The 72,089-nt window shown below is 37.9% G+C and overlaps 1 protein-coding gene and 2 non-coding genes across 5 annotated transcripts; all 3 read left to right on the forward strand.

Moving 5' to 3' along the window:
* The first annotated feature begins 18,083 nt into the window (after positions 1–18,083).
* Positions 18,084–38,011, forward strand: LOC127098300 (phospholipid-transporting ATPase 2). Of its 3 annotated transcripts, XM_051036855.1 has the most exons (25): positions 18,084–18,260; positions 20,663–20,890; positions 21,416–21,629; positions 22,060–22,176; positions 22,341–22,433; positions 22,568–22,742; positions 22,830–22,996; positions 23,429–23,533; positions 23,823–23,920; positions 24,012–24,154; positions 24,713–24,809; positions 24,950–25,059; positions 25,146–25,310; positions 27,332–27,486; positions 27,560–27,640; positions 27,851–27,971; positions 34,388–34,494; positions 34,835–34,966; positions 35,255–35,408; positions 35,540–35,657; positions 36,087–36,260; positions 36,480–36,531; positions 36,700–36,827; positions 37,021–37,171; positions 37,468–38,011. In XM_051036855.1, the coding sequence occupies exons 2-25, from the start codon at positions 20,766–20,768 to the stop codon at positions 37,804–37,806; spliced, it is 3,321 nt and encodes a 1,106-aa protein (XP_050892812.1). In that variant the 5' UTR covers positions 18,084–18,260; positions 20,663–20,765; the 3' UTR covers positions 37,807–38,011. The 3 variants fall into 3 exon arrangements, 2 of the variants coding, with proteins under 2 accessions (XP_050892812.1, XP_050892813.1); XM_051036856.1 differs by lacking the exon at positions 18,084–18,260 and having other exon boundaries at positions 20,662–20,890; positions 21,526–21,629; XR_007793330.1 differs by lacking the exons at positions 37,021–37,171; positions 37,468–38,011 and having other exon boundaries at positions 36,104–36,260.
* LOC127099508 (small nucleolar RNA snoR26) lies at positions 18,326–18,417 on the forward strand. The gene has a single exon (XR_007794003.1). It is a non-coding gene; the product is annotated as a small nucleolar RNA snoR26 (small nucleolar RNA).
* Positions 18,485–18,573, forward strand: LOC127099509 (small nucleolar RNA snoR27). The gene has a single exon (XR_007794004.1). It is a non-coding gene; the product is annotated as a small nucleolar RNA snoR27 (small nucleolar RNA).
* Positions 38,012–72,089: the final 34,078 nt, after the last annotated feature.

Consider the following 72,089-nt stretch of genomic DNA (forward strand, 5'->3'; position numbering starts at 1 on the left):
ATATTATCCATTTGCTTTTCTCTTTGCTCACTTGAGCACATGTTTATGTTAATGCCATTTGCCTTTTGCTTACTTGAGCACATAATTGTGTATATATTATTATGCATTGTGTTTTGTTTTGATTGTTGTGAACCAAATGCAAAGAAATGGACTTAGTTTCTAGGATTTTCCTATGCAAAGAATGGAGAATTGGACTTAGATTCTAGGACTTTCCTTATGCAAAATTGGAGTAAATGGACCTTAATGAAGAAGATGGATTAGAAGGACCAAATATCTAAACTCACTCTTGTCCATTCTTGGTTTACTTCATGAAACTTTTGATGTGTGTGCTTTTGTGCTAAGGAATTCTACTTGAGCTTAATTGAAGGAACCATTACCATGAGCTCCTAAGAGAGAAAGATCCAAGAGACCTTGAAGAGTCTTATCCAAGAATTGATTGATTGTGGATTGCTTGAGTTTTACTTGTGTTTGTTCATTCCAAAGGATGGGAGCTACTTGGATCATCCATATGATCTCAAGAGAGGGACTCCATTGTGGTTTTGATTCTTTTTCCCTCATCTTTTTGCTTTACTTAGGACTTAGCCCTTCTTCTTCTTCTCTCCACTCTAACCCAAGGCAAAACTTTTTTTGCAAACATTTAACTATGGTTTTCGAATATTAGAAACCTAAGCCTTAGGCTTTTGATTTTCAAACTTTCTTTTCATAACACTTATTTTGAATTAAACTTTTAAGTCAACTTTGACCATTTTTGTATATACTTCTAATTGGTAAATATAACCCATTCAAATGTATTTTGTGGTTCCAATGGCCACTTTCTTAATCAAAATCTTTCATAACCTTTAGCTATTAGGTTTGAGTTATCCTTGTGGTAGATGTAATACTCACATATATCCTTAGTGATGGACAATAAGTCTTCCATGCTTATTATAGGGTTAAGCCCTCACTAGCATGTTGAAGCTATCCTCACATGGTAGATTTGTGGTTTGGTTGAGTTTTCTCCTTTTTGATAACAAAAGACCTTAAGGCTTTTGGACCAATCAATTCACCAACTTGTTTTGAGATTTTTACCCCGAACTACGAGGTTTTAATCCTAATCTTTTTATAAGATGGTACGTAGGCAATGGGTTTATCCATCCAAACACAAAATGTAAATAATTTGTACATTCTCTTCTCATCTCTTCAATCATGTTTGCACAAACAAAATCTTTCACAAAACAACAACCTTTACAACAAGTATGAAAAGGGCTCCCTAGGAGTACCTAGGTTGTTTTGGGTGCCTAACACCTTCCCATTGCATAACCAACCCCCTTACCCAGATCTCTGTTTTCTTTTACTAGTTTTTGTTAAAAACTATTTGGTTTTTATTCGCTTTCTAATCATTCCCTTGGATAAATAGAAGTGCGGTGGCGACTCGACTTGTATGATTTACCTTGGATTTAGTCAATATCTCTAACGGTAACGAATACCCTGCTACAAGGTTTTGCTCGGGTTGCCCCAAAAATTCCTGGGAGGGACGAAAGAATCAACTTGTTAATGTGCTACTTGAGAGATTTAAGTCTCCAACATTTTGGTATGAGTGATAACATTGTCAACCTCAGTAGTCAAATGCCTAAGTGCCTCATTGGTGATGAGGTTTTGATTTCTAAACTCTTCATTCAGGAGAGTTTGTGTTGTCACAAAAATCTCCATCATAAATTCCAAGTTAGAGTGAGTTCGTGTCGTAATAAAATTCTCCATTAACATTTCAAGATGGGGTTGTTGGGAATTTGGTGGTTCCTCAAAATAATAGGAGTGGTTATTGTAGAAAAAATTTAGGTGATCAATCCACTTTGGATTATAGGCATTGGGATAAAAGTCTTCATGGTTATTGTTCACATAGTCAACCATATTTTGGATAGACCCCATGCATACCATAAAAGAAGCAATAAAAAATAAAAAGTTGCTTTAATCTCTACGATAATAAAATAGGATAAAAGCGAGTTTTTTCGCATGCAAGAGCAGCGAGAACCATAACAAATAAACACAATAAAATAAATAGAAAAGTAAGCTACAATCTATACGATGGTCAACCAGAAATTCAATATTAAACACAATTGATCCCTGACAACAATGCCAAAAACTTGATGCAACCGTAAGTGCACGCCTCTCGCGAAGTAATAAATTAGATATCTAACCACATAGACCAATGGTTTAAGTACCAAATTCTTATCCAATCGGTGTATATATAGAGAAATCAAAAGTAGGGAGTTTAGTAAATAGTTTAAAAGAAAAATAAATTAAGTAGAAATAACCGAAAAATCAATAAAATTTAAAATCGGGGCAAACGTGACCTGATGTTACAATTCATGTTTCTAACACAATCATACAATCCTTGTCACGTATATTGCGAGTATTTTGCATAAATTATAGAAAATAGATAAAATTAGGCACTACCTACCTTCGCAAGTGCATTATCCCTATCATCAACGAATAATCCGTCGACTTTCGCATTGTCCAGATTATTGTTCGATTAGTCATTACTTTTGCCTAGCTATATGTTTTCTCAAATTCGTTCATCGGCTTTCACATCATATGGATTAGGTTGTTTAAAAATTTGTGCTTCGGTATTGAAACATGTCCTTTCAGGCTACAGTTGATACTTGAGAATTATTTATTTTCATAACGAAGTTGAAATGCATGAACTCGGATTATAAAATAAGTTTAATTAAAATTCTCGCAATAGATAGCATTGAATCATACAATAAATCATGAAACAATCCCCATAACCCCTGGTCCCTAGGAAGCTACCCACTCATGGTGAGGGAAAACACAATCACATATGTATTCATCATTAAACTCATAAAAATCAAATACAAGACATGAATAATGTAAAGAGAATGAATTATAAAACCTGAAATATATATGAACTTGTTCCACAAATTACTCCTTTGGAGACCTGAGTTACAAAGAAAAATAGAAAAATAAAAAGTAGCAATGAAAAATACAAAAGTTGGGAACCCTAAACCCATAACAGACTATGAGTTTTATAAGGGAAAAATAAAAGTGCAAAATATCTTTGGCTCAATGGTCAGTTGTTGCGCGCGGATCAAAAACGAGTATTTTTGACAAAACGTAGTTAGCGACAAATTGACTCGGATTATCGTTCTCACAAGGAATCTTGAATGAATTAATCAATGATAGTAACGATTAATGGGGTTTTGGTTGGTTTAGGATTCAATTAAAAAAATAGATTAAAATAAGTGATTATTGAAATAAGCTGTAGCAATAATTTACTGATTCGGTCTTTGCCTATCATCGACTATCGTAATTCCAACCGCAGATTAACTATTCCTATTCGATTATAATATCAACTGACAAACGCAGTTGATAGTATATGTTGTATGTTCCTATTATCCGAATTAAGCAAACGGGATTAAGTTTCATGAATTAAGCAAACATGAATTAAACGGATTCGATAACGAATTAAGCAAACGAAATCGTGACTATAGTTATGATCACACAATCAATCGGATTAAATCAATATAGCATATGTAAATCGGATTAAGCAAACAAAATACATATATTAATATTGAAAGGAATAAAAAACCTGAATAAGAATTACTAAAATCTCAAGGTATCAGAACCCGAATACAGCAAATTGTTTGGATCGATTAGTTCTTCATGAATTTTTTTGCCAAAGCTTTCAAGTATTTCGTGAATAGTGATTATCCTAATGTTATGCGGCTGCTAGGTATATGGAAAACAAGGAATTTGGTTTACAACCCAACTGGATCGAAAACATAACCCAAACCCAAAACTAATGACCCAAAACTTAAATAAAACTAATGCTGCAACTTCAACGAATTTTCTGGCCCTGCTACACTCTGATTCAGCTCTCGACTTCTGAACAAAAGTTATAGATCTTTTTCTTAGCTTTCCATCGACTGGTAGCACGTCTCAATCCGATACTCCTAGCTCAAGATATGATTTTTCTCGCGAAAGCTGCTAATGCTGAAAATTAAATACGAAAATTAAATAAGTGAAAAAATAACATAAATTATGAAAACTCATTAAAACATAAAAATAATCAAAGCAAACCGAAGAAATGCTTAAGTACAAACATGGAAGAACGTGCATCAAAATGTGTAACACCCCGATAAAATATGATAATTATTTAATTTAAGTTAATAGTATATTTATTAATTTAATTAAATAATTGGAATATTATTTGGATTATTATTATTGGAATAATAAAGTTGGAATATATATATAAGGTCCTATTTGGTAAAAAAAAAAGGTTTTTTACGTGAAAACAGAGAACACGTAACATTGGGAGAAAAGAGAAGAAACTGAGAAAGGGAGAAGAAGAGGCTAGGGCTCAAGAGGAGAATTCACGATTGTTGAAGGTCAAGAAAGGATTTGCCGGATTAACTCAGGTAAGGGGGGTTTATCGTCGTTTAATGGGTATTATGGGTTAACATGTAATGGGTAGTAATAAGCCATTGATTTGACCCTCATTTGGATGATGAATGTTGCAAATTGTGATGACCAAATTACGTTAAAAACTGTGATTGAATCTATGTTTGGATGAGTTGTGATTTTCTGGACGTGTAGCTTTTTACGGAATTGAAATCGGAGGTCCGGAAGTCCTCCGACGGCGAAAAATGCGGGTAATTCTGCATTCTGTTCGTGTTAGCGCAGGAACAGCTTTCTGTCTTGCGTTAACCGGTTAACCCAGGGTGTTAACCGGTTAACACTGGTATGATAATTAAAAGAATTTATTTCTGTTCTGCGTTAACAGGTTAACCCAGGGTGTTAACCGGTTAACACTGTTATGAATTATGAGAATTGCTGTCTGTCTTGCGTTAACCGGTTAACCCAGGGCGTTAACCGGTTAACACTGTTAAAATTGCCAGAAAGCGTGTTCTGTGTTGCGTTAACCGGTTAACCCAGAGCGTTAACCGGTTAACACTGTTGGAAAAGGGAAAATTTGATATTTAAATATTGTGGACATATTGGATGATTGGCCTATATCGGTGGATGATATAGTAGGGATCAGTTCCCGTTGTTTTGAGCAGTATAGGTATTAGTAGAGTGTGCTAATACTGTGATTATTATTTGGCATGATATGAATATGATTCTGTGATACATATGCTGATGATCTGTGATGGTATGCATAATGTTGTGAATGTATCTGTTATGTATGCAATTGTGAATGGACTGTTTATGGCTTAGAGTGTGAGCATATGTCCATTGTGGATTGTTGTTGATGTTGCATGCTAGGTGATTTAGCGTGCATAGTATGGCCTTTATGGTGGTAGCTAATTCCCATGGTGAGGAATTAGTGAGTGAGTTATTGTGGATTGTTGTTGATGTTTGCATGCTAGGTGATTTAGCGTGCATAGCATAGCCCTTGGGGTGGTAGCTAATTCCCATGGTGAGGAATTAGTGAGTGAGTCACTAGGTCTCAAATGAGTGGGACTAGTGAGCTTGGTAGCCGTATCTGGGTTTGATCGGTGAGGTTGAACTATGTGTTCACGAATAGTCGGTAACGCATGCATGGAGTCTCATTGCATAATGTATGTATGGCGTATAATATGAATGGATGTATTCCAATATTATACGTGTGCTTTGTGTTGGGTTGAGTATGATTATGATTTTGAGTTGATGTTGCCGTTGCTGAATGTGTGATCTGATTTGGGTGATGAAATGTGTTAAATTACTTAGCATTACATGATATTTTATAATGCTTATTATATCGATTGAGGAACTCACCCTTACAACTATGTTTCAGGTAACGAGCAGTGATTGTGTAAGAAGATAGTGCTTGGAGTCTAGTGTAGTTCCTTAGTGGGTCATGCTCTGGTCTATGTAACATCGGGACGGGATGTTTTACTTTGTTTTCATTTTGGTTGTTGAACAGTTTTACATGTAATGTGATTACATGGTTTGCATGTTGTTAGATTTCTGTCCGCTGCGGATTGTGCAATGCCTTGTTTTGATGAATAAATGAGCATGATAAGTTATTATGGTGAATGGTGTGAAGTGTCAAGTGTGACACCCTTAAATTGCATATCTACTCTGATTTATATTTTGTTGAATTAATTAATTATTGGGGTATTTTAGAAGGGTGTTACATTAGTGGTATCAGAGCATAGTCGGTCGAGTCGAGTCGTAATTATTCTGTTTCCCTGTACGTGATAGGTGTTGTGTAACCCTATCAGTACTTATTGTTTTAGCTTGTTGGGTTTTCAGAATAGAGATGGCTGGAAGAGGTAGAGATGATGTTGCGATTGCTGAGGCTCTGGGTATGCTAGCTGGAGTACTTGGAGGGAATCCGAATGTTGTGGGACTGGGAGCTGCTCGTCAACTGAGTGAGTTCCAGAAGAACAATCCTCCAATGTTCAAGGGAGCATACGATCCAGATGGTGCTCAGAAGTGGTTGAAGGAGATCGAGAGGATCTTCCGAGTGACTGAGTGTGCCGATAACCAGAAGGTCAGGTTCGGTACGCATATGCTGTCAGAGGAAGCAGATGATTGGTGGGTTGCTGCCCGCACTGAGTTGGAAGCTGCTGGGAGTGCTGAGATCACTTGGGCGGTGTTCAGAGAGAGATTCCCGAGGAAGTACTTTCCAGAGGATGTCAGAGGAAAGAAAGAGATAAAGTTCTTAGAATTGAAGCAGGGCAACCGGTCTGTTACTGAGTATGCTGCTAAGTTCACAGAGCTGTCGAAGTATTACACTCCCTATGATGAGGCTACTGGGGAATTTTCAAAATGTGTGAAGTTTGAGAACGGGTTACGTCCCGAGATCAAGCAGGCTATTGGGTATCAGCGGATTAGAGTGTTTTCTGACTTGGTTGACTGCTGCAGGATTTTTGAACAGGATACCAAGGCCAGAACGGAGAGCTATCAGCAGAGGGTTGATAGGAAAGGCAAGAATCAGAATGATCGGGGGAAGCCGTATGCAGCTGGCAAAGGTTTCCAGAGACAGAGTGGGATGAGGAGACCTAGTGGGGGAGACTCCAGTGCCCCTGCTAAGTGTTATAGATGTGGTTAGGCTGGACATCGTATCCATGAGTGTACCAGTGCTGAGAAGAAGTGTTTCAAGTGTGGCAAAGGTGGTCACTTGGATGCAGAGTGCCGGTTGAAGACTATGACCTGTTTCAACTGTGGAGAGGTGGGTCATATCAGTCCACAGTGTCCTAAGCCGAAGAAAGAGAACCAGTCGGGAGGCAAGGTCTTTGCTTTATCGAGTTCTGAGACTTCTGCAGATGATCGTTTGATCCGAGGTACGTGTTATATTAATGGCTTTCCTCTTGTAGCTATTATTGACACGGGTGCGACTCATTCCTTTATATCGTTGGATTGTGTTGTGAAACTTAAATTAGAGATATCTGAGATGCATGGGGGTATGGTGATTGATACTCCTGCGAAGGGTTCAGTGACTACTACTTCAGTTTGTTTAAATTGCCCTTTGAGTATTTTTGGTAGAGACTTTGGGATGGACCTTGTGTGTCTTCCACTAGTGCAGATTGATATTATCCTGGGTATGAACTGGTTGGTGTTTAACCGAGTTTATATCAACTGTTTTGATAAGACTGTGATCTTTCCTGAGATTGAGGAAGGAAAGAGTTTGTTTCTATCAGCAAGGCAGGTGAATGAGGCCGTAGCAGATGGGGTAGAGTTGTTTATGCTGTTAGCGACTTTGGAGGCTAAAGATAAACTGGTGATTTGCGATCTAGCCGTGGTGTGTGATTTTCCTGATGTGTTTCCTGAAGAAGTGAATGAATTACCGCCAGAGCGTGAAGTTGAGTTCTCGATTGATTTAGTACCTGGTACTAGGCCGATGTCGATGGCTCCGTACCGTATGTCTGCTGTTGAGTTAGCTGAATTGAAGAGTCAGCTGGAAGATCTGTTGGATAAGAAATTTATTCGTCCGAGTGTGTCACCGTAGGGTGCACCAGTGTTATTGGTTAAGAAGAAAGAAGGTACTATGAGGTTGTGTGTGGACTACAGGCAACTGAATAAAGTGACGATCAAGAATCGGTATCCTTTGCCGAGGATTGATGATTTGATGGATCAGTTGGTTGGTGCGAGTGTGTTCAGCAAAATAGATTTGAGATCGGGGTATCATCAGATACATGTGAAAACTGAGGATATCCAGAAGACTGCTTTCAGAATAAGGTATGGACATTATGAGTATTCTGTAATGCCTTTTGGTGTGACTAATGCGCTTGGGGTATTTATGGAGTATATGAATAGGATTTTCCATCCGTACCTAGACAAGTTTGTTGTGGTGTTTATTGACGATATTTTGGTGTATTCGAAATCTGAAGAAGAGCATGCTGAACATTTGAGAGTGGTTTTAGGAGTTCTACGAGAAAAGAAGTTATTTGCTAAACTGTCCAAGTGTGAATTTTGGTTAGAAGAGGTTAGTTTTCTTGGTCATGTGGTTTCAAGAGGTGGTGTTGCTGTTGATCCTTCTAAGATAGAAGCGGTATCTAAGTGGGAAGCTCCGAAGTCAGTTTCTGAGATAAGGAGTTTTCTTGGACTTGCAGGTTATTATAGGAAATTCATTGAGGGATTTTCTAAGTTGGCGTTACCGTTGACGAGGTTGACTAGAAAGGGGCAAGCGTTTGTTTGGGACTCAAAATGTGAAGAAGGTTTCCAAGAGTTAAAGAGAAGGTTAACTACTGCTCCTATTCTGATATTACCGAGTTCATCGGAACCATTTGAGGTTTACTGTGATGCTTCATTGTTGGGTTTGGGTGGTGTTTTGATGCAGAATAAGCAGGTTGTAGCTTATGCTTCGAGACAACTGAAGGTTCATGAGAGGAACTATCCGACGCACGATTTAGAGTTGGCAGTTGTGGTATTTGTTCTGAAGTTATGGAGGCATTACTTGTACGGGTCAAGATTTGAGGTTTTCAGTGACCATAAAAGTTTAAAGTATTTGTTTGATCAGAAAGAGCTGAATATGAGACAGAGAAGATGGTTAGAGTTTCTGAAGGATTATGACTTTGGTTTGAATTACCATCCGGGTAAAGCAAACGTAGTGGCTGATGGATTGAGTCGGAAATCATTGCATATGTCTATGTTAATGGTTAAGGAATTGGATTTAATTGAGCAGTTTAGAGACTTGAGTTTGGTGTGTGAGAGTACTCACAATAGTGTTAAATTGGGAATGTTGAAGTTAACGAGTGGTATTCTGGATGAGATTAGAGAGGGTCAGAAATCCGATGTGCTTTTGGTTGATAAGTTGACTTTAGTGAATCAAGGTCAAGGTGGTGAATTCAGAGTTGATGAGAATGGTGTTTTGAAATTTGGTAATCGGGTGTGTATTCCGGATGTTACCGAACTTAAGAAGAGTATTCTTGAGGAAGGACATCGTAGTGGCCTGAGTATTCATCCTGGGGCTACGAAGAAGTATCATGATTTGAAAAAGTTATTTTGGTGGCCGGGAATGAAAAGAGAAATTGCGAGTTTTGTTTATTCCTGTTTGACTTGTCAGAAGTCAAAGATTGAGCATCAGAAGCCGTCTGGGCTAATGCAACCGTTGGCTATTCCAGAGTGGAAGTGGGATAGTATCAGTATGGATTTTGTTTCTGGTTTACCGAGGACAATTAAGAATTTTGAAGCTATTTGGGTGATTGTTGACAGATTGACAAAATCGGCTCATTTCATTCCGATCAGAATGGATTATCCGTTAGAGAGATTAGCTGAGTTGTATATTGAGAAAATTGTAAGTTTGCATGGTATTCCATCGAGTATTGTTTCGGACAGAGATCCTAGATTTACATCGAAGTTCTGGGAAGGTTTGCAGAGGGCTTTGGGAACTAAGCTGAGATTGAGTTCTGCATATCATCCGCAGACTGATGGTCAGACTGAGAGGACGATTCAGTCACTGGAGGATCTTTTGAGGGCTTGTGTTTTGGAGAAGGGAGGTGCTTGGGATTGTTATTTACCTTTGATTGAGTTTACCTACAACAATAGTTTTCATTCGAGCATCGGTATGGCACCGTTTGAAGCTTTGTATGGTAGGAGATGTCAGACACCTTTATGTTGGTATGAGTCCGGTGAGAGTGTTGTGGTTGGACCGGAGATTGTTCAACAAACTACAGAAAAGATTAAGATGATTCAGGAGAAGATGAGGATTGCTCAGAGTCGTCAGAAGAGTTATCACGACAAGAGGAGGAAGTCACTTGAGTTCCAAGAGGGAGATCATGTGTTTCTTCGTGTTACTCCGATAACTGGGGTTGGTCGAGCTTTGAAGTCGAAGAAGTTGACACCTCGATTTATTGGTCCTTATCAGATTTTGGAGAGGATAGGGGAGGTAGCCTATTGTATCGCTTTACCGCCGTCACTTGCGAATTTGCATGAGGTTTTTCATGTGTCTCAGTTGAGGAGGTACATTCCTGATCCGTCGCATGTGGTCAAAGTAGATGATGTACAGGTGAGAGATAACCTGACTGTTGAAACATCACCTATGAGGATCGAGGATCGAGAGTTGAAGCAGTTGCGGGGTAAAGAGATTGCTTTGGTAAAGGTAGCTTGGGGAGGACCAGCAGGTGGCAATGTGACTTGGGAACTTGAGAGTCAGATGAAGGAGTCTTATCCTGAGTTATTCGCTTGAGGTATGTTTTCGAGGACGAAAACTCTTTTAGTGGGGGAGAGTTGTAACACCCCGATAAAATATGATAATTATTTAATTTAAGTTAATAGTATATTTATTAATTTAATTAAATAATTGGAATATTATTTGGATTATTATTATTGGAATAATAAAGTTGGAATATATATAAGGTCCCATTTGGTAAAAAAAAAGGTTTTTTACGTGAAAACAGAGAACACGTAACATTGGGAGAAAAGAGAAGAAACTGAGAAAGGGAGAAGAAGAGGCTAGGGCTCAAGAGGAGAATTCACGATTGTTGAAGGTCAAGAAAGGATTTTCCGGATTAACTCAGGTAAGGGGGTTTATCGTCGTTTAATGGGTATTATGGGTTAACATGTAATGGGTAGTAATAAGCCATTGATTTGACCCTAATTTGGATGATGAATGTTGCAAATTGTGATGACCAAATTACGTTAAAAACTGTGATTGAAATCTATGTTTGGATGAGTTGTGATTTTCTGGACGTGTAGCTTTTTACGGAATTGAAATCGGAGGTCCGGAAGTCCTCCGACGGCGAAAAATGCGGGTAATTCTGCATTCTGTTCGTGTTAGCGCAGGAACAACTTTCTGTCTTGCGTTAACCGGTTAACCCAGGGTGTTAACCGGTTAACACTGTTATGATAATTAAAAGAATTTATTTATGTTCTGCGTTAACCGGTTAACCCAGGGTGTTAACCGGTTAACACTGTTATGAATTATGAGAAATTGTTGTCTGTCTTGCGTTAACCGGTTAACCCAGGGCGTTAACCGGTTAACACTGTTAAAATTGCCAGAAAGCGTGTTCTGTGTTGCGTTAACTGGTTAACCCAGAGCGTTAACCGGTTAACACTGTTGGAAAAGGGAAAAATTGATATTTAAATATTGTGGACATATTGGATGATTGGCCTATATCGGTGGATGATATAGTAGGGATCAGTTCCCGTTGTTTTGAGCAGTATAGGTATTAGTAGAGTGTGCTAATACTGTGATTTATTATTTGGCATGATATGAATATGATTCTGTGATACATATGCTGATGATGTGTGATGGTATGCATAATGCTGTGAATGTATCTGTTATGTATGCAATTGTGAATGGACTGTTTATGGCTTAGAGTGTGAGCATATGTCCATTGTGGATTGTTGTTGATGTTGCATGCTAGGTGATTTAGCGTGCATAGTATGGCCTTTATGGTGGTAGCTAATTCCCATGGTGAGGAATTAGTGAGTGAGTTATTGTGGATTGTTGTTGATGTTTGCATGCTAGGTGATTTAGCGTGCATAGCATAGCCCTTGGGGTGGTAGCTAATTCCCATGGTGAGGAATTAGTGAGTGAGTCACTAGGTCTCAAATGAGTGGGACTAGTGAGCTTGGTAGCCGTATCTGGGTTTGATCGGTGAGGTTGAACTATGTGTTCACGAATAGTCGGTACTGCATGCATGGAGTCTCATTGCATAATGTATGTATGTCGTATAATATGAATGGATGTATTCCAATATTATACGTGTGTTTTGTGTTGGGTTGAGTATGATTATGATTTTGAGTTGATGTTGCCGTTGCTGAATGTGTGATCTGATTTGGGTGATGAAATGTGTTAAATTACTTAGCATTACATGATATTTTATAATGCTTATTATATCGATTGAGGAACTCACCCTTACAACTATGTTTCAGGTAACGAGCAGTGATTGTGTAAGAAGATAGTGCTTGGAGTCTAGTGTAGTTCCTTAGTGGGTCATGCTCTGGTCTATGTAACATCGGGACGGGATGTTTTACTTTGTTTTCATTTTGGTTGTTGAACAGTTTTACATGTAATGTGATTACATGGTTTGCATGTTGTTAGATTTCTGTCCGCTGCGGATTGTGCAATGCCTTGTTTTGATGAATAAATGAGCATGACAAGTTATTATGGTGAATGGTGTGAAGTGTCAAGTGTGACACCCTTAAATTGCATATCTACTCTGATTTATATTTTGTTGAATTAATTAATTATTGGGGTATTTTAGAAGGGTGTTACAAAATGCACTGATCAAATTCCCCCACATTTGAACTTTTGCACTCCGAACAAAATGAAAAACAAAACAAAACACAGACACATCAACGGTTACTCATTCTAGGCTACAAGTCATCTTCGGTTAAGTTTGCTTCGATAGGTACTAATCTTGCACACTAAGGACATTGTAAGAACACTAATCCACAATTATGCAGACATAAACCTCCTGAATACACAAATCAACTCGAATCATGTTATTATATTAAAGCCTAACTTACTCATCCTTCTTTGGTTGTTTTTCATTCAGGCGCAATCACATTAAGCCTGTTATCTCCACACACTCATAGCAAGGCGACCGGTTAGTGACTCTGATCCTTTTCTGCACGGGGTTCTGGTACTTAAGTGGCATAACCCTTTGCTTACTCAATTGTAGTTGCGGGGGATCAGACCGTAATCCGCCCTACCAAGTTCAGTACCAGAAACCGCTGAACCAACTGACAACTAGTCTTATTTTCAATTTTTTTTGAAGGTTCTACATCCGTTGGGTTAAGTGACCGGGTGAGGGTCACCAAACTTAGAAGGTGCATTCCTTATTTTTTTTTTCTTTTTTCGGAGCACTCACTTATATTCATCGGCTTCCCTGCATAGAGTGCGTGTGAGATGGTGCTGACTGCTGAAATAAACTACTCAAGAGCTATAAGAAAAATGAGAACTCAAGGCTATGTCATAACAAGTATTCAAAATTATTTTCATATTCAGGAGATTTAAGGTGTTAAAACGATACCGATCTTGTGAACTTTTCCCAAGTCTCTACAAACCAACCTCAAATTATTCTATAGCCTACAACTTTCAACAAAAATGCAATTTTTTAAATTTTTTTTAGAAAGAAAACAAAAACAAAACAAAACAAAGAACAAAAACAAAGAAAATAAAGTATTCTCTCCCTCACACTTAAAATATGCATTGTCCTCAATGAAAGAAACAAACATAAAATAAGAGAGAGAAGAGAGAGGAAAGAACACACCCGAGTAGTCAAGGAGGATAGGTGATCACATAAGCAGCCTTTCCCAAAGAGATATATTCTACATTTTCTTCTTCCAAAGTGGGGCTGTCATGGAATAGCTTTGGGTAATGTCCATTTAACTTGAAATTTTTATTAGTATCTTCGCCTTTTATTCCAGGATCAAATAATCTTCTAAAAGTAAAAGTGTCAAATGGACACGTGAAGGTGATCTGATCTGGAATGTCAGCCAATGTCCAACCAAATGTCTTTTTATGCTTCCTTAAAACCTGCAAAAGCTTATTTTCTTGATCGAAATCAAGGTTAGAAGAAATTATAGCCGGTAGTTTTTCATTCATCCCTAAATAAGCATATTTCATATTTTCAGGAAGTTGCTTCAGCTCGAGGGAAGGTGGTTGCTCAATAGAAGGAGTGTTTGGGGCAGTCGGGATGTCAAGAGCTTTATCTACATGAATAACTTTATTTGCAACCTCATCTGCAGTAAGAACATCAACTTGTAAGGCAGCCTCAATTTCAGTACAAACAGAGCAAATTTTAGTTTTAGTACAAATATCACAAGAATAAACATCATCAAAACCAGACAATGATGGAAAATCAGATGCAAACAAATCACTACAAGTATCATCAACAATTTCAGAAATCAAATCTATTTGAAAAACAGAATGTTCTTCCAAGGGTTGTTGGTTTGATCCTTGAGCTTGTTGCATGGCATTCACCAAAGTGGCAAGCTGCCCAATCTGTGTTTGCAAAGTCTTTAAAGTAGAATCTACTTGTTGTTGAAACTGGAGATTATTTGCAGCCATTTGTTTGACAATATCTTCTAGTGAAAGTCCAGAAGGTGCAGAGCACACAACCTCAAATTCCTTCAGATGCTCATGCGGATCCTCACCTGCAAGACCACTAAACCTTGGAAGCAAGTGTATTAAACCAGATTTCAATTCAAAAGGGACCGAAACATCAGAATATTCAATACAAAAGTCATTATAATTAACATCAGGAGCAGCAAACTGCCTTAATGTTCTTTGATCATCCATGTAATAAAAAAACACACAGAAATACCAACTATGTCCGAAATAGACAAAAACAAATAGAAAGAAGAAAAACGATTAAAATAAATTCAGGAAAATACAAAAGAACCAAACTTACTCTAATGACATGAAATAAAAATTTTGAGATTTTTTTTGGATTTTTTCGACACTATGAAAACAGTAAAAAATTAATTAAAAATAGAAAAACAAGGAATTTGGCAAATTTGACGTCAGAGTCCCTTACTTTAAAAGTAAAGGAGTATTGACCGCACGATTTTTCTGCTTCCAGTAGGCAAAAAACTTATACAATCAAACACAAATTTTCCAAAAACCGGTTTTTTCTGACTCTAGACCCAACTCCGAACGCGAAACTGTAGAAAAATTCGGAAAAATAACAGGAAATTGCAGAACAACAAAACACACAATACTTAAAACTAAACTATTGGCTAATTCGACAAGAATCCCCGGCAACGACGCCAGTTTGATCCGCTGTCGCGCGCGGATCAAAAACGAGTATTTTTGACAAAACGTAGTTAGCGACAAATTGACTCGGATTATCATTCTCACAAGGATTCTTGAATGAATTAATCAATGATAGTAACGATTAATGGGATTTTGGTTGGTTTAGGATTCAATTAAAAAATAGATTAAAATAAGTGATTATTGAAATAAGCTGTAGCAACAATTTACTGATTCGGTCTTTGCCTATCATCGACTATCGTAATTCCAACCGCAGATTAACTATTCCTATTCGATTATAATATCAACTGACAAGCGCAATTGATAGTATAAGTTTTATGTTCCTATTATCCGAATTAAGCAAACGGGATTAAGTTTCATGAATTAAACAAACATGAATTAAACGGACTCGATAACGAATTAAGCAAACGAAATCGTGACTATAGTTAGGATCACACAATCAATCAGATTAAATTAATATAGCATATGTAAATCGGATTAAGCAAACAAAATACATATATTAATATTGAAAGGAATAAAAAACCTGAATAAGAATTACTAAAATCTCAAGGTATCAGAACCCGCATACAACAAATTATTTGGATCAATTAGTTCTTCATGAATTTTTTTGCCAAAGCTTTCAAGTATGTCGTGAATAGTGATTATCCTAATGTTGTGCGGCTGCTAGGTATATGGAAAACAAGGAATTTGGTTTACAACCCAACTGGATCGAAAACATAACCCAAGTCCAAAACTAATGACCCAAAACTTAAATAAAACTAATGCTGCAACTTCAATGAATTTTCTGGCCCTGCTACACTCTGATTCAGCTCTCGACTTCTGAACAAAAGTTGTAGATCTTTTTCTTAGCTTTCCATCGACTGGTAGCATGTCTCAATCCGATACTCTTAGCTCAAGATATAATTTTTCTCACGAAAGCGGCTAATGCTGAAAATTAAATACGAAAATTAAATAAGTGCAAAAATAACATAAATTATGAAAACACATTAAAATATAAAAATAATCAAAGCAAACCGAAGAAATGCTTAAGTATAAACATGGAAGAACGTGCATCAAAATGCACTGATCACTCAATGAAAAATATTCAGATTTATTATTATCCAATCATGCCTAAGAGCCACAGTCAATAGAAGATCTTATATTTATGGAAGCAAAACCAAAATTGGAGTTTTCTCTCACCTTTCTGCTACGACCCGTAGCAGGTCATTTCTTTATCTACTAAAAAACAATAACTGAAGGGGTTAATGGTCCATGCTGCTATGACCCGTAGTAGCCCTCTGACTTTGTATCGAAGAAATTGCCAAAAATGACGTTTTCTCCCCGTTTCGCTTGCCTTTGATCCCTATTTGCTTGGATGCTCATTACACCCTAGAATACACAATAAAACACAAACTAAAATATAAAACATTACTAAAGGAAAATTACTAGAAAGAACAATGCAAATACCACTTATCAACCCACCCAACCCACTGTTCACACAAAATAAATGTATTATACAATACAAAAATTAGAAGCACAACTATTATCCAAAAATCACCACCAAATTTTATAACATTTTGCGGTGTGTTACATACAAAAAACGAGTTACATTGTTAGATTAAACTAAACAGTATTAAAAGATAAGTCACCATCTAGATCTATTGGTGGTTCATTCTTTGACCTTTCCCTTTTTGTTTATCTTTCAATGTCGCTCAACTTGGTGAACTTTTTCATCCTTTTCAAAAAGTGTTTCGACCGAGTTTCAGCATCTTGTGTGAAATGTGTCCTCCACTATGGTGATATCTTTGGTAAATGACATCCCAATTTCAAATAAACCTTAACAAAATGTTTTTTTATAGCCAATCAATACACATGATGCATTAAAATGGATTTTGAGGTGACTTACTCCAAAGTGGAAAAATGTTTATGAGAAACCATATTGAGTTAAATCAATACACACTCTATCATAAGTACTTGATATAAGATGTCTCATTTCTGAGAAACACATTCATTTTTCAATCGGTGCCATACCACTTAGACAAAGAACACGAGCATTGAAAATTGCATCCTAATTTTCTTTGTTTCCTTATAACTTTGTGTATGGTTTACTATGTGTCGTCGTCTCTTGTATAAGATGACGATAAACAAATTTGTTGTTGTCCCCTCCTTTACCGAGCAAACTCGAAACAACTCGAAAATTATAATTATCGTCTCATTTAACATTTACAATCCGCTCAATGTATATGTATATAAAAAAACATATCTTTAATGTGTTTGATTTTTGATTAAGGCGGTGAAGGAGATTGTTTGCTGATTTGAGCACCCTTGAAATCACTTTTTTTTGACATTTTGAAGTGGAGAATCCAAAAAATGTGAGTCAACATGTTCATAGTATGAAGGAGACTGTCGTGTGGAGTTGTCTTTTTGTGTGAGTTTGACCTTTTTAAAGAACCCTTTGTTTTAACCAGTTCCGACCGTGGTTTCAAATTTGTTGTTTCTGGATAGACAATCTTCCTCAATTGCTCTTAGATGTGCAATTTTATGATGTCATACGCTTTCATGAATCTCTTTTGGATCACTTCCCACTCATTCATGATATATATTTGATTTATTACCCTTCGTCACACCATCATAATCAAAACTGAGCATTTTTCAATGAGTGCAAACTTTATTATACATTTCAGTTTTTCAAGTTTCATCTTCTTTGAACATCACATAATTGTTAAATCAAGTGAATAAAACCACTCAAATGAATACAAATAGTATTTTGGAAATTCATCTCTATATAGATCAAAATAATATACAAAAATACGTCTCAAAACCATATTTTATTCAAAATAAAGATGCATTTTCAAATACATGGAAAACATTATTGAATTTTCTAAAGTAAATGATGCACACGTAAGGATGTAACCAACCTTCCCCGAATAAAAGGAATTAAGAAAGTTGACTTCATCTTATAAAAAAAAAAGAGTTGGGTAATTGGGCAAGACCGAATACATATACGAGGGTCCGAATAGCACCAAGGGTTTTACACGGTTCTAAAAATACTGAAAATTCATCATCATTCCACACGCAACTGATAATCGGAGACACGATCCATCTGCAATTCGAAGAAACCAGATCCAAGGTATGAACCTATTATCCTTATTTCGATTTTCACAATCACCGAATGAAGTTTCGTATTCACTCTTCCCAGCATCAGTGATGAGCAATTGTAATTCGTTATCCTTGCACTTTGATTGTTGGTGAAGAAACTTATGGGGAATTATTACTCTGAGATGCTCTTATTACGTATTTCTCTTAATCATTTATTCTAAACTTGTTTCTGTTAATTTGTTTTTTTGTTCGATTAATGGATCTATGATGTTATTTTAAACTGCGTTATCTATCTGAAACCTCATTAGAGGAACTGAGGATGAACTATTATGCTGAGATCCAATTTGAAGACTAATATGAATTATAATTAATAATTAATCAATTACAAGAGTAATACACAAATGAATTATTTTAGCACTCATATCAACTAATTACTAATTGTAAAACCAAAACGTTCTAATAAGAAAGGAAATGAAATTAAGTGCAATTGAAGTTGGATCCTAAAAACAAAGCATCTAAAATGTATTATGCGTTCGGTTTGGATGCGAGGAGAGCATACTCATGTGAAAATGATTCTTGTTTCTCCCCTTTCGCACTGAAACGATCATACGAATCACGCGTTTTGCGGATTGAGATATTTCTCCGTCAATGAATTCTTTTCTTTGGGCTTTGGGTTTTTGGAACGGGATTCATTTAGGATAAATTATTAAAATATATATCTTTTTGTTGACAAAACAAGATGTTAGACTTTCATTTCATTTTTTTTATGACCTAGTGTTATTATGATTTTGGAATATTCTTTAATATTATTTTATCCTTAAAGTTTTTTATACATATTAAAAATTTAATAATTTTATATTGAAAGAATATAATAATTGAAAGAAAGTTAATAGTATTTTATTAAATTGTCCTTAATTATTTGGAAGCTTTTATGCATTATAAATATAAAGTGGAATGTAATGTTATGTTAAAGTTGATTTGGAGTTTGTCGGATCATTGCCCTATTTATCTATTTGTGGATGAGTTGAATTGGTTTCATAAACTGGTATCATAAACCTTTATGTGTGTTTGATTGTTTGTTTGGGTTATAAAGAGTTTGTCATTAAGAAATGGCGATTGTTCAATTTATCTGGAGGAGGTGGGTTCGTTTTGAAGAAGAAATTTAAATTAATCAAAGGAAGTCTTAAGAAATGACATTTAAACCATGAGAGGATTATTGTAGGGAGACTAAAAGTGGTCAAAGAGAGATTGTTGGCCCTTGATAATAAGGGGGAGGTGGATGCATTTAGTGATCCAATAGAGGGAGGAAATTCAATGTGTCATCTCAAGTTTATTCACTATATAGATTGAATTGCAGTATCCATTAGCAGAAGGCTTGAGCGCTTTGGCTTAAAGATGGTATTGCGACTTAAAAAAAAATCACGGGTTGATGTCGAGTAGGAAAATGAGTAAATTCTATTATCACCTTAAATGTTAATGACATTCAAGTGGAGGGAGTTCCAAGAGTTTGTGAAGTTGTTTCCAATTGTTTTGAGAATCACGAATCACTTAAGTCACAAATCAATTTTTTGTGTTTATTTTACTTTTATCAAAATTGTATACATCCTTCCAATTTCGTTAATATATATGTTTATGATATGCAAAACGACTTCACTGTTAATTTCCTTTCCTTTCTTATATTAGAACGTTTTAGTTTTGCAATTAGTAATTAGTTGATATGAGTGCTGAAATAGTTCATTTTGTATTACTCTTGTAATTGAGTAATTATTAATTATTATTCATAGTAGTCAAGTTCGAATTTAAATTTTACGATGTGTGAAAAACTTTTTTTATGCTTACATATTTTCATCTTTCAAATTTTAGTGATTTTGTTTATATGTTGGACTAAGTAAGTAAGCCTTTGTTTATTGGTTGAGACTTTTCCCTCTTATTTATCTGATTATAAGATTATTCACTTCTTTTTGTATGTTAAAGTATCCATGAATCTCATCATTCAGTTCGCCTTTTGTCTAATTAGCTTTAGGTACAAGTGTCATTTCATAATATATCCTAAGTTGTGTACTGAATTCTTTATAGCATTTTGCATTTAGATAAGTCAAGAATAGCAAAGGAGAAAATATGGTATTTTTGTTTTTGTTTTTGGTATAAGTTGTTTGAGAGAACTTATTAAAATAAGTTGGAAACAACTTTTGTATATGCCATAGACTATTGTTATAAGTTCTCCCAAACACTCTGACCCGTGCTTATGTCATATAAGCTCAAATGAGGAGTTCATTAGTCAATCCAAACAAGGTTTAATGTGATAATATAGGCTACTTATTGAGATGGTCGGTTTATTTTAATCATCTCTGATGATATTCTTCCCCTGCATGTATTTTTCATGACATCATGATTTATATTCGAAACTGATTTTTATCTCATTGTTGCTTGCAGGATATGACTGTTTGAGATTTTTTAGAAAATTTTCTCTGAGAGCGTTGCTATGGAGGTGTAGGGGATATCTATCTATCCACAATTAGATGCTCAGAATTCGACAATGAAGCGTTATGTTTACATCGATGATGATGAGTCATCTCACGATCTTTACTGTGATAATCGAATATCAAATAGAAAATATACTTTATTGAACTTTCTTCCAAAAAATTTATGGGAACAGTTCAGGTAAACTTTCTTCTGATGCTGTTTATTACTCATTGTCATTATATTGCAAGTACGACAACATTGATGCGCCCACATAGGCATTTTTGCACACCTTCAAGTGTCTTAAATGCGACATCATTTCCTGTTATATCTGTTTACTGATACTAATCAACAAAGGTTTGATCGCAAGGAGGGAAAATTCATTTGATTGGATCCTCTGTTGACATGCACCATATAGTTTGCACTAGGGAAACATGATTTAAAAGAGTGAAGAAGATGTAAGTAAAAAATAAAACATTAGTTGTGTTTATAAATGTAGAGGATTAGAACATTTTTAATTTGACATTAATGGAACTCATCTCAGATTCTAGGGATTCAGCCTTATTTTAATTTTTTATATTGACCAATCTTCGAGTGTTTTGAATGATTACAGCACATATTTTTCTTAAGAAAAAACTAGTTTTGCTTTGGTGGGAAATTTGTGTGTCAAATTTCTAATGAAATATAAATGTTCTTTAACCCATATGATTTTCCCCTTTTTTTCAGCCGATTCATGAATCAGTACTTTTTGCTGATAGCTTGTCTGCAGTTATGGCCTCTCATTACTCCAGTAAATCCTGCCAGTACATGGGGTCCACTTATCTTTATTTTTGCAGTCTCCGCATCAAAAGAGGCATGGGATGATTACAATAGATATCTTTCAGACAAAAAGGCAAATCAGAAGGAAGTATGGGTTGTTAGGAAAGGTGTCAAGAAACTTGTAAGAACCATATTTTATTTTCTTAAATATATTTTTGTTTTGTTTCTTAGCTTACTTAAGTAAATATGATTTAGCTGAAAACAAAGCAGCCCAAAAGTAAAACAAGTTAAAAAAAACTTAGCTTACAGTCTCCGGCAGTTGGTCTTCAATAACTATCCTTCATTTTGTCTTTTAGTTTATAAAGGGATAATCCGTTGATTTGGATTCAAGATTTGTTACTCTTTCAATTTTGGAATGATTTACTGAGTTTAATCTAAGTCCTTTGCATTAGCTATCTGTTAGGGTTTTTGAAATATAAGGAATTATGTATCAGTGTTTCCCTGTATCTGTCAGAGTGATGTGATCTTTCTCATTTTAAATGATTATCGTGTTCCTTTTGATCGGTAGATCTAATTAGTTTTTGGTGGGGGTTTCATTGACGGTGTTGCAGATTCAAGCCCAGGATATTCATGTAGGTAATATAATATGGCTACGTGAAAATGATGAAGTGCCTTGTGACCTTGTTTTAATTGGCACATCTGATCCCCAAGGAGTTTGCTATATAGAGGTAATTACGTCATGATTCATTCTAAAACTGGTCTTTTACTTGTGTGTGACATTGCAGTAAACATTCCTCTAGTATTCTTCTTTCCTATTTCCTCTTTTTTGGAAAAGAACAACACAATTCATTATGTACATTTCAATGATCTTATTATATGACATTATGTTCAGACGTCTGCACTGGATGGTGAAACTGATTTAAAGACGCGGGTCATACCTTCTGCTTGCATGGGAATTGATGTTGAACTATTACACAAAATTAAGGCAAGATTTGCTTTATTGTAGGAACTATATTTTGTAGAATTGTTTGAAGTTTACTGTCAATTGTAATTATGTAGGACCACTTATTACTTACTCTTGTTCTTTGTGTGTGTGTGTGTGTGCGTGTGCGTGTCTAGGGTGTAATTGAGTGTCCCAGTCCAGATAAAGACGTCAGAAGATTTGATGCAAACATGCGTTTGTACCCCCCTTTTATTGATAATGATGTATGCCCTTTAACCATTAAAAACACAATTCTTCAGTCATGTTACTTGAGAAATACTGAGTGGGCATGTGGAGTTGCTATCTATACAGGCAAGTCCATGTATTACGTATTAAACTTTAGAACCATATTCTTTTTCAGCAAGTTTGAATTTGTATCTGGTGTTTTGTTTTCTTCAGGAAATGAAACCAAATTGGGCATGAGTAGGGGTATCCCAGAACCAAAGCTCACTGCTATGGATGCCATGATCGACAAGCTGACTGGTGCTATATTTATATTCCAAATTGTCGTTGTATTGGTTCTTGGCATAGCAGGTAATGTTTGGAAGGACACAGAAGCAAGGAAAGTAAGTCACAATTTGGAACTCAATCTCTTATCCAATTGTGTCAAATCCTATACCTGTCAAGATTTGTTAAGTCATTTTTGGAATCTTTGTAGTGCTTTCCATTTTATTCTTTCATTTAGTTGTGCTTCCATGGAGGGAGGTTGCATCCCTTGCAATTTTTTTTTTGTTTCTAGTAAGACTAGGTTGGCTTGCTTGTTACTTCCTTTGTGTTCCACGAGAAATATATATACTCAATTGTAATTATTATACTCCTTTGCCTCATTTTTCTTTTGTATCTTTCAAATATTTTCCCCCCATTTTACGTATGTTTAGACTTTTGCCATGTTTCACTACATGCTTGCAATTATTCTCTTGAAGTTTCCATGTTTTGAAATGTTATGTTTTAGAGTCATGTATATAGACCCTCATATTTTTTCCCTTTTCTTTTTCAAGCAATGGTATGTTCTTTACCCTCATGAAGGCCCTTGGTATGAGTTATTGGTAATCCCTTTGCGGTTCGAGCTTCTTTGTTCTATCATGATACCCATTTCAATTAAGGTGAGCCACTGGTAATAGGTTTTGGCATTGCATTCCATTATATAGTTCAACACGCTCTTCATTTATATTCACATTTTAAAAACAACCGTAGTAAAAAAAATTGAGTGGTAGTTTTTTCCAGAAAGAACATTGATGACCTTATTAGCTAAATAAAAGGATGTCATCAAAACTTATGTTCTTATAGAAGTTATTATCTTGGAATAATGCTAATACTAATTATTTAATTTTGGATTATTTTAAGTGTGATCATATCTAAGGTTGATATAGTCAACTGTTGCATCTCTGGCAGGTATCTCTGGATTTAATGAAGAGCATGTATGCAAAGTTTATTGACTGGGACCATCAAATGATTGACCTAGAGACTAGCATTCCATCTCATGCAACAAAGTGAGTGACTGAAGGATCCTGATTCCTAATTACTTTGATGAATTGGAGTTTTCAACACATTTTTTTGAGTTATGTTTGTCATATGTGACAGTACAGCGATAAGCGAGGACCTTGGACAAGTAGAGTACATTTTGACAGACAAAACAGGCACCCTGACTGAAAATAAGATGATATTTAGAAGATGTTGTATTAGTGGCATTTTCTATGGAAACGAGAGTGGAGATGCATTGAGAGGTGTGGTTGGTGAAACTCTTTACTTGTATCGTTGTTACATAATAACTGTATTAGAACCCTTTTTCATTACTGGAAAGAAATTGAAAAGAAATCTTCCGCTTACATGGTTAAGCAGCTACTACAATGCATTTGATAATTATTTGTTTCTGGTATATAAGTTATAACATAATATGGAAAACATTATTTAGCAGAGCTTGCCCTCATACTTTAGGCATTCAGAAGGACTAGCATTATCTGGTCCAAACGTTTCCTTAGTTCACCAGTCTTAGTTTTCTTATTTAAGAACTGTGATTAACAGAAGTACAATGATATGGGTTTCTCGACTAATGGGCATTAATATCATCTGACACGGTCAAGATGGAACACTGATTTTCATAGAAATGCATTAATGGTGCATGGAGTGAATGTAGCACGGGAAAGATTCTATAAATTATATATATTTATGCTTGCACTCATTGACATTTTTCTTTGATCCCTGAATGATCCTATGATATGCTATATGTTTTGGAATGCAAGTTTCCCTGCATGATTAATGACATCCTGTGATATGATCTGCAGATGTAGAGCTTCTTAATGCTGTTTCCAGTGGTTCTTCTGATGCCGTACTATTTGTTACAATTATGGCGATATGTAATACTGTCACACCTACACGAAGGTGATTCTGCCTTCATCCTTGCTAGGCCACAAATATGAAAACTGTCAAAACTGGCATATTTCTTAGTTAAGACAATTTTATTAAACCTTGAGAATAAACGTTTTAAATTTCATACTTGTTTCTGGTACTGTTGCTCATAGCAAAACTGGAGATATCTTGTATAAGGCACAATCTCAGGATGAAGATGCTCTTGTTCAAGCTGCTGCTCAGCTGCATATGATTCTCTTCAATAAAAGTGGAAACATTCTTGGTACATTTTACTTGCTATTTCTTTTGGAAACACAGCTAATTAGTTGGCTACTTGGGCTCATATACTCACGTTCTTTAATATTTCAGAAGTCAAGTTCAACACTACTATACTTCAGTATGAAGTCCTGGAGATCTTAGAGTTCACTTCTGATAGGAAAAGAATGTCAGTAGTGTTGAAAGATTGCCAAAATGGAAAGATCCTTCTCCTGTCAAAAGGAGCAGATGAGGCTATTCTTCCATATGCTCGTGCTGGTTTGTTTGTTTTTTTCTTTTCTTTTCTTTTTTGCTTAACTGTAAGAGAATCAAATATTATTTACATAGGGTGTTTCTTTCGATTCATATTACGACTGTTTGATAGTACCTTCTCCAACTTCATTATAATTTTCTTCTATTCATATGAATCGGCACGATACTGGCTTAGAACCAGTTAAAGTGGTTTCAGACGAGTAGGAAGTGAGCTATCAAGATTTAACTCTCATGCCTTATTGTTAGAACTTGGAACCACCTTGTTATATCCTTACCAAATACAGATGCTAAATGTTTCTCAGTTATGTTAATCTTTTCCTTTTATTCCTTTTAATCTGACCTATATTACACGGGTTCCTGTTCCTTCTCTGTGACCTTGTTTACATGGATGTGACAAACAAAGGCAATCTAATCCAAGTCCAATCAAATTTTATCATATAAGTTAGATTAATTTGATAGCTTTAAAACTGACGTAACTAATCACGGTTAAATGAAACCCAAAATTAAATATTTGATTTGGACTTCTAATCACTGCCTAACTTACCAATGAATATTCCCATGTTTGTGTATCTATCTATTCTATATCACGAGAGCGCGCATACCTGCGTTGCATAGGTACGGGTAGTACCTAGTAGCCGTACAACATTTTTAGAAAAACTATGGTACGGGTACGTCGGTGTAATTTTTTTAAATACAATTATAAAAATAACAAAGGAGTTATATTGTTTAAATAACAACAAAACATTAAAATTACAAAACAATTTGCTTTAAAAAAAGTTAATATCTACGCAATAACATAAATAAATCATATTTAAAAAGTATCCATAAATCAATATTTTTCTCTCCAATATCATTAAAAAGAGCACATCAAATAGATCTCATTCATCTCCACCAATATCCTACATTTTTGTTGCTCCTTTATTATAAATTTTAATATGAGAAGACAGAGATTTGTATGAACAAAAACTAAATCCTCAGCCACTTTGGATTGAGTCTGTTCCTTTTCAATGAGTGAATAAATCTAATTGTGTTCCAATTTTTTTCCACACAAGATGAAGAACTTGTTGTGAAAGAATTTTTTTATTTATAAATAGAATAATTAACCTAATTTTTACTTAGCTAAAAAAGTCCAAATTATACCATCCGAATTTTTAAATAAAAAGTTGGGTACGTGGTACCAAATGTGTACCGATTGGTATACCATCTTAAAAAAAAACAAAAGAAATTGGTACGGCTTCGGTGCGTACCGTACGAGTACCGGTACTCGGTACCGGTACTTTACCTAAAATGGAGAACCCGTGCTTCACAGGCGCGCACACACACACCATTTGCAATAACTATGCCTAACATACTCTGTATCTATGCTTATATTTTTGGTTATATTTTACATAATGCAATGCAAACAGTTCTGCCAAAAGTTGCAAAAATCAAATCTAGAGCAAACCAGTTAAGGTCGAATCATTATAATGGGTTTCTTCATAAAACATTGCTTTGATCTGTTGAGATTTTATATCATCCGAATTTAAAAAAAAAAGTTGGATACGCGGTACCAAATGTGTACCGATTGGTGTACCATCTTAAAGAAAAAACAAAAAAAATTGGTACGGCTTCGGTGCGTACCGTATGAGTACCGGCACCCGGTACCGGTACTTTATCTAAAATGGAGTACCCGTGCTTCACAGGCGCACACACACACCATTTGCAATAACTATGCCTAACATACTCTGTATCTATGCTTATATTTTTGGTTATATTTTACATAATGCAATGCAAACAGTTCTGCCAAAAGTTGCAAAAATCAAATCTAGAGCAAACCAGTTAAGGTCAAATCATTATAATGGGTTTCTTCATAAAACATTGCTTTGATCTGTTGAGATTTTGTCCAAACTTATCAGGTCAATTTTACTGATCAAAGTTTCAAAACTGAACTGAAACAACTAATGAACTGCCTAGAATGTGATTACTCTGATGCCTGCATTTGTTGAGCAGTTATTTAGTTTTATAACTGACACCATTACTTACTGCAGGGCAGCAAACCCGTCACTTCGTTGAAGCTGTGGAACAATATGCTCACTTGGGATTACGTACACTATGTTTAGCTTGGCGTGAGTTAAAGAAAGATGAATATCAAGATTGGTCCTTGATGTTTAAAGAAGCCAGTAGCACTTTGGTTGATAGGGAGGTAAAGGAGACACTTTTTACTGATTTTATATAATGTATAAGAACGTGTCTTCTTAGTTTAATATACTTTACAGTGGAGAGTAGCTGAGGTCTGCCAAAGAGTAGAACATGACTTGGAAATTCTTGGTGTTACGGCGATAGAAGATCGCTTACAGGTGAATATGCTGATAGCAATCTATTTTTAGATAGTCCTTACCTTTATATTTGTCATCTGATTTAAGATCATAATTATAAAATCCTATATTTTTACTGAGCTTCTATCTATTTTAGATAGTTAAAGGGATAAAGGGAAAAAAAATTAAAGCAGGACTTTCCCTTGTGTTTATGTGATGGCCGTCATTTCTTTTTTATTTGATATCTTTCAGGAAGGAGTTCCTGAAACAATAGAAACACTAAGGAAAGCTGGAATAAATTTTTGGATGCTAACAGGAGACAAACAGAATACTGCAATACAAATTGCCCTGTCATGTAATTTCATTTCCCCAGGTAGTGCACATTAGCGATCATGCGAACATTGTAGTTTTACTGTGTCATGTAAATAGTACCCTTATTGTGTCTGTTCAAAGAATCAAGCTACATAAGAGTCTCAATATGATCTATGGTTTCCCTACCATTCTCTTATTATATGTAGAAACAAATGAACTTATATATGTGTTCACGTCACAAATCTCCTTTTGTCTCTTTTGTTTGAGGAGAAGCTTATAAGTGGTTAAAGAAACAAACAATATGTATTTCTTTGATATATTAGTAAGTAATACATGAAAGGTATTTATAGAATACAAGGACAGATCAATAATCCTAATTCTGGCCAGAGAATCAAAGCAATTATTCTCCCTTTAAATGCTAATTCTAAATATGGTAGAAGACAACTAATTACTAATTCTTAATAGCTAATTACTAATTATTATTTACAATGAATATTATGTTGAGCTGTCTAACACTGAATCTGTTGATTCTGTACTTATCTCTCTAATAACTTCCAACACCCCCCCTCAAGTTGGCATGAATATATCATTCATTGCAAGCTTGCTCACCATATCATCAAATTGTCTCTTTGGAAGACTCTTTGTGAGAACATCTGCTACTTGACTTGTGGTAGGTACATAGGTCATACAAATTTCACCACTGTCAATTTTTTCTTTAATGAAGTGCTTGTCCACTTCAACATGTTTCATTCTGTCGTGTAGGACAGGATTATGGGAAATGGAAATAACTGCCTTATTATCACAGTAGACTTTAATTGGTGTTGGGCTAGAGACCTTTAATTCCTCCATGAATTTTTTAATCCATAATACTTCACGAAAACCATGGGCTACGGAGCGGAATTCAGCCTCTGCACTGCTCCTAGCTACGACATTTTGTTTTTTACTTCTCCATGTAACTAAGTTTCCACCTACAAAAGTACAATAGCCTGAAGTAGACCTCCTGTCATTTATATTACCTGCCCAATCAGCATCTGTGTAAGCTTCCACTTGTATATGCCCGCTGTTTTTGAACATCAATCCCTTCCCTGGAGTTCCTTTTAAATATCTCAATATTCTGAAAATAGCTTCAAAATGAGTAGGTCCTGGTGCATGCATAAACTGACTTATCACACTTACTGCAAAAGCTATATCAGGCCTTGTATGAGACAAATAAATTAGTCTACCGGCCAGTCGTTGGTAGCGTTCCCTTTTTTCCACTTCATCTTTAGATGCTACCTTCAGTTTTACATTGAGATCCATTGGTGTTTCTGCTGCTTTACATCCTGTCATCCCTGTTTCTGTGAGTAAATCAAGTATATATTTGCGTTGGTTGAGAAAGATTCCCTCCCTAGACCTTGCGAACTCCATCCCGAGAAAATACTTTAATTTTCCAAGGTCCTTGATATCAAATTCAACTTCAAGTCTTCTCTTTAGATCACCCATCTCGTTAACATCATCTCCTGTAATGATAATGTCATCGACATACACAATTAAAATAGCAATCTTACCTTCATCTGAATGCTTAAAGAACAATGTGTGATCTGCTTGACTTTGGGTGAAATCATGTTTCTTAACAACACTTCCAAATCTTTCAAACCAGGCCCCTGGTGATTGTTTTAATCCATATAAGGACTTTTTCAATTTGCAGACTTTGTCCCGTCCAAGATTTTCTTCAAATCCAGGAGGTAAACTCATATATACTTCTTCATGTAATTCTCCATTCAAAAAAGCATTTTTAACATCAAATTGATGTAGTGGCCAATTGAAATTTACTGCAAGAGAGAGAAGAATTCTGATGGAATTAATCTTAGCAACAAGGGCAAAGGTCTCTTGGTAGTCTATACCATGAGTTTGAGTAAAACCTTTTGCTACTAGCCTTGCTTTGTACCTTTCTACACTTCCATCAGCCTTGCATTTCATTGTAAAGACCCATTTACATCCAACTGCCCTTTTGTTATGAGGTAGAACAGTGATACTCCAAGTATTATTTTTCCTTAGAGCATCCATCTCTTCTTTCACTGCTAATTTCCAATTCGGATCACCTAATGCTTCTTGAATAGTTCTGGGCACAAACAAATTCGAAATCCTAGACACATATGCCTTGTGAGTGTGTGATAACTTGTCATATGACAAGTAATTAGACATGGGGTGTTTAGTGCATGTTCGAGTACGTTTCCTATCAGCAATTGGGATATTAAGGTCAGGAATTTTTTTTCTCAAAGCAATAGGAAGATTCATATCAGGAAAAGACAAATCCAGTAAATCATTGGAAGAGTAAGATGGATTACCAGATGAAGAACTAGAAGGAGAAGTTTCAGTAGGACCTTCACTTGGCAAATCAGATTGGATTTTTTCCGGAGAGACAATTGGATTTGTAATACCTTTGTGAAACCTTTTTCGGACATACACTTGAAGTTGAGGATTATGATCCTCAATCAGTTTTTCTCCCCCTGTTTCAGACATTATATTATCCGACAATTCAAGATTAAGCATTCTGGGTTCTGGATGATTTGTAGTCACAATATCATTCAGTGCAGGTAAAGTTTCCCAAAAATTATCTTCATTATCAACACAATGATTCTCCCCATGAAGAGAATTTTTATTAAAAAAAGGTTGATTTTCAACAAAATTGACATCCATACTTTCAAAAAATTTCTTTGTTATTGGGTTAAAACATTTGTAGCCCTTTTTATTTGAAGCGTAGCCAAGAAAAACACATTTTTCAGCTTTAGGATCCAATTTGGAACGGAAAATATCTGGGATGTAGACATAACAAACACAACCAAAAACTTTAAGGGGAAGATCCGCAATGATGCGAGATGTGGGAAAATAATTTTGTAAAACTTGCAAAGGAGTCTCATATTTTAAAACACGAGATGGCATTCTATTGATGAGGTAACAAGCAGTTAATAAGGCATTTCCCCAAAGATATTTAGGTACATTCATAGAAAACATAATAGCTCTAGTAACTTCAAGGAGATGTCTATTTTTTCTTTCAGCAATACCATTTTGTTGTGGAATATCACGACAAGTGGATTGATGAATTATCCCCTTAGCTACTAAGAATGTACTTAGATATTTGTTGAAATATTCAGTGCCATTGTCAGACCTTAGAATGCCAATCTTAGTTTGAAATTGGTTTTCAATCATTTGAAAAAAATCTTTAAACCTTTGTTCTACTTCAGATTTTTTTCTAAGAGATAAACCCAACACACACGTGTATGGTCATCAATAAATGTCACAAACCATTTTTTTCGAGACATAGTTTTAATTTTTGAAGGACCCCAAACATCACTATGGATTAAATGAAAAGGTTGCGAAGCAGAATAAACTTTTGAAGTAAAAGATACGCAATGATCTTTAGCTAAGTGACAAGCTTCACAATGAAATTGAGAGGAATTTATTTCTTTGGAAAATTTTGAAAATAAATACTTAAGATAAGGGAAACTAGGATGGCCTAATCTTTTATGCCATAACATAAGTTGATCTGAAACGGGAGGTAAAGTTCCACTGTTTAAACCAAAAACCATTGCATTTCCAAGAGGAGTTTCATCAAAGTAGTACAATCCATTCATCTCTCTAGCAGTTCCAATCATCTTCCCCGAGTTCTGGTCCTGAAAAACACAAGTGGAAGAATGAAAAATGACAGAACAATTAGTGTCCTTAGACAATTTATGAACAGATAGAAGATTGCAAGCAAATTTAGGAACGTGTAAAACAGATTGCAAAGTAATTTGCTCTGAAATTTTTATGCTACCTTTGCCTGCAATACTAGAATAACTACCATCAGCAATCCTTACTTTTTCAGACCCGGAACAAGGGAAATAGGAATTGAATAAATGAGAGCAATTGGTCATATGTTCAGATGCCCCTGAATCTATTATCCAAGGGTTGGAGTGGTTTTGGACAGATAATGCCCAAGAATTCTTACCTGTTTGTGCCACAGTTCCAACCGCAACAGTAGGTTATGAATTGAACTTTAGAAGTTTAAAAAGGTGATCCATTTGCTCCTTAGTAAATGGAGACGAGTCAGCCTCATTGGTTGTAGAAGTAGGGCGGTCACCAAACCTTCCAGCCTTTCTGTTATTTGGCCTACCATGTAGTGTGACGATTTTGACCACAGTAGTCGCAAACTAAATGGTTCTTGTCACCACCTCGTGGATTAGGGAAAGGTTTGCGATTGACTAAAGGAATAGCCAGTGCAGATCCTTCGACTGGTGGAGGGACAATGACAACCTTTTTTCCAAGCATCACCTGCCTGCGACTCTCTTCGCGACGCACTTCAGCAAATACTTCACCAATTGGAGGGATAGGATGCCTGCCAAGAATTCGGCCACGAACCTCATCAAACTCAATATTTAGACCTGCAAGAAACTTGAAGCCACGACGAACATCCACCATCTTCTTGTAGTGCTTGTAGCCCTCGGGTGACTTCCACTCATATACATTGAACAGATCCAAATCTTGCCAAATACGCTTGAGACAATTGAAGTATTTCGTAACAGAATCTTCAGCTTGACGAATTTCTCTAAGCTGGAGAGTTAATTCATAAATTTGGGATTGGTTGTCCAAATCAGAATACATCTGAGTGACACTTTCCCAAAGATCTTTTGCAGTAGCATAACAAAGATAGTTTGCACCTATCTCTTCAGTCATGGAATTGACTTACCATGTCATGACCATGGAATTTTCAGCATCCCAACTATCGTAGTCTGCACCTTCCTTGTCTGGTTGTTTCTTGTCTCCAGTGATGTAGCCAATTTTTCCTCTCCCCCTGAGATACAAACGGACAGACTGTGACCACCGAAAATAATTAGGACCGTTCAGTCGAATTGTTGTAATCTGAACAGGGTGGTTTTCATGGTATGTCCTGACAGATTGAGGTATTTCAGTTTTAGGTGAAGAATGTTTGGGTGAATGCTGGGACTCGGTATCAGACGAGTGATCAGACATTGTGGGATGGAAAAATGAAAAAAAACGGAAGCAAAAGAAAAAAACCTAAGGAATTCTTCCAGCAACTGATACCATAAAGAAACAAACAATATGTATTTCTTTGATATATTAGTAAGTAATACATGAAAGGTATTTATAGAATACAAGGACAGATCAATAATCCTAATTCTGGCCTGAGAATCAAAGCAATTATTCTCCCTTTAAATGCTAATTCTAAATATGGTAGAAGACAACTAATTACTAATTCTTAATAGCTAATTACTAATTATTATTTACAATGAATATTATGTTGAGCTGTATAACACTGAATCTGTTGATTATGTACTCATCTCTCTAATAACTTCCAACAGTGGTAAACCTGTCTAAATCCTTAACCGTGGCAAGGGTGGAGTAGATTTTTTGACAGGGGTAGCCAAAGAGAATGAACAGCATATATGAAATGATTAATTTAAACATAAACTGTTTTCAAAATCCAATTACATTTAAAATGAAGAAGTTTTAAACTTTTGGAGTGATATACATACCCCCCCCTCAAAGAACACTAGGCCGCTCCCTGACTGATATGGTACTTGACATAGTTCCTTTGCATTGCATGATTACAAAAAGTTACTACCTATTAAACATTTTCACAGCTTTTCTTTATTCACCTTACTCCTTTATGAGTCAAGACCCTCTCCATTTTTTTCTCACCATTTTCTCAATCACTAATGTTGTGTGTAAATAACACATTTCTAAGACATGTGACATATATTAAGTATTTATGTGGCTTTATACACAAAACTATAGTAATTGAACTCTCCATTTCATTTAGAAAATGGAGAGGATCCCTACTCCCCCTTTATACGTATTGGATATGTGCTTTTTTACTTCTTGCCTGTCATCTTTATTTGTTTGTTTATTATTCCAAGGAATAGTTTAATATTTAAAACAGAAATTAAGTTTGAGACTGTTCTTATTTTTGGGAACCAAATCTCATTAAAAAATTCTGGCTTGAGATTGAAATTTTGAAGTGTCTAGGGTATGACAAAGGTGAGTTATGCTGTACTAAGCATCACAAGACAGTTTTTGTATCCTAATGAATTGAAGTTCAAGTGTCCAACTAATAGTGCCAGGAAAAGTATAATTTGTACCCTTAATTCAAACTGTCTAACAATTAAATAACTGAGAAGAGTTCAGAAAATATCTAGAAAACCTTATATGTTTTGAAAATGTCTCAAATCCCATCATGAATTGAAGTTTCTGGTACACAGCTTGGGCTATCAACATAGATAAACACACTAGGTTCAACCTTAATTTATCTGAATGCTGCGCTTGTAGTCCCATTTTTGAAGAGCTTGGATATGTGAGGATGTTCACAGTTTGCTTTAAATTTTACTATTGTTCAATCAATGTCATGCATTTTTCTTTGGAGTTATTTTATTTTATTTTATTTATGGTTGTCATACTCCAGAGCCTTTTTCAATTTCCTCCCCTTTAAATTCATAGAACCGAAGGGACAGCTTCTACTAATTGATGGAAAAACAGAAGATGAAGTTTGTAGAAGTTTAGAAAGAGTGCTTCGTACAATGCGGATAACTACCTCAGAGCCCAAGGTACGCTTACTTTGTATCAATTTAGAATCCAGTGATTGGGAAGCTTTGCTTACTTGGTGTTCTTTTTCTTGTTCATTCTGTTTTTTGAGTTTTGTGGTTTCTTTTGGACCTTGGAGGATATGTTATTATTTGCTCGTGGTACTCTTTGTCTTTGTCTTATTTACTAAATTTATTTTCCAACCTAAAGTAATAATAATATCTTGTGAAATGCTTCTTGTATTGTATGCATTCATCGCTGTGTCCGGATATAACATTCTTTTTAGTAAACAATATAATTCAGATCAGGATAGTTTAAAAGGTTTTGAAGTTAATCTTTTCATTGTTCTGCTCTGTCAATCAGGATGTGGCTTTTGTTGTTGATGGATGGGCTCTTGAGATAGCACTTAAACACTACCGCAAAGCTTTCACTGAGCTGGCAGTGTTGTCAAGGACTGCTATATGCTGTCGTGTGACACCATCGCAAAAAGCACAGGTGTTTTTTTTACAACAGTACTGGTGTATAAAATTATGTTGCCTGGTCTTGTTTTAAGAAGCTATATTTTACATTCATTTTTTCTAAGTTTCTATTCTCTGTTATATTCTTGGCTTGTCCATCTTGGTTCTATTTAACTAACTTATTAGAAGATGAAGGACAAGACAAGGCCAAATATTTTTTGTTTTCCTCTTGGTGGAGAACATAATACTGCTGTTTGTATTGTTTCTGTTAATTTATCAAAAAATTACGGCATTGGTGTGACTTGTATACCACTATTTGATGCAGCTTGTACAGATATTAAAATCATGTGATTATAGAACATTGGCAATTGGCGATGGAGGAAATGATGTAAGGATGATACAACAAGCAGATATTGGTGTGGGCATAAGTGGCCGAGAAGGATTGCAGGCAGCAAGAGCAGCTGATTACAGCATTGGAAGTAAGCCTTTGTTTATGGTTCAGTTTATGTTCCTGTTCTGTATCAGAAAAAACTTTTCCATGTTGTTCTTACTAGCAGAGAAAAATACCAGATTTCAGTAATGATATTATGATTCTTTTGTTAATTTGCAGAGTTTAGATTCCTAAAGAGATTAATTTTGGTCCATGGCCGGTATTCATACAACCGTACAGCATTTCTCTCCCAGTATTCATTCTATAAGTCCTTATTGATATGCTTCATCCAAATCTTGTGAGTTTTCTAACAACAATGGCCTTCCTTTTTCTTTTCATCATTAAACAGTAAACTATTTCGAATATTGATGCATGTAGAAAAATATTCTGAATACTAATTCAATTGTATCAAGAGTACAAGCACTGATCTCAATATATAGACGAGCTCTAACTATGGGTCTGATCAATGGGCCTAATACAAAAAATTCTAATAATAGTATACATACATACACAACAATGCCCTAGCAAGAAGTCCAGGGTAATTGTTTATTATGAAAGTACACAAAAACCCACACAAGTGGCTCCAAAAAAGTAAACATCAACAACATGTTGTTTCTCTTTTCTCTCTATCCTTGTTTGATTACGAATGTTGCAATGCAAGAGAAGTACATTTAAATTTCTTTCTATTCTCAAACTTTTAAGGTACTGACAAGTTATTCTATTTCAGTTTTTCATTTATTTCAGGCGTTTCTGGAACCAGCCTCTTCAATTCTGTTAGCTTGATGGCTTATAATGTTTTCTACACTAGTGTTCCTGTTCTGGTCAGTGTGCTTGACAAAGATCTTAGTGAGGAAACTGTGCTCCACCATCCTCAAATTTTATTCTACTGCCAAGCAGGAAGGTTTGCCATTTTTGCTGCTATTTTTCTCACTTTTTAAAATTCTATCAAGCCTTCTCATTTTTTTTAATATATTGGTAGCTGCATTTTATGACAACAATCAAAATTTATTACAGCTGAAAATCCTTTTTAACAAACCAAAGTGTAAACATGTTATTTAACTTGTGCTGAATATAACAACTTCATTGGTGAACATCAAACTAACTGTCACTATTGGAACAGGCTTCTAAATCCAAGTACATTTGCTGGATGGTTTGGGCGATCCCTCTTCCATGTAAGCGTTGCTTATGAGTGTATTTATATAAATGATAACCAATATCTATAAATTACTGATTCTTAAGAAGCTTATCATCTCGAGTTGTGCCCTAAATCTATTATTATTTAATTTCGGGAACATTATATGGCAGTATAGTTCCTCATTGTTATTGATTGTCATTTGCAGGCAGTAGTTGTATTTATAATAAGCATACATTCATATGCCTACGATAAGAGTGAAATGGAGGAGGTTTCAATGGTTGCACTTTCTGGTTGTATATGGTTGCAGGCTTTTGTAATAACAATGGAGACCAAGTAAGCTTAAATATTAGTACTGCTTTAGATGCTTTTCTGTTAGTAGAATTACTTTTTTGCTTGATTGCAAATGTAATTAAATCGGTAACAGAACTTGAAAAGATCGATTAGTTTGAAAGTATATGTTAGTTGCTTGAACCTGCTGGAAAAAATTATACGGTTTGATTGTTTGACCTATGTTTGATGCCTGCAGTTCATTTACAATATTGCAATATCTTGCTATATGGGGCAACTTGGCTGCCTTTTATGTCATCAACTGGATCTTTAGTGCTCTTCCTTCGTCAGGGATGTATACAATTATGTTCCGGTTGTGTCGACAACCATCATATTGGATAACAATATTTGTAAGTAAATTTCTTCATCTTTTGCCATCAATGGAATGATCTTCACTCTCATTTTAACCCCTCTCTCTTTTTCTCTTCCATTTCTCCCTTCATGAAGAATGCATACATTATTTTGTTGTGTTTGTTACTTTCTCTGTAAGTTTTTGTAAACAAAAAGCAAAGGGAAAATATAGTGAGATTTTTGTAACAACTGAAAATGTAAACAACAAACATAGCAAACATAATCCCATTATTTCCTTGTTCTCGTTTCGTTTGTCAGTTCATGAGATTTCACAATTAAATCTTTTTTGATACAGCTCATGACTGCTGCTGGGATGGGTCCAATTCTAGCCATCAAGTACTTTAGATATACATATAAATCGAGCAAAATCAATATACTTCAGCAGGCCGAACGCGTAGGGGGACCAATTTTGTCTCTTGCCACCATTGAGCCTCAGCTCAGATCTATGGAGAAAGATGTTTCTACATTGTCAATAGCACAACCCAAAAACAGAAATCCTGTATTTGAACCTCTGCTATCAGATTCTCCAAATTCTACGAGAAGATCTTTCGGACCAGGAGCACCATTTGATTTTTTTCAGCCACAGTCTAGATTATCATTTTCTAACTACACAAGAAATAGCAAGGATAAATAAAATCAACAAGCAGTTGGAAGAGCAGTATATGCTGCAGCTTAATTTGTATATCCCTTTTTTGACTAAGTTTACATTGTTAGTTCCTTGTTTACTGATATTATTATTGTAAATTGGCCCCTCTAAAATGTCTTTATATAATTGATGACGTTAAGATAAAAGGAAATAAATGCTCATTAATCTATAGATTATATATATCTATTATATATATCTTATTGTCTTGTAATTTTGTTTGCATTTTTTTTTGTTTTCTAACTTCTGAAGGGATACAGATTTCACTGTTTCAGTCTCCAATATTTTATCTTCTTTTTATCACAATTATTTATTTTAAGAATTTTACATTTTATTAACAAATCAAATAAACTTATATTTAAAAAATTACAAAATAAACTGAACCTTAGTATTTGCTGACAAAAAGATAACTGACAAAGATGGTGAGGGCAGATAAGGGACCTCATGCCCAGACAAAATAAAGTTTGGGTTGTTTCCTCTCTGCACACCACCATTATCCAAACCTTACCAACCAGAAGAGTTGCTGACTCTAAACATAACCCCTATGATTTACTCCCCTACCTACTCTAGGAAATTTTCAAACCATATCCCTATACTTATCTCCGTAAGGTAGGAGATTCTGTACTTTGTATTGTAGATCTACAAAAGAGGTGTACTCTTTGATCAAATCCGCCTTCACCATTTTTTCATTTTCGATCTTTATCTGTTTCGTCCCTACTGTTGGTTTAACCCGATTTCTCACATTCTTTTGTTATGTGATACCTACAAAGTAATGCATAAGAAGTAGAAAATACATTTGCAACCAAATTCATCAAAGCAGTATCACAGTTGTAACAATTACTTTCGACATCTCTTTTAGTTCCTTCAACACACCTCTAAAGTCCAAGTAGCATTATTCTTTTTTTCGCTCTCTAGAAGTGCAAACCTGACAAAATAACTATTCTCAGTAGATGTAACACCAACCATCTCCAATAGTGGAAGTATGCGCCTGATGATCTTATACGTCGAATCAATGATGAACACAATACGAAACATATTAAACAACTTGATGAAATAAGGATGAGTCCAAAATATATCTCTAATGTTGAACAACGTTGAATTAATGATGAGCACAAAGTTTGGAAGAGTTCATACAGAATCCGGAGATGAGCACAAAGTTGAATCAATTATGAGCACAGAGTTCGAAAGAGTTCATACAGAATCTAGAGATGCATCTCCGAATGCAACACATGTTTTTTTAAGTTTAAAAACAAACTTAATTTGATCAATGAGGTTTCAAACAAAAGATCTTTACCTAAAATTTCAGCTTCTTTTACTCCTTTTGATGTGATGAAACAAAAGAATTAAGATTTGGAATGAAAATGTTGATTGAGAATGAAAAGATTTTTGGAAAGAGTTTGGAGTGAAAAACAAGTATGAGTCTGTGATCATGCAGGTGAGTGTTTTATCAACTTATTCAGAAAATACATCTCCGGAAATATCTGACATGCAAAGGTGACATGCCTAGTTAGATAATTAAGAGAGTGTTCAATTGATTAAGAGTCTTGTTCTAATTGTCTAATCGATTAGATCTTTTGCCTAATCAATTAGACGAGGCTTGATTAAGTCTATAACCGATTGGGATAATCTCTTAATGATTGATAACGATTTTATATCAAATTTTTTTATTTTAGGCTTTAACAATCAATTATTTGAGGTACCTAATCCATTAGTCTAATTGATTTGGTGAGTTAATAGTCCCATAGATTGTTTCCAAGATTATACCTCACCCTAATCTATAGATATATAACTTCTCTATCACTTTTTCACATCCAAAAAATATAAAAAATCTCACTTTTCATTTATCTCATCTCCTTTCTAAATCTCTCATATTTTCTCACATATTTTAACCATAGTGCTTCAAGAGTGTTCTTGAGCCTAAGTGAGGATTATTGTTCTGGGTGAGGGAAAAAATGTAAATTTACCGAAGAGTGAATTTTCTCTTGAGTGAATAATTCTTCCAAAGGAAGTTGTTATTTTGCGAGCTAAATTGGTTAAAAGCTTTTGTTTGTGGGCTGTCTTAGGAAATCTCTGTCTGGTTCTTGAGTTTCACCAAGGAAGAAAAATATCTCTTTTGGTTTGTGAAGATCTACCAATGGAAATCTCTGCAATGGTTCTTGAGCCCAGCTTGGTCAAAAGCTCCATTAATTAGATATCGACCTGATTAAAATCTCTCTTAGTTTATGAGTTCAACATGGTGTAAAAGCTCAGTAGGTTTGAGATCAACTCGGTAAAAATATCAATTCAGTTTGTGGTTAACCTGTGTAAAACCTCGGTTTATTTTGGAAGATAACCAACTTAAATCTCTGTCTTGGTTTGAGATCAGGCTTGCAAAATCTTTGTTTGGTTTTGAGACTAACCGCTCTAAGAATTGTTCGCTATTTGGTTAGAAGTTATCCTGAAAACTTCATTTCCTTGTATAAGGGGGTTCATGGGCATAGGATTCTAAAAGCTCTCAAGTCTAGTGGATATGCTTAAGAAAAATGATTGGGGTCATGATTAGATCTTCTTGGTCGATCCTCTATAACTCTTCAGTGTTATTTCTCTTCCCTTATCTCTTTTATTTTCCAGTTATTTTCTTTACTTTGAACTTCTGCTGCATATTTAGTCAATTGTTTTATAACATGGTTTTAATTAGGCTATTATCAGGGTTTCTAGCACCAATAAATAAATGTTCGTGGAGAAAATAAGAACAGGATGAAAGTCAATCACTTCATCGAGTCCCTTACACAATAATCATCTAACGATTTTCATGAAGTAATAAAGAGAGAAAAATTCTATTTTCATGAATAAGAGAGAATATAAAGAAAATAAAATGTGACACTAAATAAAGGGTCCCATATATGAACAACTCCCCAAGATGAAGAAAACGACGAATGAAGAACATAACAAACTAAATGTCAGACAACAAAAAGCTTTATGACTTCCGACCAGGATAAAAATTAAGGGGATCCAATTGTTGAAAGAAATCCTCCATAAAAAGTTAATAGATGAGTCACCTAAACCAAGGGGCAAATGGGTTTCAATACGAATATATGACATCCCTACCATCTGGTGAAAAGCCACAACATGGATAATTGATTTTAGTTAAACATGGTGATTGAGAAGTTGACCCATAAAGGATAATTAAAGAAATACATCAAAGGGTTTCGACTAGAAGATGACACAATCCGGGACTAAAATAGATAGACTAGGCCATAATAGCCAATAAGGGAGGACAAATACCAACACAATAATAAAGATGATCATCAACCTAGACACACCACCAATAAGATAAAAAATGGTTTCTTTGGAATAAGTGAGTCCATGTTCATAAAGGACATGATACATAAGACATGTTAATCATGTAAGTAACAGGTTTGGAGAGTTGACACTTCCTCAAACCTTGCACCTCACTTTCTCAAAAATATATCAAGAATTACTTACCCCCCACAAAGATGACATGATGGTAATGGATGTGAAAAACTTCAAATGGGATGTGAAAAGTCCTCATAGACCTGTCAACTTAGTCGACATATTGTATTAGGATGCTGTCATACGGTGAACTGGACTTTTTTGTGGTTTTAATCGCAATGTCGCGGTTAGCAAGAGTCGCCACCGACTTTTCTTTTATCCAATAAGGAAAGGTGGAAAAGAACAGGAAAGACCTTAATTTAGATTTTGGGTTCGGGAGGTACATTATGCAAAGGGAAGGTGTTAGCACCCTTTGTATCCATGGTTATCCATGGGCTCTTAATTGCTCGATCACTTATATTATTTTTGTCTAAAAAAGTGTTTGTGAATTGTTTGAAAAATTGTTTTGAAAAGAGAATTTAACTTTGTAATGATTCTTGTATGAATGTATACAAAGTGGTTATCCCGTTTTAGTTTTGAAAATTGTTTAGAAAAATATAACTCGGTAATGATTCTAGTATGAATGTATACCAAGTGGTGATTTTCTAAAGGCATTTTGAAAGGTGTGAGGTGCAAAAAAAAAATGTTTTAAGTTGTGAGCCAGCAATTAAGAGTTATACCGACCCAAGGTCTTTACGGGCATTTCCTATCCTTATGAGGGTAAAACTGTCCTTATTATTGAGAAATAAGTAGTTTTATCCTTTGGATGTAAAAGGGTCATCGATTGGTCATTGAAGGCAACAGTTACGAGGATACCTTAGCATTCGAAGGGACTATCATCATTTAACCGTAGGCAACATCGGAGGGTCATCGAGGGACAAAGTTGTATATTCGAAGGCAACATCCGAGGGACTATAATTTATTTTATGATGATTTAACCGAAGGGTCTTTGCTAAGGGTATCCCCACGTTCGCGGGACATGACCGTAATATCGTAATCGTAAGGCAACAAAGAGAGGTCCAAGATCACTTATTCAAAGGCAAAGTTTTACAATTAATTATATAATTAGGATGAAACTCCACATTAAAATTATTAAAAATAATATATTAAAAAATTAATACATTAGAAATTAATACATTAAAAATTAATTTAGGGTGAAACTCCACAAGGGTATCCCACAAATAAAGTGGAATACCTAGCCAATAACCTTTTCCTGGGATATGTGAACCTTTACGAAACTCAAAAAAAAGAAACATGTCAGAACACCAAATCAGGGTGCAATCGAAGATTACACCGGAGAAATATCACAACAATAAATAGGATAGGATGAATAATGCATGGCTATGATAAAATATAAAAAAAAAAAAAGAATAGAAAAGTCAGCTACTGTCTCGTTCGCCTCTGCCTCGCCTAGCGAAGGCCAGGCGAATACTCGCCCCAGGCTCGCCTAGCGAGGTGCTAGCGAGCGGCCACGGATTTTGAATTTGAAAACAGCCCCATGTTAGGAACTTTGAATTTTATGGCATTTTATCACAGGAATAACATGGTCAAACATTCAGGGTATTCAGGCATATTTAAATTCCCATACGAAAGCAAATTATATATCAACATTTAATCATGATGCATTATATATGTAGATATGGCCAATTGAAAGTATAAACAATAGAGATACGCAAACCTATTTGCCAATTCAAGGTTGAAGGGATTGACCACTTGTAGTATCGGAATAAGTTAGGCAGCGGGAATTGGACGGCGATGGCTTCGGTGCAGATGGGCTGCCTTCAGGGTTTCTTTACTCTGAATTCTCTGGGTAGGCAGGGTTCCTATGCCAAAGTTTCTATCCGTCCTTCTCTATTCTCTCTCTTTCTTTTTCCTCAAGGTTTTGTTCCAAGGAAACCTCAGAGTGTTTTGCTTCTCTTCCTTCTTTCTCCAGTAAATCTCCCAGTGTAAACTCCAAGTCTCACTCCCCCACTGAAACTTCAGTATTTATAGACTAATTTCGTGGGTAATGGGTTTGGAATGAGGGAGACCCAAGTCCAAAATAATTTGTTATATTTTATTTATTTATTTATTTTAATTATTTAATTAATTAATTAATTAATTAATTAATTAATTAATTTTTTTTTTTCTTTTTTTTTTTTTTTTTTTTTTTTTTTTTTTTTTTTTTTTTTTTTTTTTTTTTTTTTTTTTAGAAAAAAAGATGGGTAATTTTTGGGGTATGACAGCTGCCCCTGTTCAATATTCTTGAACCGAGAGAGTTAGGATGGCGTGTATGTCATTCGTGGTCTGGAGGTGGAAGATTATTGAACACTAGAATGCCCCAAAAATTTGCACTTGAGAATCGACAGTTGGTCTTGATGGAGATGGGCTTAAAGGTGCCATCCGGGAGGTTTGATGACGAAAGCTTCAGATCGCGCCGTATATTAGGCCAATTTGAAGACATGGGTGCCACACTGGGTCGTACGTTAGACCGTATAATGAGTCATCCATTAGGCTGCCGACTTCGCTGGGGAGTCGGAGTGTGTCATATGCTGTTGGGGATAAAGGGTCAGAATGGACCATACGCTAGATCGTATCTGAGTTGCAGAATGAGCCGTACGTTAGGCTGAATCTGATGACGAAAGGGGTAGTCGTACGTTAGACTACACTTCAGAAATGTACCGTATGTTAGGTAGCATCTGAGGGGATGGACATCCGAACGGGTCGTACGTTAGACCGTCGCAGAATGAGTCGTCTGTTAGGCCGCATCTGATGATGAAAGCGGTAGTCGTACGCCAGACTACACTTCAGAAATGTACCGTACGTTAGGTAGCATCTGAGGGTTGTAAGATCCAAACGGGTCGTACGTTAGACCGCGTTGGGGTTGTTGAAGTTCAGAATGGATCGTACGTTAGATCGTATCCGAGTTGTAGAATGAGCCGTCCGTTAGGCTGCATCTGAAAAAGAAAGTAGTCGTACGCTAGACTACACCCCTGAATGTACCGTACGCTAGGCAGCATCTGAGGATTTGAAGGTCCAAATGGGTCGTACGTTAGACCGCATTGGAGTTGCTGAAGAAGTCATATGTTGGGCTGAATCAGAATGAACCGTACGTTAGGCTGTATCTGATAACCTGTATATGTTGTACTTGCAATAAATGTCTGGGTTGGGCTTAAAGATGCCATCGTTAGGAGGATATCGAAGTGTTGTCAGAATGAATGTTCCCATGAACTGTATTTGAAATATGTATCTGAATCTTGAATGTGATTGATAAAGGTGTCTGTCTGAATGAACCTTTTATTTTGACTATATCAGGAGGATAAATAACCTGCAAAGAAAAGTTAGCTTCATGCTATGTCATGATGTATGAGATGTTTCGTGTTATGTTAAAATAAATGCGAATGTTGTATGCATGCGTATGCTGTGAAATGATGTAATGAATGAGTTATGCGTATGAGAAGTTCTGCTTGGGGACTCTACTGGGGAAAATAAATCCCCATCTACTGATTTGAGACATTTGTGTCGATGACCCTTTCTCGGCTGGGGATGCTTGATTTCTGTCTGATGGTGGAAATATTCAACAGAGCCTGGTTGGGGATGGATGAGATGATCAATCTGTCTGGTGACGCCGACCTCTGTTGGGGAGTAACTGGCTGTGCCTGGGGATACTGCCATTTTCTGAGGAAAAAAAAACAGGCTTGCTGGGGAAGAGAATTGGTAGCGGATTCATTGGAAGCATGATTAGACCTTTTCCTTGATCCTGAAGTCGGGTAGTAATTGCTATTGCTATTCTATGCATGTATTTTTGGTAAGCATCAGTCATATTCAAATGCACATATTAATTCAAATTAAATCAATGGACATTTACGCAACCAAAACAGAAAAGTAAAAACAAAAGCATCTTTTTTTTGAAAGAGGGTTGTATTGATTTTGAAAGGAGGCCTAGGCAATTTGTGTACAAGGAGACAGAAATCCTAGTAAGAGGAAATTGTCGAAAACAAAGAGAAAGCTATGTGGAAGAAGTCCTATTGATTTTAAGCCTACTACTGTCATTATGTCTTCGAGCATCTCATCCCTTGCTGTCGGATAGAAGTGATTGGCTTGGTCAGTCCCTCGAACTTGGATGAAAGTTGACTGAGAACGGGACATAGTCATACGCTTTAATCCCTAATTTTTGCCTGGACCGCCTTTTCAGGTTTTCAGTCCACCAGGATACCCTTTTTTGCCCAAGCCGCCTTTTCAGGTTTTCGACTTGCCGGGTGTACATTTTTTTTTTATATCCTTAATTTTTGCCCGAACCCTTTTGGTTTGCCGGGATGCCCTTACTTTTGCCTAGATACGTCGATCTAGCGGGTCTCTTTTATGCGTAGTATTTTTTAACTATGTCCGCGTTCACGGGATGTGGGAAGTCTTCACCATCCATTGTAGCGAGTATCATGGCTCCACCAGAGAATACCTTCTTAACCACAAATGGCCCTTCATATGTGGGAGTCCATTTGCCTCTGGGATCACCTTGTGGTAGAATGATACGCTTGATCACCAAGTCGCCAAGTTGGTACACCTGTCTCTTAACTCTTCTGTTAAATGCCTGGGTCATGCATTTCTGATATATCTGCCCATGACAAACAGCCGCAAGTCTCTTCTCATCAATCAGATTTATCTGATCGAGTCGAGTCTGAATCCATTCATCTTCATCTAAGCCCGCCTCTTTCATGATTCTTAGAGAGGGAATCTGAACTTCCACTAGTAAGATGGCTTCCATTCCATAGACTAAAGAGAACGGAGTTGCCCCTGTCGTAGTGCGCACTGAAGTGCGATAACCGTAAAGAGTAAAGGGTAACATCTCATGCCAGTCTTTGTATGTTACTGTCATTTCTTGCATGACCTTCTTGATATTGTTAGCAGTCCCCACGGCGCCGTTCATCTTTGGCCGGTACGGAGAAGAGTTATGGTGTTTTATTTTGAACTGCGTGCAGAGTTCAGTAATCATCTTGTTGTTCAAATTAGTACCATTGTCAGTGATAACTCTTTCAGGAGACAGCAGGTTTCTCAAATAGGTATTTGATAGAATCCATCTTAGAAGTCAATAAGGTGGTATGATTCAACATATACTGTCTTAGTCGGCGAGCAGCCCAGGCCAAAGCACAATAAGCTTTCTCGGGCTGTGAGTATCTTGTTTCACAGTCGGTACCTTTTGCTAAGGCAGTATATGGCATGCTCTTTTCGACCAGACTCGTCATGTTGCCCCAACACACCTCATTGAATTTTCTAACACGGTCAAATACGTAATTAAAGGTCTTCCTTCAACTGGTGGCATCGGAACTGGAGGTTCTTGGCGATATTTCCTGATTTTGTCATAAGCTTCTTGGCATTCATCATTCCATACCATCTCTTGATTTTGTCTCAGTAATTTGAAGATGGGTTTGCAGGTAGCAGTCAAGTGTGGAATGAATCGGGCAATGTAATTCGAGTGCCCCAAGAAACCTCTGACTTCTTTCTTGTTTATTTCAGTACCCAGATTTACAATTTCAATTGATTCCTCATGCGGCTGTATAGTCTTTTCTTCTTGCAGTAGTCGGGCAAGTTCTCCAGGGACTTCACAATCTTCCTCGCTTCCATCCTCGGCTTGGTAGATCGGATTTTCAAAGTCATAATGAACAGTAGCAGAGTCATTACCAACAGGATCCAGAGTGGATATGGATCGGCAAATTGTTACGTGAGTGTGTGCAAGAAACATAGCTTGTTTGAAAAATGACAGGAAAGATAAAGAGCGCAATATTTGAATGCAAAAAGTCCATTGATCTATTGAATATGAATATGCTTATGAAAATGACAAACCCTTAACAAATTAGCCATTGTGCCTCGGGCATAGACACAATGCTTTAAGAAGTTTGATTGTAAAAGAAAATTAAAATTTGCAATTCTAGAATAAACAATAACAATTACTCCTGACTAAAGGAAATCGGGATAATGTCTTCAGTCTTCCAATTGTTGAGTCCGTCACCAATTGTTGGGAAAATCCAACTATCCAAGTCGCAATCACTATCAGCATCTTCCATAGCATTAATCTGATTTTTGACTATCTTTCCAGAGTTAAACCCCAGGCCAGCTTTATCAGACTTGTACGGTACATTGATCAGTTGACCCCAACCAGCACGATCACCATTTTCAATCGCGGCTTGAGCATCTTTCAGAGAGATCATGACAGGGGGAGCACGAACAACCTTGGGCACAAGGGGAGTTGGCTTAAGGACAGGACTGGGTGGAGGAACCACTTCAAATGACTGAGAAGGAGTCTCAAAGAATTCACCATCCATCTCGACGTATTTGAAGGCTTGCACACTACTGACAATATACTCTTCTTCTCCACATACAGTGACAACCATGCCTGCTATTGGATACTTCAGCTTTTGATGAAGCGACGAAGCTACCGCACCTGCCCCATGGATCCAAGGGCGCCCCAACAAGCAGGAGTAGGCGGGACGAATGTCCATCACGTGAAAGGTAGTGTTGAAGACTTGAGGTCCTATCTTGATAGGGAGAACCACTTCACCATAGAAAACACTCTTCGCACCATCGTAAGCACGCACCACAACATCACTAGGTTTCAGTTCAATGCCTTTGTAGTCAAATTTATCGAGTACAGCTTTCGGGAGCACATTCAAGGAAGAGCCGTTGTCGATCAACACGTGAGCCAGGGTGATCCCCTCACACTCGATGGAGATATGCAGAGCTTTATTGTGATTCTTTCCTGCTGGCGTCAGGTCAGCATCGGAAAAGCCTAGGCCATTGTCAACAGTCAAATTAGCAACATAATGTTCGAATTGATCGACGGATGTTTCTTGAGGCACATGAGCGGTCTTCAAGAATTTCATCAACGCATTGGCATGGGATTCAGAGGATAATAACAAGGACAACATTGAGATTTTAGACGGAGTATGCCCCAATTGTTCCACTACATCAAAATCGCTCTTACGGATGATTTTCAGCATCTCTTCCATTTCCTGTTTGGCAACATCTTCAGAAGTAACTTCGACCGATGTCTCTGACTGAGGAGGATTGACTGGTCTTTTTCCTCGAATTTCGGGAGCGGGAGGTGAGATTTCTGGGGAGTAGATCCTTCCACTTCGAGTAACTTTACTAGTCCCCACAATATCATTAGGATTAGCAGAACTACCAACCTGCTTTATGCCATGGATGTAAACGTCGCCTCCATAGTTCCACGGAATAGCTTTGCTGGAGGAATATGGCACGGGGCCAGGTGCGGTAATAATCAGGGGAGCCACTTTGGGCTCAGCGGTAATCTTCACAGGCACTCTAGTAGCGGTAATCTTCACTGGAGCTTTGGACCTAGCAATCACAGATACCTCTTCAATAGAGTTGTCCACCTTAGGAACCCTTTCAAATAGAATTGTACGATCATCCATCAGCCGTTGAATGCCGTTCTTCAACTTCAAACAATCATTGGGTCGGAGTACACAGAGATCGCAATCTTCAGCACAACCTGGAAATAAACCAGCTTGCAATAAATTCTTCTTAACGATCAGGAGAGGAGATGCTAAATCAGCAACGTCAGTAACGTGAGAATTGTCGTCCACAACATTAACATTCTGGTCATGATTAGGCATAGGTGCTGTGATGACATTGGGGGTCGCCGGAGGATCAAATTCAATTTCTCCAGCGTCGATCATATCCTGAATCTTGTTCTTCAACAACCAGCAATCATTCGTATCATGCCCGGGGCTATCGGAGTGATAGGCACACCTGGCGTTGGGATTATAACGAGGAGAAGTAGTGTTGGGATTTGCAGGAGGGCCTCTGAGGGTAATCAAATTGGCCTTTAACATACTCTGCAGTGCTTGGGTTAAAGTCATATTGATCTTGGTAAACTGTCTTCTCGACCTGTCTTGTCTGTGTTGGAAGTTCTGAGATGGCGGTGCGGCAATTGTAACTGCCCCAACAGTATGGTCACGATTCTTCTTGTTATGCTTCCTCTCACTGTACACAGCATTTGATTCATTCTTTCCCTGATAGGACTTTTTGGTGCTTGCAGAAGTAGCTGCCTGTATCTTTCCACTTCGAATGCCGCTTTCAACCCGTTCACCTGTCAAGATAAGTTCAGTGAAACCTGACGAGGAACTTCCCAGTAGATGGCTGTAGAATGGGCCAGTCAGTGTACCCATGAACATGTCCACTAACTCTCGATCAGTCATAGGGGGTTTGACTCTGCCAGCCAAATCTCTCCACTTTTGAGCATATTCTTTGAAACTTTCTTTAGAGCCCATAGTCATATTTTGTAGCTGTAGCCGAGTAGGCGCTAACTCAGAATTATACTGGTAGTGCTTGTAGAAAGTTGTTGCTAAATCAGTCCATGTGCGGATGTTAGAGCTCTCAAGCTGATAATACCACTCTAACTGTGTGCCAGACAGACTCTCTTGGAAGAAATGGATCCACAGTTTCTTATCAGTAGTGTGCGGCTGAATCTTTCTCACATAAGCCCTTAGATGCATCTGAGGACAAGAGGCACCATCATACTTAGTGAAAATGGGAACCTTGAATTTGCGGGGAATGACCACATCAGAGACCAGACCCAAGTTTTCGAAATCCAGACCGGGCACTTTCTGCCCCTCCATAGCTAGCATACGTTCTTCCAGCAACTTGTACTTATCATCCTCCGGAGAGTACTGTTCATGTTCATAATCTTCATCGTCGTCCTCAGAATTGACGAGATTAGGATTCTCATCTTCCGAATCATTCTCGGTCTCTTCTTCTGAATCCTTCGGAATTCTAATCTTGACTCCTGTAACCTGTCCCTTAAGCCTTCTCCCCGGGTTGATGTAACCCACAGGTTTCTGGTCCTTCTTCTTCTCCATCAAAAGAGCTTTCAGTTCTTCCTGCCCCTTAGATAAGCTCAGCATCATTTCCTGGAATTGAGCATTCTGGGCCTGGAGATCTTTGACAGTTTGTTCGAGAGCCATTGTTCAATCTGTTTGAATCTGCTGGAATCTGTTGGAATCTGTTTGATAGGAAAATCGTGAGAACACTGATCCTTTAGAATACCTGTTATGCGATGCAATGCAATGTATGAAATGTTTTCAAGGACTTTCGGGATTTAACTTTGCATAAACTAACAAAAAGAGCTTTTTTTTTTCTTTTCTCTTTTGTTTTTGCTTTTGTTTTTGTTTTTTTCTGTTTTTTTTTTTTAGCAGAGTTAAATCCCTAAATCCTTGAAATGGTTAGTACAATGCCATGATGTTATGATGTTATGTTGTTAGATAAATAACAAGCACAAGCAAGTCACACAACAATCATTCCTAGGTTTTAAGGCTTGCGTGAGTTCCATAGGTAAATACCCTCCCCACTGAAGTTTGGTTGGTTCAACCTGTCTTAGAATAGTAACCGGGTTCTAGAAGGATCTCAAATCATTGACCTTTCCTTAAGTCCACTTCAGTGCAACACCAAGTGGTTGACCGAAGCTTCCCTAAAGTCCAATCTCAAAGAGTGTAGTATCGAGTCTCAACCAACTCCAGTCGGAACCGAAGCCAGTTATCTCACTACTTTCTAATGGCCAGGATGAGTCAATTAGGGTTCTAAAGGTCTGGTTAATGCTTTTATGACACCACGCGAATGCCAAATATTTCCTCAACTAACATGAGGAACATCAGGACATCCAAAGTGCCACATTAACCGTAGCCATCATTTTGACCATTCTAGTATACGCCGGACAGTCGCGATGATCTCTTGCTACTTACCTAAGGTACACTAGATCCGGGTGTAGGATCTTTCACTCAAGCATAACATACCCAAGCAATCCCTTAAAAATAAATCAGACAAATTGAATAAGTGATCTTGTTTTTAAGGTAACCTCTCTTTTTAAGGTCCCCAGCAGAGTCGCCAGTTCTGTCATACGGTGAACTGGACTTTTTTGTGGTTTTAATCGCAATGTCGCGGTTAGCAAGAGTCGCCACCGACTTTTCTTTTATCCAATAAGGAAAGGTGGAAAAGAACAGGAAAGACCTTAATTTAGATTTTGGGTTCGGGAGGTACATTATGCAAAGGGAAGGTGTTAGCACCCTTTGTATCCATGGTTATCCATGGGCTCTTAATTGCTCGATCACTTATATTATTTTTGTCTAAAAAAGTGTTTGTGAATTGTTTGGAAAATTGTTTTGAAAAGAGAATTTAACTTTGTAATGATTCTTGTATGAATGTATACAAAGTGGTTATCCCGTTTTAGTTTTGAAAATTGTTTAGAAAAATATAACTCGGTAATGATTCTAGTATGAATGTATACCAAGTGGTGATTTTCTAAAGGCATTTTGAAAGGTGTGAGGTGCAAAAAAAAATGTTTTAAGTTGTGAGCCAGCAATTAAGAGTTATACCGACCCAAGGTCTTTACGGGCATTTCCTATCCTTATGAGGGTAAAACTGTCCTTATTATTGAGAAATAAGTAGTTTTATCCTTTGGATGTAAAAGGGTCATCGATTGGTCATTGAAGGCAACAGTTACGAGGATACCTTAGCATTCGAAGGGACTATCATCATTTAACCGTAGGCAACATTGGAGGGTCATCGAGGGACAAAGTTGTATATTCGAAGGCAACATCCGAGGGACTATAATTTATTTTATGATGATTTAACCGAAGGGTCTTTGCTAAGGATATCCCCACGTTCGCGGGACATGACCGTAATATCGTAATCGTAAGGCAACAAAGAGAGGTCCAAGATCACTTATTCAAAGGCAAAGTTTTACAATTAATTATATAATTAGGATGAAACTCCACATTAAAATTATTAAAAATAATATATTAAAAAATTAATACATTAGAAATTAATACATTAAAAATTAATTTAGGGTGAAACTCCACAAGGGTATCCCACAAATAAAGTGGAATACCTAGCCAATAACCTTTTCCTGGGATATGTGAACCTTTACGAAACTCAAAAAAAAGAAACATGTCAGAACACCAAATCAGGGTGCAATCGAAGATTACACCGGAGAAATATCACAACAATAAATAGGATAGGATGAATAATGCATGGCTATGATAAAACATAAAAAAAAAAAGAATAGAAAAGTCAGCTACTGTCTCGTTCGCCTCTGCCTCGCCTAGCGAAGGCCAGGCGAATACTCGCCCCAGGCTCGCCTAGCGAGGTGCTAGCGAGCGGCCACGGATTTTGAATTTGAAAACAGCCCCATGTTAGGAACTTTGAATTTTATGGCATTTTATCACAGGAATAACATGGTCAAACATTCAGGGTATTCAGGCATATTTAAATTCCCATACGAAAGCAAATTATATATCAACATTTAATCATGATGCATTATATATGTAGATATGGCCAATTGAAAGTATAAACAATAGAGATACGCAAACCTGTTTGCCAATTCAAGGTTGAAGGGATTGACCACTTGTAGTATCGGAATAAGTTAGGCAGCGGGAATTGGACGGCGATGGCTTCGGTGCAGATGGGCTGCCTTCAGGGTTTCTTTACTCTGAATTCTCTGGGTAGGCAGGGTTCCTATGCCAAAGTTTCTATCCGTCCTTCTCTATTCTCTCTCTTTCTTTTTCCTCAAGGTTTTGTTCCAAGGAAACCTCAGAGTGTTTTGCTTCTCTTCCTTCTTTCTCCAGTAAATCTCCCAGTGTAAACTCCAAGTCTCACTCCCCCACTGAAACTTCAGTATTTATAGACTAATTTCGTGGGTAATGGGCTTGGAATGAGGGAGACCCAAGTCCAAAATAATTTGTTATATTTTATTTATTTATTTATTTTAATTATTTAATTAATTAATTAAATTTTTTTTTTCTTTTTTTTTTTTTTTCTTTTTTTTTTTTTTTTTTTTTTCGTTTTTTTTTTTCGTTTTTTTTTTTTTTTTTTTTTTTTTTTTTTTTTAGAAAAAAAGATGGGTAATTTTTGGGGTATGACAGATGCATTCAAGGGACTACAGTTGGCCACAAAGAAACTCAAACCATACTAATGAAGCATGGTTGGGTTGTCAAGGGAATAGGAAAACATGAGATTCCATATTACTCTTATTACTATTTGTTGAAGCACAATGTTGAAGATGAAAAGATGATGAAAAAGAAAGAGAAAAATTGTAACAAACTTTGGATGAAAATTGATTACTTTAGATTTTGTAACAACTAAAACAAACTAAATTTATATACGATTAGAGTCTCTAAATGAAATTAAAATGAACTCTAAATGCAACTGAAATGAATTATAAATAACATTATCCCTTAATTTATATTCCGCTAATTAAAATCAACAACACAACTTCCATTCCTCAAATGGATAAGTTGTTCAGTCTTAATTGCTTTGGTCATAACATCTGCCAGCTGCTTCTGAGTGCTACAATGCACAACTTCAAACACTCCACTATAAACTTGATTTCTCATAAAGTGAAACTTTGTGTCAATGTGCTTAATTCTTCCATCCAACACTGAATTCTTGGCAAGACTTATAGCTGAATTGTTGTCAATCATCAACTTCACATGCTTACTCACATTGATCTTCAGATCCTGCAACAAGTTTAGAATCCAAACATCTTGACAAGCATACAAAATACCTGCAATGTTCTCAGCTTCACAGGTTGACAATCAAACAACTAGTTGCTTCTTGGAGCACCAAGAAATGAGACCTCATAGATACTTGAAGAAATATCCGGAAGTACTTCTTCTACCAACTATGTCTTCACACCAATCAGATTTTGAATAATATATCAGTTCTGAATCATATTCAACACCAGAAGGGAACAAAACTCCATACCTTAGAGTTCCATTAATATATATAAGTATCTTGATAATAGCTTGGTAATGTGACCATTTTTGTTTGTTCATAAACCTACTCACCATTCCAACTGCATAACAAGATGTCAGGTATGGTATTACAAAGATATCTCAACGAGCCCATCAATTGTTTAAAAGTTGTGTCATCTACATCATCACCCTCAAGATCATACTCTAACTTGTGATTTATTTCAGCAGGTGTGATTGCAAACTTGCAATTTATCAACTTAAACCTCTTCTGAAACTCAACTTCGTACTTCAGCTAATGCAAAATTATACCCATATCAAAGTACAAAATCTACATCCCTAGAAAATATACCATATTTCCTAGATCAGTCATCTCAAACTCATTCATCGGCATCTTCTTGAACTTAGCTATCTCATATGAATAACTCCCTGTTAGCAATATGTCATCAACATTGAGACACACCATAATCATATTGCTATCAAATGTATTCTGAACATAAACACCACCCTCCATCTCACATTTTCTGAATTCTTGAAGCTTGAAAAATGAATCAACTTTTAGATTTTAGGCTCTAGGAGCTTGTTTCACTCCATACAAGGCTTTATGCAACTTGTACACCACCCCTTCCCGGTTCTTTTTCATAAATCTAGAAGTTTGTGACACACAAACTTCCCCTTGTAAAGGCCCATTCAAAAATGCAAATTTCACATCTAAATGCATCAGAGCCCAATTTCTATTAGAGGCTCTAGCAAGCACTAATCAAATTGTTTCATGCCTAGCTATAGGCACAAACACCTCAAAGTAATCTAATCCAGATTTATGTAGAAATCCTTTAGCTACTAACCTTGCTTTGTGTTTGCCAATTTATCTATTTGGCTTCAACTTCAGCTTCAACTTGTAAACCCATCTCATGCTGATGGATTTCTTGTTCTTTGGAAGCTCAGTAAAATCACAAGTCTTATTTCTTTATATAACCTCAAGTTCTTCTTTCATGACCTTCAACCACCCTTTCTTATTGAGAGCTTCTTTAATACTAACTGGTTCATAGTCTACCAACATGGCACACTGAATGACTTCCCCTTTAGAGTCTATCTCGGTATCTTGCAATATATCAAACTCTACAATCTTCTTGGTATTTGTCTGATTCTTTGTGGCCTCTAAAATTGTTCAGAATCTTCTCCAGATGCTGGAATAATATCAGATGCTGGACTACCTTAAGAGGTTGGACCACCTTTAGAGGCTTGATTACCACCAGAGTCTAGATCATTATCAGAATTTGGATCAGAATCAAATTCACCTTCAGGTTCTTCTTCAGACCCATCTTCAGAGGAAAAATATCCTTCAAAGTCTTCTTCAGACTCATCTTCAGAGGCAAAATCTCATTTAGAGGTATATTTTACTTCAGAGTTTGAAATATCTTCAGAAGTTAACTTAGGTGTTAATACTACACCAAAGTTGGATTGAGACTTATTCCAATCCCATGTTTTTATTTCCTTCACAATGACATCTCTAATGAGTTCCACCTTGTTAGTGACTGGAAAATAAAGATTATAAACACTTGTACTGTGGTACCAAATAGTAACATTACTTTTCTTATATCATCCGACTTCTTTCTAGTAGCACTTGGAACATGTTTGTAACAAACATAACCAAATACTATGAAACGACTCACACTTTACTTATCTGCAATCCACTTGTAAAAAGTAAAAATTTCCTTTAGATTCTTGGTTGGACACCTATTGAGTACATATGCTGCAGCGGCAACAACTTCTACCCACATGGTGTGAGGGAGCTTCTTCTCCTTCAACATGCTCTTTGTCATATCAAACAAAGTCCTGTTTCTTTTTTCGGCAATACCATTGTATTGTTTAGTATATGGAGCAGTCACCTCATGTTCATCTCCATCCTCTTCACATAATCTTCCGAACTCTAATGAGTTGTACTCACCTCCACCATCAGTTCTGAGAACTTTAAGCTTCATACCACTATGCTTTTCAACTTTCACCTTGAACTCAGCAAACACCTCATGCTTAAACTTGATGAGTGCTACCCATGTCATTCTTGTGAGATCATCCACAAATGACATAAAGTACTTGTTTCCTCCAAGTGAAGGTGCTTCAAATGGTCCACATACATCAAAATGTACTATTCCCCAAGCATGTTTTTCTCTTGGATCCATTTCTGATACAAATGACAATCTAGGTTGCCTTCCTTTCATGCATATCTCACATGACTTCTCAAGCTTCACAATCTTAGGAATGTCATGTACCAACTTCTTAGAACTCAAATGCCCTAAGCTTTTGAAGTTCAGATGCCCCAATCTCTTGTGCCACAACTCGCTGTCACCTTCAGCATCTTCTGCACTAAGGCATTTAGTTTCAAATGTTTCTATATTTACTTTGAATGTTCTGTTGCTTCCATGTTCAGATTGCATAATCAGCTTCTGATCAAAATCATACAATTTCAAGAGATTTTCCTTCATAGTAACTGAAAAAACTTTCTCAATTAGTTGATCTACACTCATCATATTGCTCTTCATGCTAGGTACATACAAAACATATTGATTAGTCTACTTCTGATTCTTCTTACCAGAAGACGCTTTCAGAGCATGCTTTACCTCTCTTTCATATTTTCTCTCAATCAGACGTACCTCTTGTGCCTCTAGACTACTTTGCAGCTCTTCAATTCTCATAGTGTTGAGGTCCTTATTGTGTCCAATTGCTACAACAGTGTAATTAAACAGAGGAGTAAGTGATCTCAGTACATTTTCAATGATTACTTGTTTAGAGAGAGTTTCTGCACAAGATTTCATCTCTCTGTGATTAAAATCACTCTGGAGATGTAATTAGGTACCTTCTCATTGTTCGTCATATTGAGATTCTCATACTGCTTACATAAAGACTGAAGCTTCACCTTCTTCGCTATTGCATCACTGCCGTAGCATTGTACCAATATGTCCTATGCAGCTTTCACAGTCGTTGAATCAACGATCTTCTCAAACATATTCGTATCCAGACATTGATGGATATAAAGCAACATCTTATGATCTTTCTTCCTCGTTTCTCTATGCACGTTTCTCTGCACTTTCATTGTATCTACTGCAACCACCGTGTAACCGTCATTGACGAGATCAAGAACATCTTGAGCGTCAAACAACACACACATCTGAATCATCCACCGTTCTAATTTTTTTTCCACAAAATATTGGAAGCTTTATGTTCAAGCTACAATTTTCTCCATTCATATTCGTTCTTGTGCAAATTCACTCAAATATCACCAACATTCGTGTTTTCTAATCCCACAGATTCAATAAATATGATTCTGTTTTGATTCCGATCTTCAATTCACTGTGAATTGAATGAACAAAATCAATCACACAAGCGTGACGCACTCTCGTGTTTCCCGTTCCTGAATCAGAACCATGCTCTGATACCAATTGTTGGTGCACAATGTCGCATCCTGCGAAAAATCAACCGGCGAGCTAAAAATAAAACACACACAGAGCCGCCACTAAACGTTATTTATCCCAAGATAGGGAAAGGAAACGCTCAGAGAAACCTGGAAAGACATGGTCTCGCGACCAAAGAGGATGGGTAAGGGAGTCGGTTACGCGAGGGGAAGGTATTAGCACCCCTCACGTCCGTCGTACTCGACGGGATCCACGTCCTAGAATAAAGAATAGGTTGCTAAACATCACACACACACACAAGGGAACGCAGGTGGGGTTAAGAGAAACGGGCTCGATAAGGCGTCGCACCTTAGGCCTACATATCTTGTCTGGAACAAGAATCAGAGCCACTGTAGTTCGGCTTACGCACGCCAAACAACACAAAACATACAAACAAGCAAGGGTGGCAAACATGGAGCCCGACAACCACTGATGGAATTACGTCGGCATCCGAACCAAAACACACTCAAAAGGGCAAACGTGGAGCCCGACAGCCAATCACTGGGCTTACGTCGGCATCCGAACCCAAACACACAGTCAGATAACAAGTAAACGCACGCAAAAAGAAAAAGGTTGCCCGGAGTGGTCTCGCACGACCACCTGCCTACATACCTCGTCTGGAACGAGGATCAGGGCGATGTAGTTCCCCTGAAAGGGACTAAATTTCTAACCAGAAACCGGGGAAAGATACACAACTAGGGAGCTGAGACTCGAGCCTAATGTTGTCATGCATCGTTAACCCTAAGTTCGGTTTTCTATCCTACTTGCATAAGCAAACTAACCTAACCAGGAAAGAAGCTAGCACACAAGCATACAATCATATATCATCAAATGAGAACAGGTATCTCAAACAAGCATGTCAATCAGATATCCACATAACACGCACTATAGCCAAACAAGGGGGCTCAATCAATCAGGTTTGACTGCCTAAGCAATCGTCTGTACAGGCTGTGTTTGCTCTTAACCTTGCCATTACGAGGCTAAGGTGAAGCAGATGAAAGGATGAAGTGAGGATCAGACCTCACAGCTCTTATCCCTAACCAGGGAGAGCTTCTGACAAATGAGCATGGGTCCAGAATGGGGGAACCCTTCTATACTCGAAGACTCTGACACAACAGATCTTGGGCTTTTGATCTCAATGCTACAACCATGTAATGGGAGCAAGGAGAAGACTCACTGAATAGTGGGGGACAGACTGCTTGTCCCTAACTTCCACCAATTGCCTTCTTTGAAGGACTTTTCCTGCTTGGGCTTAAAAATAAACAACCACAATCATTGCCTCTTAAGGAGGACTTCAGACAATTTGCCCGGCCCGGTAACAGCCGGGTCTCCAGACTACATGAAGTTAGTAAGTTATACCTCTATGCAAGTTGCTTAAGCAAAGCAAAGCAAAAGTTCACAAGGAACCGAGCAACTAAAGTACCTGGAAACAATCAAACACAATTAGTAATCAGCCAGACAAACCATAAACAGCAAGTATTCAATCAATCAAACTATACAAAGCAATGCACAACAAGGCAAGCTTAAAGCTCAAGCCCAAGCTTCACAACCTACAAAACAATGTTATGTTAGTGTACAAACATCAAACAACATCATTTCAATTAACTTGATTCATTCTCCATGTGCATTATGATTTTGATCCTGAAAAATCAAGCAAACATTAGCAACTAGACCACTAGGCCAAGCCTAGGGTCCAAAACAAGAAAAAATCCTTAAACAGCAAGGCATTCACAAACCAATCTCAAATTAAAGTCAAACAAGAGCAAACATCATTGGTCTCATGTCTATATCATTCATTATGCTCATGTTATGCACAAAATAAGGCAAACTAGCTCAAACGAAGCACCAAACATGCAAACAGAACTATTGCATTCAAATCCACATCAAAACAATTCCAAAAATTCCCAAATAAATTACACCTAAACAGGGGATATTCAGGGTCTACCATGTCAAATTTGAGCTCAATTGGGCAAATGGAACCATGTCAATGAAAATCAACAAAAACAGACACAATTATAAGCTCCAAATCACAACATCAATACATGCTTCCACTTCAAAAATTCATAACTTAATGAAAACAACAAAGAAATGGATGAGACCAAAACAGGGAGGTCCTAACATGTGTCTACTACAAGCATATCAAATTTCATGATCATACAGTACCACATGAGCATTTCTCAATCAATCTACCAACCTATGTCACACAAGCTTGCACAATTGGTTAACAGAAATGAAAAATCACAATCAATTTGAAAATGCAATGAAAAATTCCACAAAAATTCACAAAGCATCTTAACATGTTAACTAACCATCATGCAAAATTTCACTTTATTTCAACAAGTATAGGTCACTAAAAAAAATCCTGCAAGTTGACATAATGAGGTGTGACACAAATTGTCACACCTAAGTTCCAAAATTTGCTGCTCAATGACCAGGTATCAAAAATGCATGAAATTTACATGTAAATGAGCATCAATGAGTCCACAATCATCACAAAAATTTTCAAGAATTTATTTAACACTATGAGTATTTCACAATTAAAATGGTGCAAGGTATCAAAAATGGACACATATGAAAGAAGCCTAGGTCAAATGACATTTTTACCAAGCACAACTTTGACCAATAGGTCAAAAAAATTCTACACTCAACCACAAAGTCATAGAAAAAATTTCCATATTTTTCTGAATTTTCTACTATTTTTTATGAATTATTCAATGCGTTAATGAATTTCTTGAATTAACTAAATTAATTAAAATTGCACAGTGGCAGTTTGGTAATTAATTAAGGCGGGGGCGGTAAACGCGGAATTTGAATTTTCAAAACAGAATTTGGATCAAACGCCCTCTTCTTCATCGTTCCAGTTCCAGCTTTTCCAGAAATTCAATAAACACTCAAGAACACGCATCTCTCAAATCGTCACCAAAACGGACAAATAGATATCCGTTGGAACCGCACGAACCTGTAGATCACGAATATGCATTCCATTTATCCTAACAGTACCTAAATCTCAAGAATCGAACGCGCTAGGGTTTGGATACAAAAATTCAATTCCAGATTTAGCAAGCTATGGTTCATCATTTGCTAAACTACAAGCACCACTGTAATCTACGTAACACGCTCTTTCAAACACATATAAACATTAGGCATTTCGTGAGATTCGAATTTTACCAACCTGGAAATGGCAACGTGATTACCGTTAAGCTTTGCACGATTTCTCTTCAAACAGTTGAAGAAGAATGATGAGGAAGGTGAATAGAAAAGTTAGATTCCACTGCAAGAGCTTCTAGCGCATGAATTCACCATTTCACCATTAATGAAGCTTCTTGCACAGCCACGATTTCGTATTCCTTTCTTTCCAAACTATCAAAACAGATCTAGAGGAAGGGGAATAGGGATTGAAGCAACAAAAATCACACGATTTGGTGAAGAAATGAGAGAGTTTCGATCCAATTTGCTCTTGATGAGTTCTTGAGTTTTTGAGAGAATTTGATGAGTTTTAGATCCAACTTTGGAGAATGTGATTTCTGTTATGATTAGGCAATGATTTAGAATATATATGTGCACTTAATCCAAGCTCTAATCACATAATTAGCAATTTGGAAATGTTAAGTGAAATTTTGTTATCAACAAGTGAGGGCATAATTGTAACTTCCACATGACAGCACATGCCAGCTCAAATTTGGTTCCAACAAGTCCAAAATACCATATGTAATGTGTAGAAACAATTTTCATTTCAATTGGTCATGTATTTTGCAATTTCACCCTTTGATGGCATAATGTCCAATTTCAACCATTGCACTTTTCAAACCAAAACTCAATTTGCAAAGCCTAGCCATGAAATGAGGATTCAAACACATTCTAAATGCCATTCCTGAGGTGTTGGAAAAAGTCCCATCTCAAAATTCCAAATATTTTGACAGTTGGACAATTTTGCCCCTGGTCCAATTCAGTTGTCCAGTTGAAAAGTGACTTTTTTCCTTGGCCATTTTTGAACAAATCCAATGATGCACCCTCAAAGTACATGTCAAATGGAGTTTGTGCATATAAAGAACTTGCAATTTGGACAAAGTATGTGGTAATTATGGCCTCCTGATTACGGGTCATTTTTGAAATTCACTGAGCCATAACTTTCCAACCATACATTGGATTTTCAAGTTCTTGGACTTTTTGGAAAGGTGAGAACAAGATCTACAACTTTCATGTTGAACAAATTTGCATTTGAAGCTTCCTTGGACACGTGGCTTTGAGGTCAAAAACTTTCCATTTTTGGAAACTTCAATTACAAGTCACTTTCTATTTTTGGCAGTTTTTGTCCTGACTTGATTTTCTTCATTCTTAAGCTTTGAGATGTCATATAACACTTGTTCCAACATGAATGAAGTGTATCCAACTCATTTCCACCTCCAAATCCATCAGATCATGTACAGTTGACCACAGTTGACTTTTCAACTGATAGATGAAATTGGCAATGCATAGATCAAATTAAGCCCCAATCTTCAACTGAAACGGCTCCAGGGTGCAACCCTAGCCTCAATAAGCACAATATAATCACAAAATGATCCTCATCTCCATCACAAACCCCATCTCCTGATTAAGCCCTGATTGGCCCAATGCAACTGATTAGGGTTGACCAGTGGTCAAAACCCTAATCTCAAGGAATCTTCTTCCATCTCCTGATGACACCAAACCATGATGATGATGATGTATCAATTCAATCAATATGAAGACCAACATCCATTGAGAATCATGAAACCCTAATTCACAGCCCAATCCTCAGATGGCCAATGATCAATCAGTAGACCCTAGGCTTGCACTTTCTGACTTCCTCATCTTCTGATCAAGACTTGGGAGAATGGCTTGCACAATGTAACCACATGCTATGCAATATGAAATGCCTAATGCCCTAAAATGATATGCAAATATGTTAATGCTAGTCCCAAGAGAGGAGGGCAAATTTTGAGGTGTTACAGCTGCCCCTATTCAATCCACTGTGAACCTGTCGATACGAAATAGCCTCGGCTTTCGGATGATCAGGATGAAGAGTGATTGAATACCAAGAACAGACGAACAATTTGCACTCTGATGGGATATAATTAACAGCGCCTGTCAGCATCGGCGAAGCAACAACCTCTGAAATCAAAAAGACGTCGACCTGGATACCAAAATAAATGGTAACGCAGGGATAACTATGACATGAACGCCACACATCCACGCGGGATTATTATTCTCTCTTCTTTTTCTTATTTTTTTTTAACCCCAAAATTTTCTCTGCCCTTTTTCATTTTCTTGAACCCCGAACGTTTCTCTGCTTCTTTTTCTTATTTTCTTGAACCCCGAACGTTTTCTCTGTGCAAACGATCCTCGGACCTCTGCATTTGAACCCCAGAAAATGCCTCAGCACTTCTTTTTGCCAAAATAATGAACCCCGATCTCCAGTTTGAACCCCAGTCGCCTGACGATAACTCTCGATCGCCAGAATGAACCCCGTTCTCCAGAAAATGTATCCACATTTCCTTTTCTCCATTTGAACCCCGTCTCCAGAAAATGTATCCACATTTCCTTTTCTCCATTTGAACCCCAGAAAATGCCTCAGCACCTCCTTTTCTCCAATCTCTCGTGATAATTCCGCTGGCAACGCCAGAAATAACACCAAACCACTCTGAGGGCGACATGTCAGAGGGTATACCTTCACAAAAGGAAGGTAGCATGTGTAACTCTTCCTCAGAAGACACCTATAACGACCTCCATCGGCCTCAGCCCGAGTCTAAAGTGACACATGAACAGAAGAAAATCCTAAGGACCTCATCCCGGATATAATCTTCAACTCCATCTCCATTTGAACCCCAGAAAATACCTCAGCATTTCTTTTCTCCGATTGAACCCCGCTCTCCAGAAAATGTCGCAACATCTCCTTTTCTCCATTTGAACCCCGGAATCGCGCTGATCGCGTAACGTCTTCTGATATCATTTCCATCTCTGTCCGACGGAAACATTTCTTCCAATATCGCACTACTGGGGAACATTGCTGATCTGACGTCATGATGCTAGACTCCTTAGAGTAACACCTTCACCCTCAGATGAAACAAAACTCCAAGCGGTAACCACGGCTTGAATGGCGCTGGTCGCAAAATATTTCCCATCTCTGCACGACGAAAACAAACTCCTCCAGTATCGCACTACTGGGGAAATACCTTTGATCAAATCATGAGGCAAAACTCCCCGGAGTAACACCTTCACTGTCTGATAAAACCACCTCTCAAACGGTAACCACGGCTTGAGACTAGCTTATACGTGCAACAATGATGCATGATCTTTTTCTGCGTAATGCTCCATAATTATGGAAATGCTACGCGCTTATTTATTTTTTCTATGCAATATGCTATGCTTACTCTACATGATGAATGCATAAAAAGTATCCCCCTCAAGGGACTCCTCTGAGGAATACGAGACACTCCGCTGAGGAACTCGTCACCGCTCCAATTTCCACCATGCTGGGGAATGACTGCTGCCGGGGATAAGGCAACCCTTGCTGGGGAAGAACCTCCTTTGCACCCAATCCACTCGAGAAACCGCTGGGGATAAACACCACCAACACTCTGTGGGGGATACAACAATCTTTGACTTGCTAAGGATATCAATCCTGACTCCGCTTCGGGAAAACCCTCACAGATACCTGTTGACTTCACCGGGGAAAGGCTCACAAAAACTCTGCTAGGGGAATAACAACCTCCAGGCTCAACTGGGGAAACATCCATATATCACCTGCTGAGGATAACCACCTTGACCCTGCTAGGGAAATACATACCACTCCGCTGGGACAACCCATGCAATCCATAGGTAGAATCATCTCAACTGGGGATGCAAAAATTCGTCCACTACGGGAACTTGTTCAATCCACTGGTAGGATGAACACTGTTGGAGATATATATCATTGAAACCCGCTCCACTCGGGGAACTGCTGGAGATATATTTCTTTGAAAAAGACCCGCTCCACTCGGGGAACTGCTGGAGATATATTTCTTTGGAAAAGACCCGCTCCGCTCGGGGAATAGCAACCTTCTGGCCCGGCTGCTGAGGAAACGCCATTTTGAACCTGCCGGAGATACCCATCCTAACTCGGCTGGGGAAGTCCACAAACCTTGGATCTGCTGGGGAGCTAGTCCTATGACTCTGCTTGGGGATTTAGCTGGAAAATGAGAAAAGTTGGCACAGAACACCCGTCGACTCGTCGAACCACAGTATGTACCTTCCAGTCTCGTATCAGCTTTCCACTTTTGAGAACTCCAGACTCGTCTGGACCTTTTCTGCTCCATCATCTTGTATCCCCAAATCGCTCCGCGCTCGACGAGAACGTACTCATGGGAGTTATAAAGAAATTTCAATTTTACGACTTTGAAGAGTCTTCTTGGTTAATTTCAAAGGTCGCCGGACGTCTCTCACTGCTTCTCTACCCATCCATTCGTTTCTGGTCAAACTCTGCGGGGAATTACATACTTTCAAGTCTTCCGACTTTGAAGAGTCTTCTTGATTAACATCAAGGATCGTCGTACGTCTCAACGTCTTCGTCGTTCTTTCATATTCTTTCGTCCCTGAGCGGACTCTCTGGGGATCTGTTTTATCAACAGCTTCCACATCACATCCTGCAAGTGAGTGAAGAATATCTAACAGTTCCTGCAAAACAGATCGTTAGATAAAACCGTGCCCCAGGCGTGTCAAGATTTCAACACTTGGGTCACTCAACCTTCCAAATAAGATTTCAAGCTTTCCATCTTATAAACATGCATTGGAAGGAACCTGTATGTTTTAAAATGCAAAGATTCTTTATCACAATAATTGGATGTTTTTGCAATCAAAGCGGTTATGAAAAACAAAAACAAAATTATTTGACTGAATATGCATTTTATTGATTGGAAAAGTGTGGCTCAAATGAGCAATACAAAAGGAAGCAATTCCTGAAAAGAGGTAATTGCGCTCAAAAGGAAAAATCTATCCTAATGGCAGTGTGAAACCCGTGATCTCGTCGAGTTCCAACTCGGTTACACCCCATATGTCCTCAGACTCTCCATGCTTTCTGCCTTCTGAACAAGACGATTCCAACTGATCCCTACCGGGTATTATCCATGATGCTTTAACCAGAGCGTAAACGATCAGGCCAGACGCAGTTGTTCGTTTCAATCCCTCTTTTGCCTGGACCGCCCTTTCGGGTTTTCAGTCCACCGGGATACCCTTTTTTGCCCAAGTCGCCCTTTCAGGTTTTCGACTTGCCGGGTGTACATTTTTCATTTTTATCCCTAATTTTTGCCCGAACCTTTTTTTTTCTGTTTTTTTGGTTCGCCGGGATGCCCATTTTTGCCTGGACTATTTTGTTCTTTTTGTCCAGCGGGTCAATTTATACGAAGTATTTTTTAACTGCGTCCGCATTCACAGGGGATGGAAAATCTTCGCCATCCATGGTCGTTAACAACAAGGCTCCGCCAGAGAAAACCTTCTTGACCACGAATGGACCTTCATAATTCGGTGTCCATTTGCCCCTCCGATCGTTTTGAGGAGGAAAGATCCTTTTCAGCACCATATCACCTACGTGATACACCCGAGGTCGCACCTTCTTATCAAAAGCACGCTTCATCCTTTGCTGGTATAGCTGCCCATGACAGATGACTGCTAGCCTCTTTTCTTCGATTAGGCTCAACTCTTCATACCGGGTCCTTACCCATTCAGCCTCTTGCAACTTCACGTCCCTCAGGACTCTTAAAGAGGGAATCTGAACCTCAACAGGTAATACCGCCTCCATTCCATATACCAATGAGAAAGGAGTTGCCCCAGTAGATGTGCGTACCGACGTTCGATACCCATGCAATGCAAACGGCAACATCTCATGCCAGTCTTTGTAGGTTACCACCCTTTTCTGCACAACCACACCGTCGGTGCATTCAAACGTTATCCGGGCAACAAAAGCTTATTCACCTTAACCTCCCCATCAGACATCAGAATCCGTTCGGATTCAGGGTCAGGCCCCTCCTCCGGGATCGGTCACTCTCAATCTTTCGATTTGAGTACCTCGAGATGTCCTCATCAGGGAACTCAGACTTCATCGGTTGATAACCCTCAATGGGTTGCAGAGAGATGTAATCAGACAATACACCCCTTGATTGCTTTCTGAGAGCATCACAAATCAGTCAACATTCTTTTGCATTCTCACAACCCGTCCGGTCGATGCTGGCTTCTCAAACACATACTCGATCGGATCCATCTCGGAAATCCACAAAGTGGTATGAACCAGCATAAACTGTCTCAGTCGGCGAGCAGCCTATGCCAAAGTACATCAAGTTTTCTCGATCAGTGAATGTATTGTTTCACAGTCGGTAAACTTTTTGCTAAAGTAAATTGCATGCTCTTTTCGACAAGACGTGTCATGCTGACCCAATACACCTCGTAGACCCCTCGAAGGCCGTCAGGTACAGAATTAACGGTCTTCCCTCCACGGGAGACATCGGAATCAGAGGTTCCTGCACTTATTCTTTTTTATTCTTCAATGCCCCTTGGCAATCATTATTTCACCTGACCGTTTGATCCTTTTTTTTTCAACATCTTGAATATAGGTTCGCACGTGGCTGTTAGATAAGATATGAACCATGACAGGTAGTTCAATCTTTCTAAGAAACCACGAACCTCTTTTCTTTACTTTTTCTCGGTTCAGGCATTTCTTTGTTTTTTTTTTTTTTTTTTTTTTTGCAGGATGAACCTCGATTCCTCCCTTACAATGAACCCCAACATCTTACCGGATCGCACTCTGCTAGTGCACTTACTTGAATTCAACCTCAGTCTGAATTGTCAACTGGTCAAACGACCTGCCCCAGTCTGCCAGATGCCCCTCTCCTGTTTGGGACTTTGCTATCATGTCATAGCATAGCATTCAACTTCATGATGAATCATATCATGAAACAAAGTCACCATGGCTCTCTGATACAGGCACTGGCGTTCTGCTCCTCTAGAGGACAGTCTTCTCTCCATGGCAGCGTGTGCACAACGACATTGGTACTTGACCTGGCATATCCTGACATGACCAGGTGAAGGTATCCACATACTCCTTCAACAGGGCTACCATTCTGCTTTCGACTTGCCTCTGAGACGGCTCCAATTTTCCCTTTCTTTCTGACCTTGGTGCTTGGAATAACTATCTCAACTCGCTCCTCAAGCGGCTGAATCACCTTCTCCTCTTGTTTCAACAACCTGGCTAATCCCAGCAGATCACAATCTTCTTCGCCTCCTTCTTCAGCCTGATTGCTCGGATTGTCGAAGTCATATGAGGTGTAACCAAATTGTTATCAACGAGATCCGGAGAATTATTTTTGAAGTTGGGACGAGACAAATCAAAATGGAAAAATGAAAACAAACATTGCCATTTTTATTTGTTTTTAAACTGCAAAGATAAATGAAAGACAGGGAACACCGTTTTTTGACTGAAAAACATCCATTTATTAATGATGCAGAAATGCAAATTATGAACATGAGGTGGCCCTTACAATGGACCATTACGTGTCGGGCAACACGTATGGCTTTCATGCAAATAAAACTGAAAACAAGAAATATTACTCTTCCGGACGAGTGACAGTGATGATCCTTTCAGGCCTTGCAGTTCTGGATTCCCATCCCTGATACGCACGGCTTTATCCAACCACTGAACTTGCAGTCACTGTTGTTCTCTCCACCCATTGCACAGGCGTGATCCGAATCTTCACCAATTGCACTCACCATCGCCTGACCATGTGCCGGCATGGGATTGGCATTAACATTCGGAGATGGTGCGAAGTTAATAGCCTTGGAATCCACCAGGTCTTGGACTACGTGCTTAAAAGCTTTGCAGTCCTCTACACTGTGCCCGGGAGCACCCGAATGGAATTCACATTTGACATTTTCATCAAAATTGGCTGGCCTCTGATCAGGTTTCAACGGAGTCAACATCCTTGGCCGTACCAATCCAAGGTCCATCAACTTTTTAAACAGAGAGGCGTAAGTCACGGGCGGCTTGTCAAAGTGGCGATCAATCCCTCTTCCCCTTACTTGATACCCAGCTCTCTGTTGAGGTGGCCGACGTTGCTGTCGGACTGATTGATTACCAGCAGGAATGGTTACAGCAGCAGTGTGCTGGTAGTAACGATCCCTACCGTGTCCTCCCTGGGCATACACAGCACTTGATTCGCCCTCATTCTTGCGCTGACCATTCCCGAATGGCTTCTTCGATCCTGATGATGAAGCAATACCACCCTGGATTTTCCCCATTTTCAGCCAACTTTCAATTCTCTCCCCTGCCACCACAATGTCAGCAAAGTTGGTTACCGGACAACCCACCATCCTTTCAGCAAAAACCCCTTGCAGGGTACCCATGAAGAGATCGGACATCTCTCTGTCCACTAGCGGAGGTTGAACTCGGGCAGCCAACTCCCTCCATCTCTGAGCATACTCTTTAAACCCCTCGTTATTCTTCTGAGACATACCCTGCAGCTGGGTACGACTCGGGGCCATATCAGCATTGAACTGATATTGTTTAAAGAATGCATCTCCCAGATCCTGCCAGCTCTTGATGTCAGCAGATTTCAACTTGGTGTACCACTCCAAGGATCCTCCGGACAGACTGTCCTGGAAGAAGTACATCCATAGCTTCTGATCAGTCGTGTATGCAGAGATCTTGCGGACAAAGGCTTGAAGGTGAGTCTCTGGGCAAGAACTCCCGTTGTACTTGTCAAATGCGGGCGCTTTGAACTTCTGTGGGATCACAATCCCCTCAACCAGCCCCATGTTGGACATGTTGACAAACCCCGGAGTAGCATGGTTTTCAAGCACTTTAATTTTCTCAGCCAACAGCTGAATTTCTTTACTTTGTGGCTGAGCAGCATATTGACCGAATGACTCGTTGTGCATGGAGAATTGATCAGCTTCTCGGTCTTCCTCCTGGTCTTCATCAAACCCATAGAACAGAGGCAAAAGATTGTCTTTCTGATTCTGCCCCGGTTGGCCACCAGCACCAGCATTATTCACCACACCAACTGTTGCTCTTTTTTCACCGTCTCTGGATCCACCCAGCCCCTGATTGGAGACACCATCCAGGTTAACTACACTGTTAGCAGCTGAAGCCCGCTCGAGCTTTTCGACCTTATCTGCCAGAGCTTTCTGACCAACTGCAAAGCCTTGCATGATGTTGATCAGCTCATTCATTTTCTCTTTCAGCTCGAGCATATCTGCGCTAGGAAGTTCCATGAGTCTGGGAGTATTTCTTCTGGTATAATATCTGTGAGGGCGTGTTGAGTGCAAAGGTACGGTTCTGCGAGCACGAGCAATGATTCCTGCAAAACAGCAAACAGGTTAATATGCATGAATGCAACGTCTGTCCATATGAGGAAGATTCTGTCTTTTGATTCTGGTTTCATCGAGACAGATAATATTTCACCAATAACATTCTGACATTCAGATGTCTCTCAACCAGATTCTCAATCCATCATACTCCCCATATGGCTAGACGTAAGTCTGGTGCAGATGGATGCAAAATGAGGAAGATGTATGAATGCAATGCACTGTGCCATCCTCCCAGTCATCTGATCTTCTGTTGCACTGAATCTGGTCTCTGAACTGATCATAACCATCTGAGGAACAAACAAACACAATTCTGACCCACGGGTTCCGAAATAAACGGAAGACAGATACATCATCATCATCACTGGTCTCTGAGCAGACACACCATCACCATTTGAATCGGCCCAGGGAATCCGAAATAAACGGATCCCCACTGATAAATATCTCGGCCCGGGGAATCCTGAAATAAACGGATCCCCACTGATAAATCCACGGACAGCACTCCGGCGTCTCGGCAATAACTGACCATAAATCCGACTCATAATTATGTCTCTGAATCACTGATCACAAAGTCACCATCTGAGTCCATCTGATTATGCATCTGAAAGAGTCACCCTCCCCTCACAGGTAAATTCTAATCAAGTCACCCTACGGCGGATAATAGTCTCGACAATCGGGCGGAGATACTCAATGGGTTTGCCCTTTCGGGTGTGCCATTGTAGCTCTCTTAAAATCGTCTAAACCAAAGATCCGGGAAATGATCGGTCACCAGAGTCAACAACTCAGATGGAGTGACTCAAACAAAGTGGATACTCCACAAAGATGAGCACTATCAACTGAGCCTCGTCCGGCTTGTGGCACATCACGCCGCCAGGCACATGTTGATCTAACATGAAAGAGGCGACATGAGACCACACTAATCCTAGGTGTATACTCGGGCCTGGGTTTTAGCCCCACTCAGAACACCCACCCCCAAACAGAGGAACCACCTGCATGAGGACGGCAACAACATGATAGTATGATGCATGCAGACATTAATGCAAATATATACACACTGGTTAGAATAATAAAATGCAATAAATAATACAAAATAAGCAACCCAAACCAATCCTAAAACGCTAGGAAGGACTCGCTTAGGGACGATGGACCAGCATAGGTCTACATCAGGTGTATCCCCAGCAGAGTCGCCAGCTGTCGCATCCTGCGAAAAATCAACCGGCGAGCTAAAAATAAAACACACACAGAGCCGCCACTAAACGTTATTTATCCCAAGATAGGGAAAGGAAACGCTCAGAGAAACCTGGAAAGACATGGTCTCGCGACCAAAGAGGATGGGTAAGGGAGTCGGTTACGCGAGGGGAAGGTATTAGCACCCCTCACGTCCGTCGTACTCGACGGGATCCACGTCCTAGAATAAAGAATAGGTTGCTAAACATCACACACACACACAAGGGAACGCAGGTGGGGTTAAGAGAAACGGGCTCGATAAGGCGTCGCACCTTAGGCCTACATATCTTGTCTGGAACAAGAATCAGAGCCACTGTAGTTCGGCTTACGCACGCCAAACAACACAAAACATACAAACAAGCAAGGGTGGCAAACATGGAGCCCGACAACCACTGATGGAATTACGTCGGCATCCGAACCAAAACACACTCAAAAGGGCAAACGTGGAGCCCGACAGCCAATCACTGGGCTTACGTCGGCATCCGAACCCAAACACACAGTCAGATAACAAGTAAACGCACGCAAAAAGAAAAAGGTTGCCCAGAGTGGTCTCGCACGACCACCTGCCTACATACCTCGTCTGGAACGAGGATCAGGGCGATGTAGTTCCCCTGAAAGGGACTAAATTGCTAACCAGAAACCGGGGAAAGATACACAACTAGGGAGCTGAGACTCGAGCCTAATGTTGTCATGCATCGTTAACCCTAAGTTCGGTTTTCTATCCTACTTGCATAAGCAAACTAACCTAACCAGGAAAGAAGCTAGCACACAAGCATACAATCATATATCATCAAATGAGAACAGGTATCTCAAACAAGCATGTCAATCAGATATCCACATAACACGCACTATAGCCAAACAAGGGGGCTCAATCAATCAGGTTTGACTGCCTAAGCAATCGTCTGTACAGGCTGTGTTTGCTCTTAACCTTGCCATTACGAGGCTAAGGTGAAGCAGATGAAAGGATGAAGTGAGGATCAGACCTCACAGCTCTTATCCCTAACCAGGGAGAGCTTCTGACAAATGAGCATGGGTCCAGAATGGGGGAACCCTTCTATACTCGAAGACTCTGACACAACAGATCTTGGGCTTTTGATCTCAATGCTACAACCATGTAATGGGAGCAAGGAGAAGACTCACT

Source organism: Lathyrus oleraceus, chromosome 6 (genome assembly GCF_024323335.1).
Source record: "Lathyrus oleraceus cultivar Zhongwan6 chromosome 6, CAAS_Psat_ZW6_1.0, whole genome shotgun sequence".
Lineage (NCBI taxonomy): Eukaryota > Viridiplantae > Streptophyta > Magnoliopsida > Fabales > Fabaceae > Lathyrus > Lathyrus oleraceus.

Bases quoted from the DNA above. Each gene is read 5' to 3' on its own strand.
- LOC127098300 (XM_051036855.1), top strand. From the start codon at position 20,766: ATGAAGCGTTATGTTTACATCGATGATGATGAGTCATCTCACGATCTT. The intron at 20,891-21,415 runs GTAAACTTTCTT...CCTTTTTTTCAG, and splicing joins AATTTATGGGAACAGTTCAG to CCGATTCATGAATCAGTACT. The intron at 36,532-36,699 runs GTAAGCGTTGCT...TGTCATTTGCAG, and splicing joins TTGGGCGATCCCTCTTCCAT to GCAGTAGTTGTATTTATAAT.